At 41.0% G+C, this 71,492-nt stretch overlaps 3 protein-coding genes and 1 long non-coding RNA gene across 7 annotated transcripts; 2 read left to right on the top strand and 2 right to left on the bottom strand.

The window, feature by feature from the left end:
• Nucleotides 1-12,299: 12,299 nt before the first annotated feature.
• CRIPT (CXXC repeat containing interactor of PDZ3 domain) lies at nt 12,300-17,144 on the bottom strand. Its single transcript, XM_075089102.1, has 5 exons — nt 17,040-17,144; nt 16,677-16,742; nt 16,236-16,290; nt 15,477-15,580; nt 12,300-12,783 (listed from the first exon to the last, which is right to left on the bottom strand). The coding sequence occupies exons 1-5, from the start codon at nt 17,053-17,055 to the stop codon at nt 12,719-12,721; spliced, it is 306 nt and encodes a 101-aa protein (XP_074945203.1). The 5' UTR covers nt 17,056-17,144; the 3' UTR covers nt 12,300-12,718.
• PIGF (phosphatidylinositol glycan anchor biosynthesis class F) lies at nt 17,120-34,579 on the top strand. Its single transcript, XM_075089099.1, has 6 exons — nt 17,120-17,190; nt 17,652-17,902; nt 19,514-19,605; nt 20,453-20,569; nt 25,806-25,914; nt 34,204-34,579. Exons 2-6 carry the CDS (start codon nt 17,675-17,677, stop codon nt 34,315-34,317), a joined length of 660 nt encoding a protein of 219 aa, XP_074945200.1. The 5' UTR covers nt 17,120-17,190; nt 17,652-17,674; the 3' UTR covers nt 34,318-34,579.
• RHOQ (ras homolog family member Q) lies at nt 29,886-54,871 on the bottom strand. 2 transcript variants are annotated; one of them, XM_075089100.1, is made up of 5 exons: nt 54,437-54,871; nt 54,242-54,300; nt 38,467-38,631; nt 35,640-35,735; nt 29,886-34,916 (listed from the first exon to the last, which is right to left on the bottom strand). In XM_075089100.1, exons 1-5 carry the CDS (start codon nt 54,576-54,578, stop codon nt 34,761-34,763), a joined length of 618 nt encoding a protein of 205 aa, XP_074945201.1. In that variant the 5' UTR covers nt 54,579-54,871; the 3' UTR covers nt 29,886-34,760. The 2 variants fall into 2 exon arrangements, with proteins under 2 accessions (XP_074945201.1, XP_074945202.1); XM_075089101.1 differs by having other exon boundaries at nt 29,886-34,912.
• Nucleotides 54,592-68,384, top strand: LOC142055311 (uncharacterized). 3 transcript variants are annotated; one of them, XR_012659896.1, is made up of 5 exons: nt 54,592-55,168; nt 57,251-59,005; nt 59,821-59,894; nt 60,544-60,645; nt 67,943-68,384. It is a non-coding gene; the product is annotated as an uncharacterized LOC142055311 (long non-coding RNA). The 3 variants fall into 3 exon arrangements; XR_012659897.1 differs by lacking the exon at nt 59,821-59,894 and having other exon boundaries at nt 57,931-59,005; XR_012659895.1 differs by lacking the exon at nt 59,821-59,894.
• The last annotated feature ends 3,108 nt before the right edge of the window (nt 68,385-71,492 follow it).

Here is a 71,492-nt window from a genome sequence, read left to right as displayed (position 1 = left end):
CTCACTAGGGCGAAGCAGAGGGGGAGGATAACTTCTCTCGATCTGCTGGCCACACTCCTTCTAATGCATCCCAGGATACCACTGGCCTTCTTGGCCACAAGGGCACATTGCGGGCTCAGGGTCAACTTGCTGTCCACCAGCACTCCCAGGTCCTCCTCAACAGAGACACCTGCCAGTAGGTCAGCTGCCAACCTGTACTGGTGCATGGGGTTGTTCCTCCTCAGGTGCAGGACCTTGCACTTGCTCTTGTTGAATTTCATGAGGTTCCCCTCGGCCCAGCTCTCCAGCCTGTCCAGGTCTCGTTGGATGGCAGCACAGCCTTCTGGCATAGCAGCCACTCCTCCCAGCTTGGTATCATCAGCAAACTTGCTGAGGTTACACTCTATCCCATCATCCAGGTCATTGATGAATATGTTGAACGGGACGGGACCCAGCACAGATCCCTGGGGAACACCACTAGTGACAGGCCTCCATCCAGACTCTGCTCCGTTGATCACGACCCTCTGAGTTCTGTTGTTGAGCCAGTTCTCTGTCCACCTCACTGCCCACTCATCCAGCCCATACCTCCTTAGCTTGCCTGGGAGGATGCTATGGGAGACAGTGTCAAATGCCTTACTAAAGTCGAGATAGGCAACATCCACTGCTCTCCCTATGTCAACCCAGCCAGTCACGCCATCATAGAAGGCTATCAGGTTGGTCAAGCATGATCTTCCAGGATGAACTGCTCCATCACCTTTCTGGGGATAGAGGTGAGGCTGACTGGCTTATAGTTTCCCCGGTCCTCCTCCTCACCCTTTTTGAAGATTGGAGTGACATTTGCTGTCCTCCAGTCCTCGGGCACCTCTCCTGTCCTCCACGACCTTTCAAAGATGATGGAGAGTGGCTCAGCAAGAACATCCACCAGCTCCCTCAGCACTCACGGGTGCATCCCATCAGGGCCCATGGATTTGCAGGATCCAGTTTGCATAGGTGATCTCTGACCCAGTCTTTCTCAACTGATGGTAAGTCCTCCTTTGTCCCAATTTGTCCTCTCTTCTCTGGGGGCTGGGATGCCTTAGGGCCAGCCTTTGCAGTAAAGACCGAAGCAAAGAAGGCATTCAGTAACTCTGCCTTCTCTGCATTCTGAGTCAGCAGGGACCCTTCCTTGTTCAGCAGTGGGTCCACTTTATCCCCAGTCTTCCTTTTATTGCTGATGTACTTAAAGAAGCCCTTCTTGTTATCTTTGACATCCCTCTCCAGATTTTGTTCCAAGTGGGCCCTGGCCTTCCTCATCGCATCTCTGCACACCCTGACAACATTCCTATATTCCTCCCAAGTGGCCAGTCCCTTTTTCCACATACTGTGAACCTCCTTCTTCCATTTGAGTTTCTCTAGAAGCTCTTTGGTTATCCATGCAGGTCTCCTGGCTCCTCTGCCTGACTTCTTCCTCCTGGGGATGCAGGAGGAAGAAGTTATTATAGTTTACATCGTTATTTGCAGCTTTTTCATGGCAGGAATATTTCATGCCACAGAAGTTCTATCTTTTCTGACAGCATTTCCCAATCAGACTTTTTGAAAGCTTGCAGCTAAAACACTTGCCATCATCTACAAGCAGAGGGAGATTGGCAGGAGGGTGTTCTCTGTGAGAGGTACTTAATTGAGCTGGCACCTCACCCTGAACTGAAATAGCCTCATGGGCATGCTGCAAATATTTTCCTATTGCCCAGACTTCTCAGTGGGGAGGGACTTGGCAGGAAGCTAAGGTCTCTATGGAGGGTAGATTCTGTGATCTGTTTAGTTAAGATCTAACCACCAAGCGTACATATTTTACTGGCAGTTGCTGATGGCCCTGCTGGTCATCTGCTAGGTTTGCCAGATTAGTTTTGTAAGCAAATCAGGGATACTTGTAACTTTCAGAATGGTGCCTCCTTCTGGATAGAAAAGAAGATTTCTCACAAGTGAGGCGCTCTCCATTCTGTTGAAGGGGCTCAGGCTATCAAATAATGAGCATACTCCCTACATTTGAAAAAATGGTCCACATACCAAAGAGCCAAAAACAATACAAATATTTGCCCGTGACCCTACTATATTCCTGCTGAACACTGAACTGCAACAAACACACTGTGATATTGGTGATTGCTTTATAACTGTGATAGCAAGGCTGATAATGCACTGGAAATAGATCACACTGGTAAAATATGATCTCTCTGTTTGGCTGACAGATGTCTCACAGAAAAAGCAGTTTTTCATATGCTAACCTTAGAAGATTGTAACTATATTTATAACCTACATGGATTAAAATAAGTGGGTGCTGGTGTAACTCTGGCTTGACAACACTAGGCTGAAGGGGAGGAGCAAATGGGTTTGACAATAGCTGAACCGCAAAATGTAAGGTATGTACTTCACTGGCTTATGCTAATAGGACTGACAAGTCCCTAATGCCTTCCTTGAATGCACCCCAGAACTTCCGTAACAGGCACATAGTCTGAACAGCAATAGCAGCTGAGTATTTTAAAAAAAAATGGTTTTGAGAGAAAATTCTATGAAGAAAAATACAGTAATGGTAACTAGCATATAAGGTATTACAAATAGGCCTGGATGTCTAACTAACTTTTAATCTGATTACACATGGTGGTGTACAATCATTAATATTCACTAATAGTCAGGGTAACACCTTTTTAAGTACTCAGAACTTTAGATCTGCTGGCCCAGTACTCCTCATTAGCACTACACTTACTGGCTTTCCAAAGCATTAAAGAAATGCTTCTAGCACAAGCGCTCACTTAGTTACTCGGTGTTAGAATTTGATCGTGTGTACCTGGAGTGTAGTAGGACCATCTCAATATTACTTCACAAGTACTGGCAGTAACAGCAGGGTTGGCAAGATCCTACTTTTCTTCTTCTAGGTTAAGAGCAGCTTATGAAACAGATTGCTCTTACAGCCACTGAAGCTCTGAAAGCTGCTGGGGAGCCCACAGTTGCAGAATTAAAAGAATTCCTGGTGTTTAATCATAGTGCCTGCTATTAGAAAGTCAGGAACAGCTACACAGTCCCAGTGTATCATTATCTCCCTTCTGGAAGATTTTAGGGGAGATTTTGAGCCAGCTCCCGAAGCTGATTTTGCTAATGAGCCAGATACCATAAGCTTGGTGAAGTGATTTGCAACTCCACAAAAGAGACATCGGTGTTCCAGTGCTTCATTGTCAGGACAACTCATATGCAGTGGGACCTTCAGCCTCAAGATGGGCACTGCCGCTTTCCTGCACAAAACCCTGTATGTTACTGGGGGCTGAAGGATGAGATCCTCAAAAAGCAACAATCTGAGTGAGAAGCTACCTAAGTTGTGTTAAGGTCTTAACGCTTAAAGGTTGCTAGGTATCGAATTCACAAGATGAAGAAAAGGAACATGTCTTCAGTCAGACTTTCACCATAAACTCCATTCTAGAGAAAAAAGGCAGATCACTCTTATAGGAAAGTGGAATACGCCGTGGGTGATATATGGATTTTCTGACTAACTGAAGCATGTTCAAATATTGATTACTGAAAAACAGCTGTTCATTTCAGAGCTGTTCTCAGAAGTTAAGAATGATATTCCTGTGAACTTCTATCCAGACTTACAATATTTTAGAACATTAAACTAAGGCTGAATATTTAACAAGTCACTTTGTGGACACATATGCATGGTATTGCTCAGTGTTGACAAACAGCAGGACAGTTACCAGCACCATTCTTGCAGTTTTGCAAGAAGATCCAAAATCCAAGGAAGCATTTTCTCATGCTGATGAAGAATTAAATGGAAAGAGATTCCAAATCACAGTTTGACAGCACTAACAGCAAAAACAATTGCCAGACACTGATTACCATATGTGGTATGTTTGTGTTATGTTTCGAGAATCTGTACAAGAGAAACAGCTACTTCACAGCTTTGTTCTCACTTCTCGTTAGCACCTTGCAGTCTCCTAAAATTCTTGCAAAAGGATAAAAGTAGTTAATTCATAGCTACCCAACAAAAACCAGACAAGGTGTTCTCTCACTGTTTGCAGCATAATGCCATGTAACATTTTACTAGCCAGAATCTAAAATGACCTGCTCATCCCTACACAATGAATCAAAACCAAACCAACTCATCCCAACTACTAACAAAGCCTACAGAAGACAAACTTAACTACATATTCCCAAAGACACTTGGCCATTACCCAGATTTCAGTAAGAGCTGACGACCACACACCTTTGAGGGTCCAGACCCCCAATCCTTGCTCCTGAGGATTCTGTCCCTTTCAAAGGACTACTATAAGGGTTACTTTCCAAAAGATGCTTTGTTAAAAAACAAACAGAAAACCCAAACAGGTCTCCCCATCCCCCTTATGAACAGCCAGAAGATAAAAAATTGATATAATCTGTTTCTACACTGTCCATTATCCTTTCTGGCTGGCAGAATTAGGGTGCAAGCTAAAATTCCCTGCTGGTATGGCAAGACAAGCATGCCACAGTGCTTCAGAAACTGCTGCCTGGTAAGCTGCTCTTTGGAAGTCATAGCCCACTGGAAAAACAGCAAGGCAATTATATGCCCATTCCTAAAAGTCACGAGCAGAAATTTGGTTACTTGACTACAATGAAATACGGATAAGTGGCTGTGGAGGGCCATTCTCCTCCAGAACTGCCCCTTTCTCTGCATGAATGCTTCTACATCCTGAAATTAGGACTCTCAAATACACAGAAAAGTTATGAGGCCTTCTGCAGGATTATTCAACAAAAAGGACAAAGCTGTATTTGTTTAGCCCTCAAAAATATTTTTAATCCTTTTCCTTAACCTAAAGCTGTCGCAGGATGATTAGAAAAGGGTTGAATAATATACTGTATCATGCAATGATATACCATGCAATGCATCTATTATAGTAAGTCACTACTGCACTAACAGCCTGTTTCGATATATGGAAAAAATGTTCACTCATTAGTTAACAGGCTGCCTCATTCCTCCTGTGAAGGTAATTTATTTATCACTAGCTGGAAATTTCAGCTCAGATGTTCTGTTTGCCACTTTTTGAAGTGAATACAGAACCAACAAGGTAACATGATGCTGTTTCTCAAGATTGCTGGGATTAAACAGTCTTTCCAGATTCTTACGCATAGAGAAAAGATCAGCTGCTATTGTATCGCTATCTACCTGCTAGTGGCGAGCTCAATTTTTATCAAAGCTTTATTGGAAATAAACCTGCAGTAACAGTAAATCTGATAGAACAAGTGGTATTTTTTTATATACCATGACTAATATGCCACATTTTATACCTTATTGGTACTGTGCAGTATCTTATTACACAACTTGACGTAAGCACCTGTTCTCAGTGAAACCAATTCAGTGGTAATTAGGCCCCTAACTACCCTTCAGTATTTGTGCCTCTGAACCAAACTAAAAGCAATACTTGGAGAAAAAGATACTATTCTACATCAAGAAGAGTGGCAAAATCTGACTGTTAACGTGAATTTGAATAGAAAGTTTATCTTGTGTAGATGTTTGGGTTTTTTCCTATCAGATTATTGATTTAATACCTGCTCTTTCTTCAGCATTCTTAGTTTTACCAATTTTATAGATACAACATTTTTCACGTTTCAGTGTACTCTGAGATATAGTTGTGTGTTCCTCAATGCATTGTAAACCTGTTGACCCACCTTCTTAAGAAAATATTGTCCTACAACAATCTGGGATGCTGGAAGTTGAACAATTATATGGAGAAAGTGTTTACACAAAACAGCTGTATAGCCCAAAGTATTAAATAGTGGTGGGGAAGCTTATACACACATGCACACATAACATGTTATGGAAAACTGTTTGAATGGACCTTGAAGGGAAATAAATCCCATATGAAAACTATGCTCTATTTGTCTTCAGAATTAACTAATTCCTTCATTAAAGGGGTTCTTGTGTCAAATTCCTGTCTTAGTCTGCCCTGGTCATACACGTATCAAGAGTATTACATACAGAAAATACAGACAGAGACAAGCCATTTCGTAGCAATCTACATATGCCACAGTTGGTTTTTTTGGTATTTTGGGTTTTTTTTGTTTTGTTTTTTAATGAGTTCTAACCCTAACCTGACACCAAATTCCTCAGCAGCCTTGGAGAAATCAGCTGAATGGTTCTTATTTATCTACCTTACACAGCATTGTGAGGGAAAATCAATCCTTACTGAGTGTTCAATGACAGAAGCGTGCACTTGTGCTCCACACACTTTTACTGTCGCTCATACTACAATTTCCTCCCTCAATCTAAGCATTGATTTTTCATTACGAATATAAAGGCATGAATAAAGCCAGAGCATATGGCACTTTATGGTAGGGCAGTCTACAAAATTGCATTTCGCAGCTAGCATGTGACAGGCACACTTGTCAAAAGCTTGCTAACCTATACATTCACCTCCAAACAATCTTCATGACCTTGTCATATATAGTCTTATGTTGGAAAGAATTTGAAACTTTTAATTATTTGCTTAAATAAACTTAACCTTTTAAAAAAATTGTCCTTGGCACCCAGCTGTTTCTCAAAAAAACCCAATCTTCAGAAATCTTTTATAGAATAAAAAGACATGGAGATTGCAAGCTAATTTATATCCTTAATATTTGCGTGAACATTTGTTTTTAACTTAGCTAAGATAAATAATTCTTAAAGTTTTCTCTTTTATAATGAATATATGTGACAGTTCACCGTTTGTTATGTTTTAGAATCTGCAACGGACATTAAATCTGAACACTTTGACTCCTAAAGCCTGAATTCTGCTGCCTTCACTAGCAGACACTTTTTTTCTTAGGTACCACCAGGATAGGCACATGGAGCCTCTCTGCCCAGAGCCTCCACAACAGCACTGCAGGATGCCACATGGAGCGAGTGCTCAATGTCCCCTTCTTCCTCTTCACTGTAGCCCTACCAAATCTATGTAAATCCATATTAATCTACTTACCTGTCCACTATTCCTAACCTAGGCTGGGAAATATGCCAGTTTGGTGAGTTTCTGAATTTATATTTTATATGTTCTGATGAGAATGATAGCAATTAATGTTACTAATATCTAATTACCCAAACAAGGATCTATTTTTAGCTCAGAGCAACTAATCTGTCAGTCACTGCTTCAGGCTCTCTTTAAATTCAAGATGACACCACTGCATACACAAACTATGCCTGACCTTTTAAAGATTTCTGTGAAAGCCTCTTAAGTAGGGACTACCTGAAAACAAAACAAACAAATTGGAAAATCATAGAATAACTCTTCCCTTATATCACTTTTGATTACTTCCCATCCTTCAGGAAACAATGATTTTGGAAGCCATAAAAGGAAGCCATTCATCACTGAAATATCAAGTCATCACTTTTTCAAAAGCCTTGCATAGAAAGACAGAGATTTAAGATGGCGGAGTAAAGTCTTTGCTTAATCCAATTAGCATTTAAATATTTTAATCAATAAAATACGACAATTGGACCAGGCTAGCTGCCAACTGCCTGAGAGCCATGCCTTTCATCACACATAGTCTCAGTTACACTGATGTGTACCTGAACGGTAGTAAACATATCAGAAGAGTAAATATCCATGACAATCTGGGAGCTGTATAAACTTAAAATCTTTACCTTCTATGGCAGGAAAAGGAGTAACAGAAAATTAATCGCACAGAATGATTTCCTGAAGACTGAACAGATAATGATATATTTAAGATGCCTGTGATGAGACCCATTAGCCAGTAGAAAATGGCAACTCTGAGTTCTGTGTCTTTGCATGTGACCTAAAACAGTTACCAATTCTGGTATTTAATCATCATAACCATGATGAGGCAGAAAAAAACCAACGCTCAACATTTGTTTTCCCAATACCTCTTGGCAGACAAGCATATAATAAGTGGATTTCCTGGAAGTGCGTATGCTTAATGAATCGCTGACGTTGCTAAGTTCAGCCTGCATCTTTCAGTGCAAAGAGAGAGACAGAAAAGAAGGAGAAGTAGTCTCTAGAGGTTTTCTACTAGAAAGCCAATCTGGAAATGTTAATCAGGTAGCTATTTGGCCATCAGTTTAGTGGTGCCTGAAAAATCTGCTTGCTATTATTTATTGTAAATGAATGACAGCAAGGCAAAAAATATAAGTGTCAGAAGTGTCTCCATGAACCATGTAAGAAAGTAATCTTTACCAGCAATACCCACGTGGAGAATACTCCACTCAGCTCTTCCTTCAGTGTCTTGGCAAGATTTCAAACAAATTCTTCCAGGTCCCCTCAACACATCTGTTCCTGTTGCCTTTAAGTGGGTGAAGTAAGCACTCCTTGTCAACAGAGAACTCACGTTTTCTGCAGGCATTAGCCAGACATGATGAACACGTGTACACCTCATGCAAGTTCTGCTAAGTGAACGATGGCCCCTACCCATGAAAGCTGACAAAAAAATCAGTTTCTGATGAATTTCAGATTATAAATTCTTCCATGAAAGTACAAGTCTGGGAGGAAGACAAGCAGTTCAAAACCAACTGGTCTTCACATGAGGCATGTTTATAATCTTTACTAAAAGAAACATTTGGCTCTGTTATTTGAACGGGCTGTCATCATGCCTTCTCAGATTGTCCAACCAGCTCTGCTGATAGAGCAAAAATATTTTTGCTTAATAGCAAACCTCAGCTGTGATGCTGCAATGTGTTCGTTCTCTCATGATATTCAGGGTGAGTTTTCTTGTCACCAGTATTCTGGTTTGCACTCGGCCACATTTTTTTTCTAAGCCAGTGATCTGGTAAGATGCTGTAAGCAGAATAGATACCTGCATGATCCCATGCTGAACCAGTGTGCATTGAGCAGATAGTTCCATTAAGCAACCGGTAAGTCAGTGACTGGGCAGCAACATCCCCAAAATCATCCTTGGATTCTCCAACATACAAAGCAAATGACAGAAAGGGACCCATCTTTAGGCCATATATAGACTTACCAGAGGTCAGGAAGCCCAGGTTCACTCCAGGAAAAACAATGACTTGTCTGAGGGGGGTTTAAGACTTTTATTAGCTCCAGAATCTTATTCTCAGTGTAGAGGCCCTATCACAAACTAAGTTTTGCCATACCAGATGTAGAGCACCACAGTTCCTGCTCTTGGCTTACTGTCTTTCAATAAATAATGAATCTCTCATGCTGGGAAATCTTTCTGCATCTGGGAAACTTACAGCTTTGTATTAGGAAAATATAGCAACATGGTTCATTGCACTACTTCGAGCAGCTGCTTAAATCAATCTATTGTTTTTTTAATTTTTGCACATACCTCTTATGTCCACTGTTAATACAAAGGCACCAGTCATTCTTGCCCAGATTTTACGATGGTGAGATTGGCAGAGGGTCCTGGCCTAAGTGTCTCTGGGTAGAGCAATGCTCAGCTAGCACAGAACTGGAATACCTGTGCAAACTGAGGCACTGCAGAGAGATGGGCTGATGATAGGAGTGTTACTAGAACAAGCATGTAGGTGTAACAGACTTACCATCTGAAACCTGTACATCATCTCCTTTGCTGAATAGAGATTTTTGGTGCAAGTCTGGACCATTCTTAAGAAAAACTAAATGGAAAGGGGTCAGTGACATACCTGTATATAAGACAAAGTCTTTCTTGCTATCCTTCTGATAATGAAGGAACAGAAGAAAGCTAAGAGGGGAAAAAACCCCGCCATATTTCTACATGTAAACAATTAAAATAGTCCTCATGCATTAGAACAGTATTGCCAAATGACTATCCTGGATGGTCCTTTTTTGAGCTTCTGCAGCAGAAAGAACAGGGTTTAAAAAAAAAATAAAACAATCCACTACCAACATGGGGAAGCATATGAGAACACCCTGACACAACAAGGACCCTTCAACAGTTCCTGTTCAATTTTCATCTGACTGGCTGCTACAAGCAGAGTAACATTTTCACAGCCAATCTGTTCCTTTCTCTCAATAATCAGCATCAAAATGTTGCTTATACTTAGCTCAGTAAGAGCTCTGGCCAATGAACGGAAAGAAATTCAGCAGCAGTGAGGAAAATTCTAATCCTAAAAATCTGGCAGCACAAATCTCTTATGTAACCAGTGATTTAGAGGACAGTCTGATCATCTGGGAGCATGAATGTGTTCTTCTCAGTACATTAAGCAAAAATGGCAACTTTCCATTACAGATTTTCTTTTGTTTTTCACTGCACAATGTCTCAGGAAAGGCATCCCATGCTAACAAGACATTTTTAGTATCAACAAAAATGTTTTTATATGACAATTCAATTATACTGAAGGTGTACTCAAGTTTAAAATCTAACTTTAGGTGCTTCTTTGCCAAGACTGCCTTGAACTGTGGTGCACCTTGGAGGTGCAGGAGAGGGCTTGTGATCTAAATTTAAATCAATGGGTCTCCTAAATAATGCTTGGAAAATAGGCTTTTCTGAAAGTCAACTGTTACATCAGCAAATTTTACAGATCTCAGGAACTGAGTTTCTCATGAGGCTAAAAAGGTCTGAGAGCTACAGATGGAAGACCCCAAGCATGTACAAACCACTAGAACAACAAACCACTGTTGTATCCACTCCAAAACAAAACCTGTCCTCTTCTTCCAACAAAAATACATTCTAGCATGCAAAAGCAGCTGCCCAGTAATGGGAAACAGGTGCATAAAAGCCCTATTCACAAAATAATTACGAACAAAGGATCATATTATTTAAATGCCTGTTGTTCTTAAATCAGTTACAAAATGAGGTAAGAGTTCATCCAGTGCCAATACTTACAGAGTGCAATAAACATTCATTTCATACCACGTATTCAAGAATTACAAAGTCATGCTTTTGAAATACAGATACTGGCAAGTTTTAGGAAGACAAGAAAAGAAGTTTTATTCACAGAATAGCGAAAAATCAATCAATCTTGGAGACCAGACCCATAAAGGGTGAAGAGTTCAGAGAATATTGGAGAATCTGCCACCTGAAATTGCCACGTGCTCTGCTGACAAGCACTTGGTGCAAAACTTGAAGCCAATTATAGATATTTTGTTTTCATCCATACAAAAGACGTGCCAGAGAGATGTACACCAATATTAGAATTCCTTGATGTGTTTGGAAACAAGTGGCCACCACCATGAGGAAATAACTTTGCAGGCTACCAGTTATCACCAGCTAGTTAATCCACCTACCTCCATTCAATTATTAAGGTAGGTGAAGCTTTAAAAAAAAAAAAACAAACAGCAGCATTCCTCTCTTCTTTTGGGGGGCCCAGCTCATCCCACTATCCTGACAAAGCTTCTTAGTAAATGCAAAATGCTGAAAAGAATTACCACTTTAGCAACAGCAGAATGACAACGCATTTGGAACAAGAAACTTTGGTGACCAATGCTGAATGATGGATAGTTAAGGGTGACAGGAAGTGTCAGGCAACCCCCTTTAGAGGGCTACTTACTGTGCAAGCACAGCATGACAGGAGCTAAGACCAAAGACAATAACTATATTCCCAGTATTCTTTATTTTCTCTCACTAACACATAGAAAGAACGGTGATTTTTCAGTCTCCATTAGTCATGCAATTGTCTCAGTAATAGATATGAGAACAAAGGGAAACCTAAAACAGAGTGTCTATTCATAGGGAAGTTCCCATTGATAGTTTTTCTGTTACAGTTGAAAGAAAATTGCAAAAGCATAAGAGATTGCCGAGAGGCGATTGCTGGGAGGCGTAAACACCTATAGGTCCAGTTAAAACCCCATCATGAATTAAGAGTACCATTCTTTACCCTTAACATGCACGCACAGTGAACCTTACTATTCTCCATAGGAGAAAGTGCTTTCTTATGTAGAAACTAGCCAAAGGACAAAAGAAATGCAGAGCCACGATCAGCCTCTCATGTTCAGAGAGGCTCACGTCAAGTCTTGTATCAAACCAATGCCGAAGAGAAGGCAGCCTCTTTTGATCTTTCAATTTGACATGTATAAAGCAATTACAACATAGAATTCAAGGGCCAGTTTCAAACCAAGTATTTAAAAGCCAAACTAAATTAGGAAACGGTGAGACTGAGGCCTGGCATTAGAAATTGATGCTCATTATTTTATTACCTTGAGCCACCAGATGCCATATGTAAAGCCTCCTTAGAGGCCAACAAGGGAATAGCTAATCAGTCTTACTGCCAATGTAAGAACTGGCAAGAAAACACGCTAGATTTCAGTAGTTTAACAATTCACGATTTAACCAACCCTACTGTGGGCAGAAACAAAATTCAACAGGACAATTGCATTAAAATCCGAAGAACAATACTTAGAGAGGAGGACATAATAGTTTGGGGAGAGAGTAATTATAAATACCTATAAGCACAGAACTAAATGAAGACAATACTTTAATGAGGTGATACAAGTTCATGTTTTATACATCTATAAAATATTACTATTGGACAAGCAGAAGACTTAAGATACAGCAAAAGAATAAGTGTTAATCTCGAAGACCTGTGTTATCATGGCAACACAGTTTCAACCTATCCACTAAGATCTTCTCATTCACTTTGAACTGTATCAGTTGCTGCAAACCATTACCTTTAAATATCAGTTAACATTAGTGCTAAAACAACAAAAATCAAATATTATGTACATTTCTAGGCAAACAATAAGGATGTCTTTACTTCTCATCTCATTCCAAGTAAACGTATTATCTTCCAAAGCGTAATATTCAAAAATGATTTTAGAGAAAAGTTACTGTACAAAGACATAGAAGTTCAAGTTCACGAAAAGACTAGTCAGTACAATTAGACAGAAGTTTGCTTGTAGTTCTTCGTATCCAAGACCTTCTTGCCACACATTGAGCAGATGCCTATAAGCACACAAAAGGTGTGTAAATTATTTTAAAATCATTAAAGTTTTCCTTCAAAAACATGGTTGCTATGTTTTTGTAAAGACCATTTTCAAGAAAATGTTTAAAGTAGTTCTCATGGACAATCTACCTGTGCATTTTCTCACCAGATATTGCAAATGATAAGTAATAATATGACTTCTAATACAAATTGGTGTTTGCAGCATATGTGTAATACTGCCACTTAAAAAAAAAAAGCTCTATCTTGAGAGCATTATGATTCACAACACTGCCCGAATGTAATTTGCTGGAATACTGGAAGAGAGCCAGGAACGGCTCCCATCTGGCAAACATGTAAAAATGGTATATTATTAAGCTTTGCAAGTCTTGTAGCCAAACTGAGGCCTGAGACAGACAGAAAATAGCTAGGTTAAGAAAAGAGTCACTAACAAACTGACTGCTAAATGGAAGATTAACAGGTGGGGAGCTTCAGACAATTGATAAAGTTGAGAAGAATACGGTTTCATAGAATTTAGCTATTTACAGACACCAAGAATACTTGAGAGCTGAAGTGAAGATGACTACTGATGACTTTGACCTAAACCCAAAGAGCAGCAAGACAGAAGGCTAGAGCAGCAAAAAGTGCACAAGTTTGGCAGGGGCAGTGGTTATCTCGATATTTTCCTCTTCTTCTAAAGCAGAAAGGTGCTAAATCTTTTGTCTGGTACAGCCACACCTCATTTTACAAGACCATTCATCAGCAGACAAAAAAAAAAAAACAAACAAAAAAGGTCAAGTGGCAACTACTCCTGTTAACGCTCTCCAAATCATGTGCTTTAGTATATTGTCATCATGTGACTGGAGTCATATCTGAGTCCGTTAGGAAAGAGAACAGCAGGGAACATGCCACATGACTCACTTTCGAAAGCAAAATCCAGCCCACAGGCTGTTCACTTCAGGTCTAAGTTGAGAAGCAATGACTTTAGATTGCCTCTCAATTTCAGACATATGCAACAGTTGAAGCACTAAGCCATATGACTGCATTGGCTTCAAGAAACATGCCACAAACAGGTCTTTGATGGTCAGAACTAGAACCTAAAGCACTTAAGAGTTCTGAATTTTATTAAGAAACCAGATTCAACCTGGAAAGATACACAAGCAGATGAAGATGAAATCCTGAAGCCCACCCAAACCAGCCATAAGTTTAAGAAAGAGAACAAGGTTCTACCATATGGGATTCAGGCAGCCATCTGGCAAGCATCTAGCAACTAGAAAAGGCAACCCTCCTACAGCAGACTGCGAAACCACTGACTCAGTGACACAGTACACATTTAGAGAATAACTCAAGTAATTTCATAAACAAAACTTACTACTGGTTAGCTGTAGCTCTACATCTAACAATCGGCTCACCCGATGTCTGTATGCTACGCAGATTCCGCAGTATTAATAATGTAACTGAGTTCATGTTCCTTTTTTTTCCCTCCAGGAATTACAAGTTTGAGCCCTTTTACTTACCTACTCAAAATCACAAGACAAGTTAAAATTTTATATCCTTAAGGCTCTCCATCAAATTTGCTTGAAATTGATTCTTTTTCTCCCCTCAGGAATTTTTGAGCAGTTTTTCACTGAAGATTTATTATGAATATGGGAGATAGAAAGCTTCCAGGTATAAGCAGAATTTCAGTGCAGTCATCAAACGTAACTCATAAGTACAGAAAGATTTTATATATTATGTACTTCATAGTGCAATATCTTGCTTTCTAGGGATGATGATTATATTGTTCCTTCTCATTTTTCAGTTTCACCTTAAGCCAAGTTTGATTTACAATGCAACACGCATGTTCACAACTGGACCAGAGACTCCTTTTAGATAAATGAACCCTCTCAATAGCTTATGTTAAGCCACCAAATGTGTAAGAATACTTGCAGGCACAGAGACAACCACAAGCATGATTTGCCTTCAGAGATACTTTCTTAATTGCTTTTACAACTCATTTTTTTTCTCTCTTTGCCTTTTATTCCCCAGGTATTCTATTTTTGTTAAGCTAGCCTATTGCTTTACTAAGATTAGAAGTTGGATTTTTGGTTGGTTGTTGGGGTTTTTTTTGGGGGGTAGATAGATCTGGAGTGTTTGGATTTTGGTTTGGGGGGTGGGTGTGGGGTTGGTTTTGGGTAGGGTGTTTTGGGTTTTGTTTGTTTGTTTTCTTTGAGACCACTATTCAGAGTTCTAGATTTAGCTATTATAAAAAGGGGAGAGGGGAGAAGAGAGCAGAAAGGGGACTGCAACAAGGAAATGAGTTCTTCAAAATCTGGTTTATTTTTAAAACTAAGAAAAATCAAACTTGCTAGTGACAGTTTTCTACGCAATTGCCAAGATTAAGCTCACAGTTATTCTTCCAATTCTACTGCTTTAGTTACCAGAAACATTCTAAAAGAAGCACAATCATAGAATAACTTAGGCTGCAAAGGATCTCCAGCAGTCTCTAGTCCTGCCTCTATACCACTCAAAACACCATCAACTGGATGAGGCTGGTTCACAGCTTTTCAAGTCAAGCTCTGAACACCTCCCACAGAGATTCCACAACCTCTGTGGGTCCCTGCTATTACAATGATAAATCTCATCCTTCTCTTTGTAAGGTGAGACAAATGCAAGAGTTCCACTTGATCTCTAACTTCAAACCAAACTGGGTAATTTGCTACTCAGTGAAACTCACCTTTTTTATAGGCACATCCTTGGCAATAGTGAGACCCTGGCTGATGGACAGAACTCTTACAAATCCGACATATTGCAAATTTGTTCTTTCCATAAGGATCAAACCTGGGAAAAAGGAAATGTATTTTATTTATACACCTTGAAATAAAGTATTTCCTCAGCCTCATCCTAAAAAGTCTAAGCTGGAGGGAACGGACAGAAACTCCAGCAAAAACTATAATTTAGAAGAGACATACAAGAATTATTTCTAACAGGCTGCACAAAGTCTACAGAAAAGCTCCCACTTGCCCCACTAAGAGAGATTTCTTTCACTATGACAAAAACTTAACAAAAACAGAACTCAAAATGTGTCTTTTTATTAAGACACTAGACTATTTTGAACTTAAACACCTTTCAGCAGTACCTGGCCCACCCTGAATAACAGAATATTCCTGGATATTAAGGAAATGCTCAAGAGATTGTACCGGCAATCTTAGCACAGAAAATAAGCCCCCCCGGCTCCTATCCTAACAAAAACATCAAACCCTTGACATTTCAGTGAAAACTGCAGTAAAAGTTACCTACGCTCTTTGATTTAGCAGAAAGCACCCATGAAATACATATGGACATATTTTTACCAGCTAATCAAATGTCATAACCCCCACAATTTTTTTTTACAGTGTATTTGGGATAAGTTTTGAGCAGTTGCCCAGATATGCAGGGACAAGCCTCAATGACAGCAAACCAACTGTTCTAGCCAAAATCAATATTAAATACTAACCTTGCCTTCTTTGAGGTCAACGCTTTGTTTTCATTTAACTTACGGCCACCACTTTCTACAACAAGAATAAAACCATTAAACCAATAAATTTCCCAGTTCCAAGCATACTTAAAAAAGAAAAAAAGCTTAGTTTACAGCTTTTATACATGTGCAAATAAAGTCACAGAGATAAAACATATAGCACAGCATTAAGTTACAGGACAACAGAATACTTTATGCTGTGCTCTGTTTGTGCATTTCATTTCATACAAGGAGAAAAAAAACCGGACAAGTTCAGTACTGAGCAGCACAGGGTAAATAAACTCCCAGTGCATAGGAGGGAAATTACGGGAGTTAAAAATTAACCGGATTAACCATTTCAAGTTTTAGCCTTAAGATCATAAATTAGCTTAAGTGCCCTAAGATACCTGAAAAACAAGTGCTGCACCTCCCCAGCATTACCTGTAGTGTTTCTCGCACCATCTTTCCACGTATCGGGAGTGATTACCGTACCGAGTTTCTTCTCGCCTACGTAAGGAAACATTACGAAGGAAAAAATTAAAACTACGCTGCGTTAACACTCGCAACAAGCGCTGCCTGCGCGAGGATGACAGCTCGCGCACCGGCATTCCCGGAACCGCCACCTACAGCCCACCCTACACGGCCCGGGACCCGGAGCCGCTGCTCTCAGATCGGGGGGCACCCGGGGCCCCCAAGGGGAGAGGAAAAGGGGGGGGAAGGAAAAGGGGGGGGAAGGAAAAGGGGGGGGAAGGAAAAGGGGGGGGAAGGAAAAGGGGGGGGCTCCCGCAGGCCTCCCGCACTCACACTTCTCGCACACCATGGCGGGCCCCCACAACAACAACCACCAGCAGCCACTTCCGGGTCCGCCCCGGAACTGACGCGCCCCCGGGCCGCCGCTTTCCGTTGCCAGGCGGCCCCGCGCGCGCACTGGGGCGGCGGCGGCGGCGGTGCTGCGGTAAGAGGCGGAGCGGCCCCTCCCGGGACCCTCACTGACCCCCGCGCTCCTCACGGCCCCGGACGGCCGCCCCCGAGCGAGGCCCCTCAGGCGGCCGCCCTGCCGCCGTCTCCCAGCCGAAGAGGGAGCGGCCCGGCCGGGCCCGGGGGCGGAAGCGGCTGAGGCGGTTCCCGCTGCCGGGCGGCAGCGTGAGGGGTGCCGGTGTGGGGGCAGGGGTACGGGTAGGCCCGCCCGCCCGCTCGGTGCGAGTGCCCGGCGTTCCTAGCGCAGCTCTGCTGCGTCCTTGGGTTTGGGGTTGATTTTTTTAAAAAACACTTAAACGTTCTTTTGCCCCAGAGTCATCACTTTAACCCCTAAGCTGAGCTCAGAGCTCTGCCTTGTGTGTTGCGGCTAGGAAGTAATCTCATCCTGTGGTGCTTCTGCTGGGTTCCGGTAACGGGGTGCGCCTTGCTGTCTTGCAGGTGGCCGGTGAGCAGGGAACACGATGAAAGAAGCAGAAATAAGGAAGCTCTTGGCTGCCAACCTCCTCGGTGTCTTTTCAATTATCCTGACAGCGTTTGTTCCGGCCGTCTTCTGGGACGGATTCACGGTTTTGGGAACGCACCTTGTATGGCTGTGTATCTGTTCTATTTGCGTTAGTACCCTTAATATAATCTTGCACTTAGTCCTTAAACCAAATCTGTCTCCTAAGAGAAGTTCGTTTGCTCACAAGGTAAGATGGTTATATTTAAATTGCTACCAGACAATACAGAGGGGAAGCACATTCTTGCATTGAAATAATCAAATGAGAAAGAAGGAAGACAGTTTTTGGTGGTGAATTCTTGTTTTCCATGAATAAGCTGTGTAGCACCTTTTCAAAGAAGCTCTCCAATATTTTCCTGGTGTTAAACTTTCTCTACCTGTAAATAACCTGATGAGATAAGCGATTCTGCCCCTTTCCTTCTTCTCGTCAATATATTCTTGCATGTACCCCCAACTGTTGATCTTACAACAATTTGCATGGTGGCAAAATTGAATGGGCACTGAACCTTCTGCATTATGAAGAAACGCTCTTCTCATGTGTAGTTATGAGTTTCCAATAACTTGGAAAGAAGAGAAATAGTTTTTAGAATTTGAGACATAAGAGAGACTAGCTAATTACAACTTAAACAAAGTTGGTAAATATAAAAAAATTATGTGGATAAGTATTAAAATTACTATATTTTCTTGAATGACAGAATTTGCTTACAGAAGAATCTAATGCTGGGAGAAATTTTTGTACTTAGTTTGTAACAGGACCATTAAAGGTACGAATCCCAATGAAACAGGCTTGCACTGAGTGGTTGTGAAGCAGTGCACAGCGTGTTCAGGAGTGAGGGAATACACCAGCATTTTGAAGTCAAGTGGGTAGCCTTGCACTCCCAGCTTGATGAGTCAGACAAGTTTTAGTGCTCTGATATGGTGATTCTTAAACATTTAAGCAGACATCCCTGAAAGCAGTATCTTTGTATGCAAAGCTTCTGTTTAGCTTTGCTGACTGAAAGGGATGTGAAATACACAAAGTCATTATGGAAAACAAGTGTTTTAACCATCTGTGATTTAAAAATGAAGAAGTCTTCATGTTCTACGTGAGATTTCATCCCAGCCTAGCATAAGGGATAAATATTTTTTAAAAAAAAAGTTCAACTGATAATATGGATTTCCATTGGTGACCTGATCAAAACAGACCTAACCAGAACTGTTTATCAAGTGGCTATGCTTCTATATGATATAGTGAGTGTCCAGAAACTGTTGTTTAAATTCATAGAAAATTACACATTTTGCAGATTTATAGAAAGTCGTGGACATTTCTCAAATGGATTTAGAATTTAAGATGCCGAGTTCAAAATGTAGTGGTCTTTATTTCATGTCATTTTAACTATTTGATTCTGAATGTCTTTTTTCTATATTACATATTTTCTTGCTTTTAACTATTTTTTCACTTTCTGTGAAATATGCCTTTTAATGAATGGACATAACAGATGTAAAACAGAAATGTAAAAATATTCAATAAAATTATCTCTGTTTATCATTCCCAGTTATATCTTTTGTATGCTTGCCATATTATAATAGGGTGCATGAGAAAAATTTAGGTGGAGTGTGATCGTTTCTAAAAAATTATTTAAAGTATTAAACATAGGAAAAACTGGCTTGATATATGCCGTGCTATTATCATACTGTGCTGTAGCTGAAATTAAAGAAATAGGTAGAGTACAATGCTATTGATAAGATACAGACTATGTATGTTACTTATGTTCTATTTTCTTCAGAAACATTATTCTGATATTTTATTGCTCTTTTTTAGATATCCAGATTTCTAAAATGCTGTATATACTTTTTCATGTCTTGCATACTATTTCATGCGATTATTGTTCTTTATGGAGCACCTCTCATAGAGTAAGTCAGAAGACCCTGTCTTTCTCTAAACATTTTAAGGGGTGGTTCTCCTTGCAGATACTGGTACTTGTATATTTCCTAGTCCATTGGAAATTAAAGGATAAGCTCCTGGCTGGGGGAAGAAGGGTGGCTGTTTTGGTTTTTTGGGGAGGAGTTTTGGTGGAGGGTGGCGTGTTTTTTTTAGAAGCTGGCTCTTACAGTTTCTGTGTATTTGGACATACGTTGTTCAAGACAGTTACAAACAACTCCTTTTACTTTAATATTTATGTTAAATATACTGGTACAAACATTTTTCAAAATTTCATTTAGTTGTTTTCCTCGTAAGGTTCTAAAACATGCATCTTGCATATTTTTCATCCTTCTGATATTAGTGTTTTAATTTTCAGGAATGATTTTAAAAAAAGGGGGGGTAGGACACACATGAAGCAGCCTGATTTCTGAGAGAGATACTAAGTTACTGAGTTAACAATAGCAGCATGTAGCTTGGTTTCAAGGCTGCTTCCACAACATCAAACTAGAAAATAAATGGAATAATGAAGTCAATATCCAAGCATATTTCAGTTCAGAACTAGTGTTCTATATGAGGTATACCTGTGTCTTTTAAAATGTTATGCATTTAAAATATTGCATTTTAGAATTTGTTGAGATAACAGATACCAGAAATCTTTTCATCTTTCTTTACTATTCTAGAGGGTAAGAAGGAAATACTTTATTCTGCTACATGAGGTTTAAAGAAGCATGCATGATTTCACAAGCTGACTTAGTGGGTTTTTTTCTCCCTAAATCTTGGAACTCTTAGAAAACCAGTAACTACCTCACTGAATTTTGTAATATTCCTTCTTTGTAGGTCAGTGACTGAGACGTTTTTGTTTGCAGTTCTCCTGTCTACCTTCACTACTTTACAATGCTTATGTATGCTGGGACCAAATGTACAAGCTTGGATACGGGTATTTAGTAAAAATGGGTACGTTCTATTCTAAAGTTTCTGATTTTACGCAGATTAGAAATGGACAGAATTGATGTAAACACTGTATCATGGAATTTCTTGTAAAGAAATGAAAGTTTCCTGAATTACGGGCAATTTTCGTATTTGTAATTACAGGCTTATAAAAGCTTTATTGACAAAGAAAATTATTATTTATTTTGAAGACATTGATTCAGAAAACTGGCTTTTTACTTTTGGTGTCCAGACAATAAATCTCACTTTATATATGTTTTAAGGAAGTACAGTTTCAAACGCACATTTTACTGGTATAAAAACATTGTGCAGTCCAGGATGATGATTGTCAAATAAAGAGGAGACCTGAGACTGACCTGTACAGGGGGAATCTTGCACATGATCCGATAGTACCTTCGTAAATACAGCTTTTAAAGTAGGAATAACAAGCCAAAACGAACACTATTTTAACAGTATTTTTAATTTGAATATAATGGTGAAAATTACTGTGGTCTTAAGTATGTAATCTTTACTCATGCATTAATTTTTTTTTTCAAAAGTATGTTTAAAGTAAAATGAGCCTTTTCACCTCATTTTCACCTCAGTGACAGCCATGACATTAGCATGTATCAAGGATAATGTATTTTTTGGTAGTATCCTCTCTCTTCTGCCTTTTTCACTCACTAAATAACAGGACTGGTGAAAGACTGAGATGCTGAAACATAAAGAAGTCCTACACATGCTTGAGATTTAATAATAATAAGTTAGCATTCATTCCCTTTTAATAGTGCATATGGGTGAAGTCTCATCTCAAAAGGACGTGAAAAGTTGTATAATGCTGCTGACCTACGGAGTTACTTTTTGTTTAAACTTCTGTAAAGGAGGACAAAAGTAGACTTTTTATAGTAGTTTCAGGTATTGACTTTTGCTTTTTCTCAGTTCTCAGCTTATTGAAAACTGTCTTGAATCCTCATTCAAGTCAGATATGCTTGGGTTTTTTTTATTTTCAGTTGAAGGGTTGAATAGACTTTAATAAAAGCATGGAGTTGTTTAGACAAAACAAATGATTGTTTATTCACTTAGTCATCTTTGGAGGTTTTGCAACTGGAAATAATAGTTGAATCAAAGTAACAGACGTTTGACAACAGTCTGTCTTTGTGTCAGGTTAGATTTTGAATGCCTGTCAATTTCTTTCCTAGTCTAGATCTTAATGCTATTTCAGGACAATTATTACATGGGAAACAGAGTTGTCTTGTTTTAACATTTTTGCCGTGACAGCTTGTACGTACTTCTTACTAGTGAGCCATGTGATGGTATCTGAAAAAAAAGTCTAATAATGATGTTTATTTAGACTAGCCTTTGAATGAAAATAGATTACAAGGAAATATTGTAGAAATTTTTTTTATGGATTGTAGCAAGCTGCTTTTTTAAGAATAATTCTGTGGTTTTATATTTGACCTCATGAATGAGTTGGAACATCTTGTGTTTAGGCAGGAGCTGAGTGTGGACATTGTGTATTAAAAGGTTGTCTCTAACTTAACCATATGGAATGAGGTGGGACTGGTTGAATGGAGGAAAAGGATTGTTAGGTAATATCAGCACAGCTGCTTGCCTTGAAAGAAGAGCTGAGCAAACTCAATTGCACTGGAACGGCAAGCTGGAAAGTCTGATTAAGTATATAGCTTAGTATGAAAAAGGACTGTGTTTTATAAATATCTGAATACAATTTAGACTTAAGTAGCTACTGGAACTTATTTTTGCCTGTGCTGTATTTGTAAGATGGAAATGGGCTTGTGCTATGTCATTGCAGAAAGGCAGAAAAAGAGTTTATCTTGATAAATTAAGTGTAAATAAGTAACAGATATTAATGACCTAGCTATTGCTCTGGATAGCTTTCTGCTATGTTTTAGGTGGTCTAGTGTGAAAATACTGATGCGCATAATGTTTTGTCACAGGACTATTCATAAAGTTACATTCAACTAACTTGTTTAATAATAGCTATGGTACAGCTGAGTCAGTCTGACTTAAATATTTTGGGGATAATCTTGCAAAGTGCATATTTTTTTCTGTAGAGATGCTTGGCTTTCTCTGTTTCTACTTGCAGCACTTGGAAGTGCTGCACTGCTAGTAAAATCACTTCTAATAAGGTTACTACAAGATCAGTTATTAAGCACCCATGCCTCTAGGAGGTGGATTACATGTACCCTCTCATGATAACATGTAAACTGTGACAATGCAGGTTTATTGTTTGTATTATGAAGTTTGGGTTGTTGGCAGGGTGGAAGGGAGGTGTTGGTTGGGGGGATGTGTGTGTATATATGAAACAATTGCCTGAAACACAGTTGTAGCTCAGACAGAAAATTACACATGCTCCACATTTTCAAACTGAGTACACTTTCAAATTGGAAATGTCAATTTGATGGACGAAATAGATTTTTTTAATTTTAATAAATTTGAATGATTTGTTCTTACCCACATATTTATAGTCTATGCACACATAAAATGTGTGAGGAAAGTGAGTTTGTGTATTCTACATTGAAAAACTCCAGTTCTGAGTAGGCTGTAAATAGGGCTCTTTTCACTAGTGCGTTTGGGAAGCAGTGGGCCCATGCCAGCTATCTGTGGACTCTGTATTCTGACATGTAGTGTTGTGAACAATGTCATGACACTGATCATATGCTATCATGTGCTGTTGTAAGCAGATAGAGGGAAATAAAATCTACAGAAAGGGTTATCAGCGCTAGTGGAAGCAGGTGACTATTCTTTAAATGGCTTTTCAGTAGTGGTTGGCTGAAAGCCTCATGCACAAAAGCGTTTAAGAAATCAGCTTTCAATTGCCGATTTTTATTGCTCCTTTTGGAAACTATTTCAAATCACTAGTCTGAGTAATAGTGTTTAAATTTCTGGTATAATAGCAGTTATAATATGTCACCTGGGTAGGAACCTGTAGCTTGCAAAAAAATAGTATGAAACCCTAACTTTAGAGCTCCTTCCAGTTTTCATTTCACCTATTTTATCACTTGTTTGTGAACTGCATACTCTTACAGACTTGGAAATGTTCTTTGTAAAGTTAGGCATTATCAAATTCTAAGTGCTGCTTAGTATTCCAGTCCTGATGCAGCCCAAACCTCCAGATCTTGTCTATCCAGGAGCTGTCTTAGTAAATCCTGTTGTGTTAGCGAACCTCTTAATTCAAATGTTATTTAAAACAGCACTTAATGTATTGTATTATTTAAAGGGGTTAAATTATTACTTTAGGCTTTAAAAGGCCTTTGCACCACTAGTGAACATTTATTTTCTTAAATATTGCTAGTTTTGCCTGCAGAATGATCTTAGTTGTTTGTAGTTTATTCATAGTTAAAGAATAAAGAAACCTGTAAAACTCAAGTTTATAAATGTTGCTGCATTTGTTAGCCTCATGCAAATGAAGGTTTTATGTGGTGGGTTAACAGGTTAAAGAATACCTGCAAGAATCCTGATATGTGACATTCCATGAAGAGAATAATCAAAGTGTTGTTCCTCTGGGATTATGATGGGGGACAGGTCAGATTGTATTTGAGTAGCCAGTGTCCATGCTGCAGACTGGTTGAATTAGCAGCTCAAATAGTTGCAAACTACCAAAGGCTGCTCTTCATTTGGGCATTGTGCCTTGCTAGTTCTGTTGTTTTGCTTTTGGACTCAGTCTGGTATCTCCACATGATGTAGCAGTCTGTGCGTAGATTTACCAGATAAGATGTCTTGTGGGATCCTCAGTCAGTCCTTGGTATATTCTGCTGGCTCTTTAACTGCTTTAAGCCTGTAGTGAGTGTTCTCTTTCCTGTGCTGCCTAACAGCTCTCCGTTCAGTTATTCAGCTTCTGAAAATAACTTACAAAAATTTCTATGTGCAGACTTCTAAACAGTTTTATAGTTAAATCAGCACCTTTACCAGCTGGAGATTTTTTTTTAAAGGGAAGATTATGAATTGAAATGGAGTGTTGTAAGTTAAAGGGATGGGTTTATTGTAGAAGCAACAGTTCTGCTCAAAGTATCAGGGTTGCACCATAAATATTATAATCTGTATGACCTTTATTTTGCAAACAGTGAAAAATGTTTGCTTTACACTTGTTTGGTCAATAGCAAATGCAGCAGTGAGGTGTACTCAGAAATAAAATCAGAAATTTTAGACTCTTCAAAACAAGGTATAGGGCTAAGGCTTTTGTGTCATGCAACCTAAACAGAGTTTAGTATCCATCTAGTCTTCTAGCCGTAAAAATGCATCATCTTCTGTTAGCTAAAGCTAGGTTTGTGTTTATAATCTAAGATGTAGCAAACTAAAGATTCAGATCTCTTACCTTACTGATTTGGAGCAGGGATTTCATCCCAGTTCTCCTTTCTCAGAACTGTGCTCTACTGTGATCTGAACTTCTGCTGTTCATGTTTCTTAATTGGTACCAAGTACTCGAATGTTCATGGCTCGAGAAAAGCAAAGCAATCGCTTGGTAGACTGATGATGGGCAATAAGTGCTTATCTATTTATTAACCAGAAACCAAACTTTTCCAAAACTTTTGAAGTCAGTAGTAGTAGAAGGCTATAAACTGAGAACTGAAGTCATTAATTTCTCTTATGATATGTGCCATGATTGGCAATGGAAGGGTTCTTTAGCATGCAATAAATGTATTCTGCAGCCAGTGTATTTGAACTTGAATGCAATATTGCTGAAGGGCTGCAACATGCAGGTTACATTTATTTGCAATGTTTCTTTTCGGTTGATGGAAATTTGCTTTGGAAGATTCACATAGTGGCCTTCTATTTTAAATTTCACATTGTTGTAGTCATCAAATAATATCAACACGCCTATGCCATAGAGTACTTTGACTGTGCTTGTGCTTTTCTAAGCAATCCCATGCTACCCTTTCATGTTTGCTTCTCCCTGTAATGCATGCAGGATCACTGAGATATTTTCATTTGCTCAGTCAAGCAATGTTTCAAGTTCAATAGGAATACTCCCAGGTAAAATAAATCGGCTTTTGCAGTAAACATCTCAAGGGGAAAATAATCTCCTGAATGTGTGATATAGAAAGATTGTGATTATAGCTGAAATATGCAACTTAGATTTTACATATAGTTTGTATCTTTTAGGAGAAACCTGCATGCTTTTTATCAAATATATGGATTTTTGTATCTGTTTGTAGTCTCACAAATCTTGGGAGAAATCAGATCTAACATTCTGACATGGTAACTTCTGCTGCTGTTGAAATGTTATAACACGTTGTTTTTACAGAGCTATGTCCATCTGGGAAAGCAGTCTACAGATTACTACCATGTGCAGTATACTTGGAGCTTGGTTTGGAGCATTTCCTATTCCTCTTGATTGGGATCGGCCTTGGCAGGTTAGTATGTACACCTTTATCAGAAATATTAATTTTCTGGATACGCATGCCACACAATTGCTCTGAAACTGTACAGGTATATTGGACTTACTCATAAGCTATTCCTATAGTTACGTCAAACATTTAAAAAGTCATTGGAAGCATCTGTGCTTACAGCGTAAGGCTGTAAAATGCAAAATTTTTACCTCCATTTTTAATAGGTTCTTTGTTATAGACTTATGAGTTTCTGTTGCATGCAAATTTTATCATGAAATAGAGCTGTAAGTATTTTGATAAGAAGCTAGACAAGAAGGAGGAGAAATGTGAAATGATGAGGATGGCTCCAAGTTTGTCTGCCTTCAGTCTGGTAGCTTTTATTGTTTATGGGTAGGGAAGGAAAGATGCTTTCCTAGTGTTTCAGTTCCCCCCTATCTTCCATAAAAGCACTTAGCAGAATGCATTTTAAATGGATTTGGATTGACTTGTGGAAATAGTGTAGCCAAAGCACTGTACTAAACACTTACCTTCTGATGTCAAAGAAAGGCGAGCATTAGCTTTGTAGTTGCACAATAAAAAATGTGAAGCTGGCATTGCAGATTCTGTCTCCTTAAATTCAAACATTTGTGCTATTTTCTTAATATTTTTGTTGGCATGAAGAAATTATTCCATTAAACATAACTGAATTCTGCCATTGCCATAAAATGATGACACTAACACTTTTTCCTAAACATCCTCAGTGGATATATTCTTAAGTTACCAAACTCATATGCTGTGAGCTGAGTAGTATCTACCAGGCCTGTTCAGATGGTTTCAAAGGTTTCTTTCGGAAGTCAGCTTCGGACAATTAATTATTTAAGTAGTATTGCAGAGAAGGCAAAACTGGTACTATAAGAATTGGATGGGTCAAAAATAATTGAGAAATATCGCATGATAAAGCAAACCAAAAGGTTGCTACTGCTGCCTTTGTGCTCTGTTTGTAGCCCTGAAATGTCAAAAGTTGGCAAAAACACCTGACATCCAGCAGGTGCAGAAATGCATTACAAGTTTGGAATGAAAAACGCTACTTCTGTTGGTTTAGCTCTGTTAGAACAACCTGATATAACCTGAGGTTCACACAAAAAGTTAAGCACTATGTCTTGAGTTGGTGTATTTTTCCACTTGATCAGGTTTTAGCACTTAATCAAATCTCATTATCTGTAGTCCAGTTCAGAGTGTGGAGTATGTAAAGGCAATTCTGTGAAGTCAGTTTTGTTCAAAGAAATGGTTTCATAGGCAAATACCTGCAGGCACTCACCTGAAGCAAATGAGGTTGAAGGAGTGTGAGTACTGAGGGTGCTGGAATTTGGCAGAGTATTGAATAAAGCTGCCTGCACTTTTCTGTGAGGCACCTGTTGTCTGAATTGCCACACTGATACATGTGGCAGTCCTGCTGATGTTACTTTGTTGCTGTTTTCTGGCTTTAAAAGAAAAGGCAATTTTGGGCAACATCAGGTTCATTTTTTGCTAATCTGTTTCCCAGTCCTTAGCTGTCTGTATTGGGATTTGCATCTTTTCCTGCAATCTTAATAGAACTGAAAAATTATCTAGTAGTCATCCCTTTACATCATGGTTGAGAGATATTAGTAGCAGCTGAGAAGTCTGTAGCACCTATATCTTACCTGATCAGAAAATCAGATGTCAGTGTGTCTTGTGTATCTTTCCCTAGAATCTGTTTTTACTTCAAAGTACTTTAGACTTCTGTGGAGTCAACTTGGTATGAAATTCATCATCAGGAGTTACAATGCATATGCTAATGGCTAAAATCAAAATACTCCTTCATCCTGACTTATTCATAAACCAAAGAAAACACATTGGTTCTTTATACATACCTCTTGTGACACACAACAAAACTGAGATAAATACAGATGTCTCAATCTTCACTTTATTTTCTGTGTTTACGTTTGAAAAATATTGTATACAGGGGATATTCAGATTAGTGGGCCTGTCTACATTTCAAAATAATAATAATGTAAAATGCATTTTTTTGGCATACAACAACTTTTATTCTAAGTAAATATCACTTAATAGGAACAGAATATTATTTTGGAAATATAATGACATTAATTATCTCAATGTTTCAGAATGGAAATGAAAAATATATAAAGCATTTTTGTCAGAAGTATAAAATGTATTGCTGAAAGTTGGTTGGTATCCTTCATTGTTTTTCATTATTTAAATTCTTAAAGTAACTTTTTAACATAATTTGGCCATGCCTCTTGCCCCTCTGCTAGTTTTCAGAAAAATTTGTTTTGTAACTATGCAAAACAGTTGGTCAGGGAGGCCTGCTCGATGGTTGTTCCTGGTTATAGTTCTGCAGAATTAAGCCTATCTCAGACAAAGGTAAAGATAGTTGCCTTATAGGAATAAAAGTTAGTCCCTACAGTAGTTATATCTCTGTATTTAAAACAAAACCCAAAAAACCCACAACCCAAATCATGTTTAAAAAAAAACAACCAAACACACACACAAATGTTTCAGTTTATTACAAGTGCCAAACTGGTAATTTTGCCACTGTTTGAGATTACTACCTAATTCCTAATTCTTAAAAAATTTTTAAAATAGTTTGCAACACTTAATTATGACCATTTAAATAAGGCTATTCTAGATGATGTTCAAAAGTTTGAGTTGGTTGTACATCCATCTCTAGTTACCTCTAGCTCTCTGAAGCACAGTGGATATGTCAGGGTTATGGTTAGTTAGGGCAGTTCTAGCAAAGAAATAGAAAATAACTTCCTGTGTTACAGTTGCCAAATTTTTTCAGATTGCCTATTTCAAGTTGATGGTGCACTTTTAATAACGACGTGATTAGGATCCTGGTTTCATGTGTCATCCGAGAAGTGGCACTTTAAAGCACACGCCACTGCAACAGAATGGGATTATTTAGGTGTTACTAGACACCTTGTGACACATCCTTTCTCTGCTCAGCCTGAGGTAATTTAGTTGCAGAACAAGGTGGTATAATTAAAGACCAAAAACCTTATCAGCAAGCATTATATGCAGTGGAACTAGTATTCCAGACATCCTGTTCGTCAGTGAAAAGAACTGAATTTTGAAAATTGAAGTGCCTGGGTTTATTGCATGTTTTGATAACAGGTTTTTAAAATATGTTCCGGGGTTTACTGTGTGCATGCCCACCCATCCGTCTGAAGTTTTAATCTGTAGTACCTGTTACTAATGGTAAAAAGTGACTTTGAAACAATATTCTGCCTGCAGTGTTTCCATATCATTAGGTAAAAGTGAAATTGATGTATTCCCACCTTATACTGGATATCACCAACATAATAGGTAATGCTGATAGAACTCAAATGAGTTGATTGACTGCCATGTAATTTAGCCAATATGACTCTAAATAGTAGTCTAGATACCTATCAGACATTTGTTACCTGAAAAATAATCTGGACAATATTGGGTGAGTTCTTGATGGTTACTCAAGTAAGCTGAAACAGGACTATAAACTTTCACACTATTTTGTTATTCTTAACACAGCTCTGAGATTCCTTCTTGTAGTTGCTTTTGGATCTACTACCTACTGTGAAAGTTTTATTGTAAAATAAGTTGCTTTATCTGAGTAGAAGGGGTAACATCCAGTGTTTTGAGGTTTTTCTTTTAAACCGAGGTAGAAGCTCGTTCCACTCTAGTGTGGTTGTTATTGTTTATTTAATGATATGTTTTCTTAATGTAAACCTTAATGGTGAGATCAAAGTCAGTTATGCTTGCTATAACTTTAGAACACAAATTCACAAACCAACTTCTAGTTACAAATGCCAGCCTGAAAAAAATCTCACACTTTGTTCTCCTTGGCGTGTGCTTGTCAACACACACATTCTGTACAATGTGTTAAGACACTTTTAGTTAACATGTGCATGCAACCAAAATAGATTAAAGGCATGTACTGAATTTAAGACAGTACAGACTAAACAATCAGGAATTTAAGGCATGTTAGAAACAAGGAGGGAAAGTAATTGTGCTCATTTATTCAGTTTTAAAATGAAACAAAAATTATTACACAGCTTTCTAATTGACAGTCAGAAATGGATCTTCTGAAATAGTAAGCATACAAAAAAATCAAGTTTAGGAATATGAGAAAAGCACTCATCTAAAGAATGGAACCAGTTGACTAACAAAAAAGAAGTACAGTAGATTGCCCCACTGTATTTGAATTTGTATAATTAAAGTTCCAGCAGTCAGCTGCTTAATTTATAGTATCTTAAAAAACTTTATTAGGGTGTTGCTGCTCTGGCCTGTAATAATCTGGCCTTTATGTCCTTATCAATGTCTATGTAATTCCCATTGCGTGGGATGCAAGTTGCAGACCTGTAATAGACAACAAAACTGTCATGCAGTCAGAATTCTGGTTTTAACTAGCTACATGCATAGTACAGCAGAGCTAGATTCCTTGCTGGAATCCTCCAACATATTCTGCTCTCCATGCGATATGCTAAACATTCTTATATCAGTTCACAGGTGTTCTAAAGAGCACTGAGGAAACTAGCTCATTTGTGTCCTGAAAGGTTGGCAATTCCTATTCTGAGTCCTTATTCTTAAGAAGAGTTCTAATATACACTGAGGAACCTTGCAGTTCTGCAATGTCTATTTAGCTAGCCTAAAGAAATCTGCTAAGTCCTATCACTGTTGCCAGGTGGAAGAAAAAATGGCAAAAACAAAATTTAAACAAATAGCAGAAGTCAGGATCATTTTGCATTAACCACTGGCTCATGCTCTGTCCCTTAAAAACCCAAATTTTTGTGCTTATTAAGCATGTAGGTAGAGATTTGTTTCTGCCAAGCTGCTGTTCAGATTCCCAGTAATCATATACAGGTTGTTAAAATTGCCCTTTTCTGCATGCATTTGATACATAAAACAACTCTTTTTGTATTAGGCTGTGAGGACAGTAGCCGATGCTTCCCAGCTGCTGGGACAGACAAGGCGTTTCATGACAGTTTCATGAAGAATGTTCTGTCCTGTCTCCTGTGCTCCCCATGCTTTTCTCTCCAGATCAACCTTCTTCCCCTCAAAAAAAAGTGCAGTTAGGCAATGTTGCCTAACATCTTATTCCCCTGTTGCGGATCCAGCCTAGACATGACATCAGTGCTGGGTAGGATATGTCAGCTTCCTCATGGGAGAAGGGATGATAAAGCAGGAGAAACTGAGCTGAGCAGTCCTCAGGGGAGGAGAAGGGTGTATTACAAGTTGCATACTTTAAACAAGTGGAATGGAATCTCTTACAAAATGCAGACGAATATTAGCTGCTTAGATTTTTACCACTTAGAGGCAGTTCATACCAAGTCAGGGAAGCTAAATCAAGTTTAAGAGAGAATTTGAAAGACAGGGCAAAGCAGACCAATCAAGCAAGTCAAATTAATTTAAGAAGGTCCAGCAGAAAGTGAGTGGGTCTCAGAAAAATGAGGCCAGCAGCCAATGCAAAGGAAAGCAACCCACTTTCATAGATGAACAAAAAAGCATATGCAGGGGCTGTTATTTTAGTGCAGCTGATGTGCTTAAGAGCCACACTGCAATCTGACTTTGATAACTTGTTGCTTTATATATGCCCATGGATGCATCTGGATATATGAAGCCTAAACGCCAGCAGTCAAGAATAAAAGGTATAGGACTAGTATCATTACCTGTTTGCTAGGGTTTTTTGGCCCTGTCTTGAGCGTTAGAGAAAATAGCATAAGGACAGCAATGCTTCTAAATCCAGGCTTTAAACTCCTGTGCTTAGGGAGTTTTCAAAAGGCCAATCAAACTGCCTTTGGAACTACTTTGAGCCATCTGATCACCATGAGTATCTGGCCTAATACCCCTCTGTTCTATGCTACTAGAAGGGATGAGGTGGTGTTTCTTTTCTGTCTCATTCATGGACAGTGAGATGGAGTGTTTTACGGTTCTCTCCCTTTGCCCCCCATCTTTGCCAGCTGCTATTGGTGAGGGTTGGATTTCAGAGGTCAGACTCATGTGTTAAGTGAGACAGCCTGAAACTTCTGTAAGGTAACACTGATTTTTTAAAAAGAAAGCAAAAAAATGAATGTTTTGGAAGACAGAGGCATAATTAATATTAAAAGTTATATAACTATTGAAAAACTATGTTCCAAGTTGCAGTTCAGTCAGGTAAAAGAAGCTACAATAATCATCAGAGATCCTTTTAATCATACCAACAATCACCCACTATACACAAAGTACCAAAAGATACAGGGTTAATGGGTCATTGGGGATATTGACTCTGTAGTTAAGGGAACGTGAAAAATTCAGAGTCCAACATCTACCTGTACTTCTGAAAAGCAAGAGGCAACTGTAGATTCGCCTAATGTAGGTAAAATTTAATGAAAGATCATTGATCACTCAGAGAATTTGATGTAAAAAGACCGTTGAGTTATGAAGCCTCTGTCCAGTTTTGTGGATACTAGAGTGGTATTTGACCTCATCAGTTGATAAGAAAGTACAACTCCTGTTCCAACTGAACGTTACTGAGTGAGCAGCTGAGGTTGCAGGGACTTTTTTATTGTTTCATGCTTTAGACGTGTGTGGTATGCAAAATGCTAGAAATAACTTAATTACATTTTATTTCAAAAGTTGGAAAGACCCACCTGAAGCTTAAGTTTAGCCAAGGCCACAAACTCATCTGAGTTTTAAATATACACAATATATTACCATGCCAAAGCATCTCAAGGCTTTTTACAGATGATCTACAATACTACTGTTGAATGAATGAAAACAAGGAAGTCTTTGGTTTGAGAGGCAACAGCCAAAATATTCAGTAACAAAAACAAGCAGAGACAGAATGCCTGGAAATGGAAGAATGAAACAAGGTCAATAAAGAGTACCTAAGGCACCTTGTTTATAATCATCTTTGCTACACTCCTTAAGACCTCCAAATAATATATAAAACTGCTAATGCTAAGGAATGTGAAGATGAAACAGCTGAGGAGAGTGTGAAGATGAAACAGCAGAGGACAAAATATGTTACTCTTATTCCTAGTCAAAATTCCCATGATCAAAGGATATGAATAAATACATTTTTCTAAGTGATAATGAAGTAAAGAGAAGAATCAGAGCTAGGAAATGAATGAAAGGAGGAACCAGTACCATTAAGAGTAAGCTCATTTGATATTCAGAAATTGCAAGTCAAAATGAAGTAGAGAAGGTGGCTAGACACTGAGATGTGGATATTTTCTTTAATATCTAGTGCATTTCTGTGTCTCATGTACTATAGAAGGTGGAGCTATCCTTCATTCAAAAATTAACAAAAATAGGAGTGCTGTCTGTACTTGTGTCAGGAACATGCACTGTACAGCAGGAAGTGCAAAATTGTCCTTGCAAAAAATATGCAAAGGAGAATTTTGAAGAGGGATGGGAATTCAGTTTATTCTACAGTAAGTATTTTTAATTACCAACTTAGTTGAGACTTTCATCAAATGCAGTGTGTAAATTAAGCTAAATCTGAGGGACAGACTGATTAATTTTGGTTTGGGCACTCCTCCCTGCAAATCAATACCAATTTAAAGAAAACAAAAAAAGGTGTGGGGGGAGAACCACCCTGTTACTTCTTTGTCTCAGTACCAGATGGTTTGTGAAAGTGAGTCAGCTGTATTGAGTCAGTTCCCTGTTCTTATACTAGGAAATAGAGCTTATAATTAAAACTCTCTTTAACGTAAGCCAGTTGGCTTACTACATGTTTGCTGAACTGGGTGCAAGATATTCAGTCAGTTTCCAAATTTATGTTCCCTCCCTACTGCTGGCCAGAGGGAAATTCATCCCTTTGCCTACTTTTCAAGACAAAAAAAACCCACCAAACCACCAACCCTCTATACATCTCAGTCTCTGGCCTTATTTGAATATTAGTTCATTTATACACACCTCTAAAAGTTTTAGAATGCCACAAGAGATTGGAAGGAGAAATTGCCAAGAAATCTGTAGGTTTCCAAATGTATGCAGCAGAACAGAAGTTAGGTTAGCTGAACACTTCAGGGAATATAAATGCTTTTAAGTTGTTTCATATAGTTTTGGGAATATTGAACTGAAGTCTGCAATAGCCAGAAGCCTGGTTACATTTTAATGCATATTAATTAAAAACTGTACAACAGCATTTAGTGTTCATGAAGATAATTGTTACACTTTTGGCATTTTTAGGAAAGCACATCAAGCTTTAAAGTAGAATAAGACTGTACTGTCTTTCAGTACCTAAATTACACTGAGAATTTGTGCTCAACGAAGTACAAAAAAACCACAAACATTTTCCTCATTGTCTGCTTTTACCTTGTGTTCTCCCCTCAGGTATGGCCCATTTCCTGTTCCCTCGGAGCTACCTTTGGCTATATGGCTGGTCTGATTATTGCACCTCTGTGGATACACTGGAACCGAAAGCAGCTTACATACAAAAGCAGATAACTGGAGCAAAGAGAGACAAGGTATTTCTTTGTGCAGATTCCATACAGACTGTGCAAAACTTCTTTTTTTAAAGATATATATGTATATATGTATAGTCAAAGCAGAAGACTATCCAAATTCATTTAGAGTATATCAGGCCAAACATCTCCACTCAATAAAACCACATAGATGCCGTTTCAGCATGGTGCAGTTTTTGCTTCCTCTAGACTATGTAACCCTGAGAGAATGTACCTTCCAGTCTGAATAAAATATTTGTAACAGATGTGGTGGCTTCTTATTACAAGTTCATTAAGTTGGATTTTATTCCTCTGGATTTCACTTGTTGTAGAAGGCAGAATCATAGTTTTAGCTTTCAAACCTGTAACAAGTTTGCTGTGTACTTAATGTGTTGTATTTAAATTCAGTAGAATTTCACAGTAAGCCTGGCCATTGTCAAATATATCTTATGTGATCAAACAGCAGTTTATGCATCTTGAGCCTATTCTCTTCTTCACTGTGTGTTTCTTTGGAGCGAGAATGGCTATAATAGCTTCATCAAAAACAGTCTTCAGTCCTTTCTGTGTTAAAGCTGAACACTCCACATAGCAGTAGGCTCCTATCTGTCAAGAAAATAAGTTAATTCAATAGCAATATATTTCAGCTGTTCAGTTCTATCCATCCACTTCTGCATTGGTTTTTTTTCTACAATGACATCACAATGTGTGGCTGTGCTCTAGAATAGTTATCTGCATATGCATCCCCCTGCAGGAGAAAAGATTTGTCTTTTGGCCAAAGATCTGGAATGTATTTGTTGGTTTGGTTTATAAAGGAAGCATATCAAATAAGTTCTTTGGATTGGCAGTGGGGTCCTACAGTATTTTTGATAATTAAACAGCAAAAAAAAATTACATAACCAATTTATGTTTCAAAAATAAGACTTGATAAGTAAGTGTCCTGATAAGCATCATCCATGCGGTGTGTTAAAATCGTAGTATAGCATTCTCAAATAATTTCCATAAGATGCTTCCAACATTTTGCTTGAGCAGGAGAGGGCCATTCCAACCTCAACCACTCTGTGATTTTAATTCTCTCTGACTAATGCTTATATAGTTTTTACAAGTGTCTACACAGAAATTTAGAACTAAGAGGGAAGTGCTATTACACAGGTCTGCTTTTTAGCTATATTCAACAATGTAAGTAAGTACTGTTAACTGGTAACCAGTCATAAGGTTTCATACGTTGACTGGTAAAATAAATGGGCAAAGTGGTAAAAAGAAAGTAATTTGGAAAGAGGATTTTTTGCTTCTTTGCTACTTGGTTTCATTTAGGAGTATCCAGTTTACCTCTTTTGCTAACTTCTGTCCTTGCTCCACAGATACGGGCTTCTCCTTCATATCATTCAGTCTTGCCAGAGTTTTTGGGTCATCACGAAGATCAATCTAGCAAGAAAGATTGCAGTCATGTTGGAATACTTTTCCTAAACAAAAGTCAGCAGGCTATATGATACCCCCTTTTTAAAGCAGAATTATTTACTTAATGGAGTATTACATGTATAAGAATGGAGTCATGTCATGTTTCAGATTGTGGACCTTTCCCAGTCCAAAAGCCCTGGAAACTTAAGCTGTGAACTACTGCCTTTAATCTAGAAGGAACAAATGTTTACTCTGAAATTCAGCTCTTCAATGAGATGTGATCATCTCAGAATATCAGAATGTATATCCAGCAGTGGCAGAAAGATTAACCCAAACATAGTACCAACATGTGATTCACTTTCTGATTGAAGCCCAGTCCACTGCCCGCAAGAAGCAAGAGGAAATTCACAGAATCACAGAATGGTTTCGGTTGGAAGGGACCTTAAAGACCATCTAGTTCCAACCCCCTGGCAGGGACATCTTCCACTAGACCAGGTTGCTCAAAGCCCCATCCAACCTGGCCTTGAACACTTCCAGTGATGGGGCATCCACAACTTCTCTGGGCAACCTGTTCCAGTGCCTCACCACCCTCATAGTGAAGAATTTCTTCCATATATCTGATCTAAATCTACCCTCTTTCAGTTTAAAACCATTATCCCTTGTCTGTCACAACATTCCCTTGTAAGAAGTCCCTCTCCAGCTTTCTTTTAGGCCCCCTTCAGGTACTGGAAGGCTGCTATAAGGTCTCCCTGGAACCTTCTCTTCCCCAGGCTGAACAACCCCAACTCTCTCAGCCTGCCCTCGTAGGAGAGGTGCTCTAGCCCTCGGATCATCTTTATGGCCCTCCTCTAGACTGGCTCCAAGAGGTCCGCGTCCATCTTATGTTGGGGGCCCCAGAGCTGACTGCAGTACTCCAGGTGGAGTCTCACGAGGAGCGAAGTAGAGGGGGAGAATCACCTCCCTTGACATGCTGGTCATGCTTCTTTTGATGCAGCCCAGGATACATTTGGCTTTTGGGGCTGCAAGCACACATTGCCAGCTCATATTGAGCTTCTTGTCAACCAACACCCCCAAGTCCTCCTCAGGGCTGCTCTCGATCCATTCTCTGTCCAGCCTGAATTTGTGCTTGGGGTTGCCCCCACCCACGTGCAGGACCTTGCACTTGGCCTTGTTGAACATCATGAGGTTCACAGGGACCCACCTCTCAAGCCTGCCACGGTCCCTCTGGATGGCATCCCTTCGCTCCAGTGTGTCAACCACACTGCACAGCTTGGTGTCACTAGCAAACACGCTGAGGGTGAACTCGATCCCACTGTCCATGTCACTGACAAAGATGTTAAACACCACCAGTCTCAATACTGACCCCTGAGGAACGTCACTGGTCTCCACTTGGACATCAAGTTGTTGACCACAACTCTCTGAGTGCAACCATCCAGCCCATTCCTTATCTCCTGAGTGGTCCATTGTCAAATCCATGTCTGTCCAATTTAGAGACAAAGATGTCATGTGGGACAGTGTCAAATTCTTTGCACAAATCCAGGTAGATGATGTCAGTTGCTCTTCCCTTATCCACCAATGCTGTAACCCCATTGGAGAAGCGCACCAAATTTGTCAGGCACAATTTGCCCTTAGTGAAGCCATGTTGGCTGTCACCAAACACCTCCTTATTTTCCATGTGCCTTCGCACAGTTTCCATGAGGACCTGCTCCATGATCTCGCTGGGCACAGAGGTGAGACTGACCAGCTTGTAGTTCCCCAGGTCTTCCTTTTTCCTGTTTTTAAAAATGGGGGTTGTGTTTCCCCTTTTCCAGTCAGTGGGAACTTCATTGGACTGCCACTTCTCAAACAAGAGAGACAGTGGCTTACCAACTTCATCTGCCAGTTCTCTCAGGACCTGCGGATGCATCTCATCAGGTCCCAGGACTTGTGCACCTTCAAGTTCTTCAGATGGTCTCAAACCTGATCTTCTACAGTGGGTGGTTCTTCATTCTCCCAGTCCCTGCCCTTTGCCTTCTGTGACTTGGGCAGTGTGGCTTGAGCACTCGCTGGTGAAGACTGTTGCAAAAAAGTAATTGAGTACCTCAATCTTTTCCATATCCCAGGTAACCAGGACTCTTGTTTCCTTCCAGAGAGGGCCCACAATTTCCCTAGTCTTCCTTTTATCACCAGCATTTCTATAGAAGCTTTCCTTGTTGCTCTTGATGTCTCTGGCCAGATTTAATTCTATCATGGCTTTAGCCTTCCTAACCTTAGCCCTGGCTGCTTGGACAATTTCTCTGTACTCCCCCCAGGCTACCTGTCCTTGTTTCACCCTCTGTAGGCTTCCTTTTTGTGTTTGAGTCTGTCCAAGAGCTCCTTGTTCATCCATGCAGGCCTCCTCTCTGTCTCACTTCTCCCCTTGCTCCTTTGCTTCAGCAGATAGCTGAAGACCCAATAGCTGTAGACCCAAGTAATTCCAGTAACATGGGTATGGACAGACAATTTTATTCTGTAAGTCCCATGACTTTACAGAAAGTCACATGGAGACATGCAGCCAATCTTGCCACCCTGTTTACAATGCATGTATTTTAACAAAATGGAGGTAGCTCATTAAAGAACGATCACAGATCTAGGTTTTTCTGCCACTTGTTAGGGTCGCTTCTCCAGAGCCAGAGGAGATGCTGCTCAGGTCCCGTCAGGCCTGAACTTGCAGCCCAAAGAAAAGGCACCATACAATGATTTGAATTGTTTAAATAAATTAGAACAGAAACAGATATACCTGTGTTCCTACTAGTAAAAAGGGAACATTAGGTGCATATTCCTTCAACTCCGGTACCCACTCTTCCTTCACATTTTGAAATGAAGCAGGGTTTACCACTGAGAAGCAGATAAGGAAGACATCGGTCATAGGATAAGATAAAGGTCTCAGACGATCATAGTCTTCCTGAGAAAGAAAAATTCTGTTATCTGCAATATTAAATTGTTGCTTTTATTGCGTTAACTCTAAGTTATATTCAGAAACTGTATTCATATTTCAGGAATTTTGTTGACGCAAACTTTCTGAATGTTTACAACTATGCCAAGCTAGTTAGTGTGGCTGTCAGAGCAAAATCTGCCTATCAGGGTAACTATATGTGAATATAAACATTTTGAAAACTGCTAATACTGATAGAAACTTACTTCCGTATGACAACATACAGAAGACTACCCTTTGAAAAGTTTTCACTTAAAGAACAAAAAAAAGCTTGTGGTTCAAACATACTTGCAGATCAAAGGTTAGCATTTGTTTGACCAAAGAGAAGTAAGCAGATGTGACTGCTATAGAGCTGTTCAGGTTAAACAAAGCTAGGCTAGATGAAGGCTCTTTAATGCACTTAAATGTTCTCTTTTGGATCATATGTAGAGGTGATATTTAAGGCCCTCCTTAGAGCTTTCTTTCTGACTCTTAGAAACCTTACTGTACTGTTGCTAGTGATCAGGGCAGACAAAGTAAGGATTGGAGGGTCCTCTTTTGTCCAGACTGTGCTTTCTGTAAGCAAGCCCAGCAAAAAGTGGGAAGGAACAGAAACTAAGGATCAAGAACACTATCACGGGAACATTAATGCTCTTTTTGGGGGGAAGTTAGTGTGAAAAGATTATTATTTGGGTCATTTAGAGCCACAGCATTTAAAGGCACCAGTCCTACTGCCAGGGCATACAGTACTGTGGCAACAGAGGTACCTAGAAGCAATGTCCCTAGCAAAACAGAAAGTGGATTTTGCCATATTTTTTAGCTAAGAGCAGGAGGGAACATGCACCAGCCTCTCTCTGCAAGGCTTCCTTTGGTCTATGGCAGTGAACCAATGCCTTACCATTCCTACCCTAGGCTTTTTTTTTTGGACATATATAACTAAGACTGAGCATTGCAGAGACAGTGAACAATGCTGGTCTCTTCCACACCAGTTTATTACGGCTGCCACAGCAGCCTCCATGCTCCCTGTCTTAATTATATCTCACAAATATTGGAATGATTTGTTCATTAAATGTAGAGACAGAAATGTAATTCAACTCCATGTTTGAAACGAGCCAGAAAATTATATTTTTGTTTCTTTGGCAACAGTCATATTACTAGATTATTAACCTATAGTTACACCCTCAAGAAAGCCCTTCATTGATTGTTATGTTTTAAAGATGGTGTCACTAGAATTTCAGAAAACATGTGAGAACTTCCTCAGAACAGTTTCTGCAGGACCCACCTTTTCATTTGGAAGTCAACAGCTATGGGACAAGGGCCGTTATCCTCATAATGACATGGAGAAAAGACAAGCACTGGATGAGATTCTGCATTAGCGAGGAGGTGACCATTGGATAATACTCTTCAGTGTCTATTTACACAATATTCTTATTTGTAATCAGCATTCTCATGTGCCATATTCATTATACACTCTACTGCCAGTCTTGTATACAGTACAGTTTTGTCAATAAGCTAGAGCATGCTTAGCTGTAAACATGGGCTCCCAATTTCACAACCACAGTAACTGACACTGCTGCAAAACTTCAACATTTGGCAGGCCTTTTTGAAGATCATTTGTTTCCCGGCTAGCGTCAAGCTCCTATCCTGATGCAAAAGAAAAAAAAACAGTAACCATGTCTTTTCCACATCTGTGGACACTCATCATAGAAAGCAGAAATAACCTTAAGAGTATCAAACATTGCAACAGAAACCTGAAACTATTTGACATTCAATTCTTTTTTTAAGCATGTATTTTACGTTTCACTTTCACTACTGAAGATAGTTAGATCCTGCTCAGGGTTGCCACTTTCTTTTCTGGGGTGGAAATCAAAATCCTAAAAGAAGCTTCCCAACTGCAAATTACACTGGTCCCTGGAGTACAAAATCTGCATACAAGAACACGCAGGCAGATCTGTCAGCTGCTCTCAAATTCAGCTCTACTAAATTCATATGTAGGGTATTACTGATTAGGTTTTCTTAAAAAAAAAATCTAGTTTAAAGTCATAATTTGTTCCTACCACCAAAGGGCTGCCTTCACTACACTGAACATTTTCTAAAAATCTCACGTCTGGGTTACAATAACTAGAATACTGTCTGCATTAAATGCTGGAACAGATAAAACATTTCACTGTCACCAGAAATTACTGTTAGTCCATTGGCCTTAAAATATCTCTTTAGTTAATGCATTTCAAATTACAGCTGGACCTTTTATTCATAGCAAATACTAATCATTTTCTGATTTCAAAGCTGAGTTACATTTGCATGGTTTACTTCAAAGCTCTCCTATTTAGTTTATCTTTTTAAATCCCATTGGATACAAATCCATTACACATTTACAATCCATTGTACATTTAGCCACATCTTGGTACTGCACCTTATTTGCCACGTATTCATCAGCAGTCATATGGGAGTGAGAAATGTTACTGCCTTTTAAGGCACATGCATTGCTGAGCTCCTTTCCTACCCCTGCATCTATTTATATGCCTTTTGATTTATACCCTGTCCCATCTGCACTGGGCAAGCTGTGGGTCCATTCTGTGTAATTAAGAAGTTAAACTGAAGGCAAGTACAGTATGATTGGATACATCATGTACCGTGGCCAAAGATATATGTGGTATTCACTACAGTGACTTCACTGTGTTTACGCTTACTTAAATTAACAGAGAATTTTGCTATACCCACCAATCCTGCTGCTTGAAACAAGTTACTGCTTTCAGGCTCTCCTTTAAACCTTGTCTGTGCCATGAAAATTAGGTTTGTATTGATACTAATAATGGCAGGTAATTCTAATAAAGCCTTCCACCACTTGATTAGGCTGGTCCCGGGTGCTCCTAAGAGAGACCCTGGCTTAAATGTTACCAGCGTCTAGTAGGCCATCTGTGCTCAAAGGCTCCTTCTGCTCCCCAATAGCCCCTCAGAAACAGAAATCAAACCTGAAAATTTTCTCTGATATATTGGGCCTAAATAACTGCTGCACTTGATAAAAGAATCTGAAATACCAAATGAATTTAGACTGAATATTACATAAGGCTGGAAAAATCTGATTGCTTCAGCTATAATTTATTTCCTGAATCTAGTGTAAGGGAAATAAATGTGGTGTATTCTAAAATTAAATGCAATGGCAAAATCTAATTATACTAGCCAGTCAACTTAAATTCCAATTTAAGTGCATGTACACGCTGCACTGTACAGCAATTAGACTTCCAACCTAATTGGGGGAGGCTCCGTGTGTATATTTAGGCATTTAAAATATTTAAAGAATTTAACTGGAATATTTTAAGAATATTAACAAAATGGGCAAGAAAGACACTAAGGATCAAAATATGCAGTATAAGCCTCAAAAACTCCAGGATATAGTAGTGAAATGACTCATTTGCCAATATACTCTGGACTTTAAAACAAAATTGTTCACTGTTTGCTGAGGCAGATGAATACAGATAGAAAAACAACCTGAAAGTATGAGAGTTGTAACTTTAAACAAATTGGATGCAAATGTGTTGGCTTAATTAATGTTATATGGAACTGTGATCCCTATACAAGATACCACATTACAGCAGGACCATCCATCATTTGTGTAGTATCTCTCTAGTAATCCAGGACAGCTGCCAGTACAGAACAGGCATGGGAAAGGAGATGAGATGGAGTAACTAATTACTTGACTTGGCTTCTCAGCTACAAGCTGGGAAGGACTGTTTGGGTTTTTTGTTGTGTTTTGTTTTTAGGAGGGAAGAATACAAATTCCTACTTCTACAATTTTCATTTCGCCCTAGTTTTGATATTCTGCAGGTAAGTCTGGCATTGCCTTTATCTTAGCTCCTTAAAAAAATCTCTACGTACCTTATTCCATGTTGCAGTACCTAATAATCTGCCTCTGAGATTTTCTGCTGCCTTGTACTTGAATACTGAATCACTGGTTTTCACTGTATTTTGGATGTTCGGGTGGATTTGTTTTAACATGTCCAAAATTTGGCTATTTCTTTTCCTGACATTTACCTGCTCAAAAACAGAGTCCTTGAGGAACTTCTTTTATGCAGATTGGAGAATGGTATTGCAGTTCTGCAGCATTATATTCTTCTTCATTTCAAAGGTTTCCACAGACTAAAAGCAGAATGCAGTGCCATATTTCAAGTTGTACAGTTAATTTTGAACTAATACTTTTGCCCAATTCCACAGGTATCAGCTGAGACATAGTTAAAACCACAAAAACTGTATTCCTAACTCTGCCACTGACACAATATATAGCCCTGAGCAAGTTATTATGCTCTCTCTACTTGCATCTCCCCATCCATAGGGATTTGCTAGCTTAATAATGCATTAGTCTTTGCAAAGCACTCCAAAAGCCTTCAGTGTACGTAGCTTATGTGCAATGGGATATATTTTAAAAAAATAAACTAAGACAAAGGGAAATCTAGTCATTTTGGGACAACCTTCTTGACTGACAAAAAGCATTATTTCCTTGTATTTATTAAAAAACTAAAGAGGTGCAGGCATACTGAGATCCCATAGTATTAGAGCCCCTGTAGCTCCCCTGTTTTACGGTATCATGTTCCTCCCTGCCCAGGTTAATGTGATAGGGACAGAGGTCCTTACCCCTCTCTCAGTAATGTGAGGCCACAGGCCTCTCTTCTCCTCTGGAAAGGTATTAGGGTGTCTATCCAATTTGGAGAGGAAAGGCAATTAGAGGAGTCACCTTTGCAGTCAATACCTTCCCAAGCCTTGACCGAGACCTTTCCCTCATAAATCCCTACCTCTCAGATCAGCTGTTACAGGTAGCTAAGATGTTAACCCAGAGCTGTTTGTTTGACTCTTTTCCCTTGCAAATATGAGGGCTAGCATCTTTAGGCAAATAGGAGAAACCAAATTCTGGTATGTCATTAACATTGTGGCAGGAGCCCTGAGCAAGGTACATGTGCCATGCTTATTGTTTAATCCAGGCCCGGTGTTTTGTACTCTGACGGAACCGAAGTAGTTAATGATTTTATGCGTTTTGCATCTTAGGAAGGAGATTTTAACAATACATCTCCAGTTATATCATCCTGACATACTCTTATAAACAAAAGGATAAGCCTATTTCTTTTCTACTCTGAGAAGGTATAAATTGGATGATAGAACAAAATAAAGCTTGCACCACTGGAAAGAAAACTGGAGCTCAACAACTCTAGGTTTGTGCTCTCTGTGTTAGCAACCATCTGTTGCTTTCACAGCTTACAACAGCAATCATAAGAGGAGGTTCTCACTCCCAACCATCTGTTTTTAGAGGGGAAGCCAAAAATAGGCATCAGGCAGAGTTGCTAGAGGAATCCAACCTTCATGCAGTGAAGGGTAATCACTACTGCTGCTCCAAGGGTCTCAGTGAGGCACACATATGTAACTAGCTGGTTTCTATAGAGCAAAATCCCAGCTAAAAGTCCAAGTTCTAACCCACTTCCTGGTAGGGCTTGGTAACGGCAGTCAAAAGTCCTCTCTCAATATGAATTGCCATGCTTCAGTTTTTGAAGTGCATTTCAAAGCTGTCCTTCAAGACTGCATTTTTCATAGTTTTCCTCCCTGAAGATAAATTTCCATTTCAAAAGGCCCCTGTAATATTTCACAAAACGTAACAAGTGAACCAAAACAACTGTTGTATCTAACATGTGCCCCAGGGACTTAGTAAGAGCTCATAGTTACCCCACTGGACACATCCTGCCATCTCCCCCAGATTATTTGGAATTAAAGGCTGATCTGCAGCTTTGCCATAAGCACCAGGCAAAGCCTCCTGAGAGCAACTGCCTACTCCAGAAGCACACCAGGAAACAAGACTTCACCCTGCTGAATCACCCTGCGGTTTCTGATTCTATGAGATGCTTGGGTGGGGGAGGAGAGAGAAGGAAGTGGTCTGTACTGCCCCATGCCAAGCACAAATTGCTTCCCTGGCTAAAAAAAACTCAGAATTTTTTCAGTCTGGGCTGCATAACACTGTAACCCTTTGCAAGGAAGTAGAGTGGAGCGTCCCCAAGACACTGGCTTCCTGGCACTGCCACTCACAAGGCACCACTAATGCAGGACCATTTCGTAAGTGGCAATTTGGACTGACACAGCATTGCCATAAAACATCTGCTTGTCCAATTCTCCAACCTAAGCCCTGTTATGCCGATCTCTACGTTTGGTTTTTCAGTCGCCTATATCTGTAGCCACTAGCTTCTGAACACACAAAGCAAGATGTGGTAATTACTCCTTGGCTGCAGGGGAAAAGTGCACTACAGACCCTCTGACTCTTCACAGACTTCTGGGGACACAGCTTGCATTGCTAAAGCAAGCAGAACTGTCCTGTTGCAGCTTATTCACACAGGTTTCCTAGGGAGTGCAAAAAGCTGACGATTCGGGCCCCATCATCTATTTTTAATTTATAGAAAAGACTGCAAGAATGCAGGGTAAGTGCTCTTCCATTGTATTCTAAAAATGAAGTAAGCTGATCTAAGTCCATCTCTAAATTCCTGTGAGGAGGACTGTTCAAAGGAGGTATGAATTATACATTGAAAAAGCCCAGGGTTTGTGAATTACAATTTTTTTTTTTACAAAACTTCCCTCCTGGCATATTTGAGGACTGTGCAGCTGCTTACAGGTCTGAAAAGATTTTCTTTATAGATAGAAATAACTAGCTGGAAGATGGAGCCTAGTAAGATGGACTTTAGAGCATTAGAGACAAGAAGGACAGAATTTTCCTTTAATTTTACACAAAATTGGCTTCACATGATCAGAATTGATCCCAGTCGTAATGTGGGATTAAATGTTGTCCAAATCCTACATCTTGCCATGTGGTGATGCTAAAGTATTTTCCTAGACGGTCTCAACAGAACACTCCCTCTCTCCTCTCCATCACCACAGGAACTTTAACTTGCAGGCTTCTTCACGGTTTTCAAGTGTAAGTCCCTGAATTTTCTCTGTAGGACTTATTTTAGTGTCTGTAACAACAGTACACGGATTCAACTGACTGCAAGCAGTATCGGCAAGCACAGTTTCACTTAAATACTTTATACCAGTTGCTTATCCACCGTGGAGCTCCTAAGTGGCAGAGTAAATGCCATGGACAAGCCCTTTCACCCCTTACCCATGAGAAATCACGAGGCTGCAGTGCGTTCCTGCACCAGTTCCTTTCTCACTGTCGGTGACCTTATGAACAGTACTGTTCCCACACAGGATTTCCACTTTCTCCAGGAAATTATTTCACCCCAGTTTTGGTGACTGCAGCCATGAACAATCAGGATTTTCTATTTTTTCAGATATGGGCAATCAAAGGAGACAAAAAAAGAATCACCCTGGTCGGATCCTCTGCAGAACCTGCTCTTTGGAAAGATGGGTTCTTTCACTTCATTTTTACAGAAGAATATGACCATCAATAAATCTGTTCTCACAGGGAAAATAGACTATGGAATAGAAATGGTTTAATACAGCTATCCATATCATATTGGGCACATCTTTTCATTTACTAACTTTATAAATCCTGCCCAGACAAGAAAGACTGATCAGTTAGGTGTCCCATTCCCTTTCACTTTTCACAAATAAACACCAAAAGCATGTTCTTCAGTTCAGTGTTGAGCATCAGCTTTGTGAGATAGATGACTAAGCCTTCACACTGAATCCTCAAGATTAATTCCCATCATGCAACTTCTCAGAAGACGAAGTGCCGGAGTACTGGTGCCATCATGTGCGCACTGAACAAACACGTCTCAGTGGAAGAGTTTCTGGAATTAAAGGAGTTCCTAAGAGTCTTCTGCACCTCGTTTTATGTCAAGTCCCGATTTGTCAGGGCTAACAGCTTCCATTGAAGAACATGGTAAAACACTCGATTTCACTGCAGCAGATGTTAAGGCAGTTGAAAAACTGCCTACGGTTTTTCTTTCTGAAGTGAGGAATATGTAAGCCATCTCATTGCCCAAGGCTGGGCTATGTTGGTTGTAACTAAAGACGCAGCCCAGGTCACGCCTGGCATCCATCCCTTATTGACTCCACCACTGCATCCCAACTGGATATCAGACCAACAAGGAACTAGCATTAAGTCCTACAGATGATCTTTTAGTATTCATGGCTACATCTAATTTAAAGCACAAGCTGCCTGAGGCTCTTTCAGTCTGTCTTATTCATCTGAAGCAGTAAGCTCACCTAGGATGCTGATAGACGTTCCTTTGCTCTGGAGAATAATGCTGCCACCTGCACTTTTATACACACACCAGCAAGTGCCAGCCATCGCAAAGAATTATTGCACATGTGCCACAACATGGATGCAGCACAGAGCAGAATTAAAACAGACTGAGGACAGCAGCCGCTAACGTGTCAAATGATGCGACCTCCTCAGAACTGCTGAAAGTGCCATCTTAACACAAATCATCCAGCCACCAGTCCAAATCAACAGTCTGCTTATAAAACCACAGAACAGAGTGGTAAAAAGATGCAACTCCCCTCCTCTCTGCTGTCATGTTGCATTTTCTCTAATTAGAGGCAGGGCAGTTTTGTTAGAAATTTAACTGCTAATTTGGAAGTTTAAAAAAAAAGTCCTGAAGCTCTGTCCCAAAGCATCCATTTTAGTAAAGCTGGATTTTATAATTCCCAATAAAACTGCAGGATTTGGAATCAGTGTGCTTTTTATTATTTCTTAAAGCCCAGGTTCATGATCACATAAAGAAAAATCACATCCTGTTCACCTTTAAAGGAAAGATAAATTTCTAGTCCTCCACAGACATAGAGAAAACTTGAATACATGAAGCCCAAAGGCTTAAAGAAAACCCACATCTAGCAAAGGGCAAAAGAGAAAGTCTTAAAACATTTTGATTCCCTAGGTTTTTTAGGTAGTGGCGCCTGTGGATAGGAATAGCTGACTCATCATTTTGTATGCCTGGGACTGACAAAACCTCAGTATTGCTGAAGTTAAGTTTTACGTCCACTTCGTCCATGTGTTCTCAATAAAGGAGTTGGAACAAAGCTTACTGAAATCAGCAAGAGAGTGCCTGCTAGCACAGGGCTTTGGATCAGACCCTAACACACGCTGTAAGCCCTTTTGCATTATACGTCTGCACTATAGAGCCAGTACTCTAGGCTAAATTATATTTACTTTGTTTTAAGATGTAGTTTAGAGGATGAGTCAGAAGTGAGGCTATAAATGAAAAACAGTGCATTTTTTATACTTTTTGTGTTTACCAAAATATAAAGAGCTCTTTGCAAAGGCAACAGATTTCCATCAAAAAGTCTGACTGGCTGAACATTCCCAGGGTCTCCTACATTCTCTATCAGAAAGACTCTGCCAGCTCCTGCCACCTTACCCAGCTGTCCCATTCCCTCATCTTGCCTCCCGTGATACTGCTGTACAGTACACGATACTCAAATGAGCAAGTGCAGGTGCATACCTCGTCTTAAAATGAAGTCAGGATGTAAGAGGATATGCAAAAACATTCTTCTGGAAGAGCAATAATTATTGCTTATATTCAATGTTGCCTTTTTAGCTGGTGATGTTTGAATAGCATTGAAAGATGTCACTGTACCTCAAAGAACTTTTAAATGAGTAAAATTCAGACAGAACTCTGTCACAAACTAAAGGATACCTACTGACTCTTAACCCAGGAAAAAGGGATTTTCACTTAACCACATAACCAAGGTTTAGGAAGAGTCTCTCTAGATCAGTAATCTTCATAAAAATGTGCTCTAGAATCATATCAAAAACAGAAGTTTCAAAGAACCTCTCAAACTTGGTTCGCTTCGGGTTCTTCACTTTGGTCTGCCATTAACTTACTGTTAATTTTGTGAAGACATTCTGGGTTTTCAAATATATCCCTTACATTTGATTTTAATATAACTCAGTGCCGCTATTCAGGTGGGCTGTGGGTCCTCCGACACTCTGAAAATGAAATGTAACTGTCTGAGTTTCCAACATATATTTAGTGAATGCTTTTGGGAACTCAGAGCAGCATCTCCCATCCTGAGACTCCCCATCTGGTGATAATGATACTTACCTATCTTTCTAGGAAAGCTATGATGCTTTCAAAGTGTGAGTCACAGCTCACAACGAGGCATTTGAATGTAAGCTTTACACTGGGATTATTATTGTTGGAAGGCCATTTTTAAAAGTGAATCTGAAGGTATGAGTCTCCTTCTTTTTAAAGGGAAAGCCTGTCTTTGCTTAACACATGTCTAGAGAACTCTCAACATAGAGATTTTAAGCTCAGGCACTTCACCTCCTTATTTTGCATTGAAAAACTTAAAATTTCAAAGGGAGAATCTAGGCACATTTTTATTTTATCTGCATACATCCAGCTGTTGCTGCAGAGCCGTTAAATCTACGTGGCTGGCAATATCCTGAAGCATGGAGCAGCTTCAGCGGAGGCTGAGTTATTCATAGGCCCGCACACCGACCATGAGCTCACAGCTCCCCAGCGCTAGCTGCCAGCTCGGCTGGGACAATGTAAAGGGAGCGAGGGAAAACGCATGCAGGAGGAGGGAGGCGCAGAGCGGGACAGAAAGGGGACAGGATGTTAATAGCTAACATCTCATTTTCAGATCTGCCAAAATGACGTTACAGGTTTCGGTGTGTACAACTCTAAAGGGTGGCTTTGCATTGTGTGAGAGCGCGGTTGCGTGTTGCCGGCTTCATTTGGCACTACGGTTGCATGGTAGGTGTAACTCAGAAGGAACAATGTGGTCTGACGAGGGACATTTCTATTGTGTAAGAGACTAACCAAAATGATCAGCACCTGCCTCTCCTTTCAGTAGGATACTCAAGTGGGAGCTGCTAGACCAGGGCTACCTACCAAAGCCAAGACAAACAGTCAGCAAGGAGTACAAAGATTACTGCTATTTCTTGTTTTATTTATAGCAACCACCGCAAGTTTGGTGACCATCCATTTTAATAACCATACCTCCACCGTCCTCTTTCCCACAGGCATATTCACAGTTATAACCATTTGTTTTCACACCTGGCCTTGATGCAGGCACTGATCTTGCTAATATTTGAGTTAGCTTTACGCACTTCAGCAGCCCGACCAACTTTAATACTAAATTGCTTTTAACATCAGGGCCTCTGTTACAACTGAAAAATCAGTGTATCTCAATTAAGATGGCTGCGGCTGCAACCAGAGTAGATGTTGGTATCCGAGCTGAGAGACACCAAGAAGTGGTTTGCTCAGCTCTTGTGCTTAGCACGTTTTGTGGCTAGCTACTGTTTTGGTGACAGTTGAGAAGGCACCAAGAGCTTTACTGTATCAGACCTACAACTTGTCCTACACATATTAGGGCCTTTAATGCAGAGAAATATAAGTGGAAAGCCAAGGAACAGAGTTTACCTCAGTGTTGTCCAACCAGGCCACACTAGTATCACAACAGTTAAGTGATGCTGAGGGATATAAATGTTATTATTAGGCACTGCACAATAGTAAGATTCACTCTGCTTCTTCTGTACCTGGCTCTGCACTGCCCAGATACTGGCTTGGTGCCAAACCTGCACCAGACAGCCACGCTGTGCCTCAGCATGTCCCTTGCTAGGGCAGCAGGAGCAGCACAGGCACTGCTCCCACATCCTCCCTCAACGTCCTGACAGTCCTTCACAGCAAAGACAGAGGAGCAGAGCAAGGCTTCCACCTGTACGTGGTCAGCATAAACTGGAGGAAAGGGACACCATGAATGAAAACCCCACAGCAAAAGGGACTGAGAGGAAGATGGACCCAACTGCCATTTTAAGCAGCAGCCTTCAATACGGAGCAAAATCCCAAAGAGGTAACTCCTGTGTGTCCTCCCACTTACCCTGATCATTTGGGACATGGCAAGAGGACATGCAGCACACCTCTTCCTTAGTGCTTACAGACATTTCTCCAAAAGTTTTAGTATCGTGAGAGTTGGCAGTATTATTTTTGGTATTATGGAGGATTAAAACGATAATCACTTGTCACTAGGCCAAAAGCACTCCAACACGGTGAAGTTAACAGACTGATGATGAAGCCACGGTTATCTTACCAGGCTGATTTTGCCATGTACCCCTGCTCAATGAAAAGCAGTACTGAGCGCAGTTAGCTTCCCAGAGCACGAGAGCCTGCTGCAAAGCCAAAGGCATCCAAGCATCCGAATCACAAGCATCTGACATTTATAATTCAGTGCATTGATGCTCCCAGCTCCAGGCAATGTAGGTAGGTTCCATGGCTCTCATCTTCCCGGAGAAACCAGGACCCACTCCAGGCCCACCCAGTCTCAGCGCACAGCTATGTGCAACAAGGCTAAAAGGAGCTGCCGGCTCCACCTCTGGGAGGAATTGCTGGAGGAATGTCCTCTCGGACACCATCAGCACCGAATTCCCACCCGCCTCCCTGGCGCAGGAGCCTGCCTCCACAGCTGCAAACCCAAACGGGCTCCGAGAGCCTCCACTGCCCAGCAGCTGTACCAGCTATTTTCTGCTGAATCAGGGCCTCCGTACTTCCAGCCAGAGAAAAGCCTGCCTGAACTCACACACGCCCAAAGGGGGCAAGGTCTGTCTGCATCTAAACTGAAGTTTGTCAATCACTAGTGGCATTTCTCCCTGCTATATATAACCTGGGGGAAAAAACGGGATTTTAATAGATTTATTCTCAACCTACTTTAATCTCACAGATATGAGGCATTATGTCATTGGTATAGTTACTACATGTGATCCTGTGTGTGTTGCGAAGAAGCGAGCTAGAAATGAGTACTGGATGCCATGATCTCAAAAGCCTGCAACTCCTCTGCCAAAGAGAAGGCTGTCACAAGTTGCTAAATACGTAACCACACAAGTTAAAGACCCACAGGCAGATAAGTCAGTGTTTCAGGGTGACGAGCCTGCTCTGCGCCAGCTAGAAATCAAAAGGTCTTTAACACTTGTTCTGCTACGGTCTTCCTGCACAGATCTGGAGTAGGTCACTGTCTGAACCTCCATTTACCCCTCACTCCTCTTCCCCCCAAAATGAGATGTGTAGATTGTACCTATGTACTCTCTCCAGAGCTAGGTGTAAAAACACATGGAAGATTGTGAACGGCTTAGATACCACAGTGATCATGCACTGACAAGTTTTGATAAAATGATACTATCAGGCCAGTATTTTACAGTAAAACTATTTGGGGGTGACAGAATTAGAAGTAAAAGCACAGACATATGCTGGCACAGAAATCCCAACTTTGAGCCGCAAAGAATCTGAGCTGTACAGAAGTCTGTGCAAGCAGCAGGCATGCACCAGATGCAGCACACTGTTTCCTCAACACAGAGAAGGCACCATCAACTCTGTCTTTTCTGCTCTTTACTATATATATTTACGCTTTAAAGTAACCTTTCTGTTATCGCACAGTTCTGGGAAGAGCTCTGCTCTCCAACGAAGCAGCTAAAAGAATGAAATTGCTGGACTGGCATCTTCACACAGACTCCCCACCTTAGTTGTACTGGATGTTGGGATGGGGCTCCCGTGGGCAGCCCCAGATGTCCACCAGCTCCACACACACGCTGAAGTGGGATGGAGATAATGGTAAAGATTTTATTAGCACCACAGGTCTGACTAACAGTGGCGTTTTGCCAAGACCAGATATATCTGTAAAAATAGCTTCATTAAAACACCCTACGTGAGCTGAGGCTCCTCTGAATTAGGCCAACAAGATCTGGCCCTGGGTACATCAGAAACTGCTCTGTAATTCAAATGTAAGATATCAGCTTCTCAGAATTTGGGGCGGGGGGGGGAGGAGCTTACCTCAACTTTTTACAGGTTTGGATATACAATTTCACACTGAAAATTTTTTCTTAGTATAACAGGAATACCTTTGCTTGCTGTTTGCTGCAAACTGGCCAGTTTACTGTACTAGCTTTTGAAGAGGCCAAAGGTCACTCAGTTTTGAACTCAGCACATTCAGGCAGGATGGGATACCACAAAGCCACCTTAGTTAAGGTTATAGAGCTAACAGCACACACTCCCATTAATAGTGACAATCCAGCACAAGCAGTTTGAGATGGCATCCACAAATAAGCTATGCATATAAACAGCAGTGCTAAGACTGCCTTCACATTCTCCAATGCTCGTTATAAAAAAAGAAATAGTTGCATATTAACCAAATGCTTTATTTGCCTGAGCACTAGATCCTCATTTTGTAACCTATTTGAGCAACATTTCATAAGCTGTGTTTTGAACCAGTTGCTACTGAAAAGCAGGGCTATAACAGTAGTAAGAAATGCACCTAGTTGGCATAAGTTTGACTAGTTTGTGTTTACGTCAGTGAGACGACAATCATAAAGTCAGCCTTTTTGGGAAGCCTCACCCTTCAGGTATCAGCTTTCTGGAAATGGGGCTGTTCCCTATAATTCTTATGGAATTAATTTTATTACTGATTTCAGGCCTAACAAAGATATAAAAGACAGTTTGAACGCTGCTTCCCTTACTGAAGGCTGTATGCAGATCTAAAAAGGTACACAAATTTAGGCAGCAGTTGTTGAATTAAGTATAGGAGTAATGTGGTTAAAAGACATGGCTTCAGTCTATGCAAGTCCAGTGAGATAATCTTACTAGCTGCTCTTTACAACGAGGAAGCATGTCTGAGGTCATGTGAGACCAAAACACATGCTCACACTGCAAGAAGTTTTAACACAAGGAATACACAACTTTAAAAAACCCGTGCAGCATTTCCTTATATGCTCTGCACCTCCTTGGGAGATGCTGGCACCTCCCGGGGTCAGGCCCTTCACAAGACGATTTTGTTTCCGATACGGCATCCCCAGAGAGCTGGGAGTGCTTTAACCCTGGAGACTGTGCTCAGCCCACGGCTGGTGCCGTGCAAGTTAAGCTGACCAAGAAGCAACTTGAATAATGGAGCCCGTTAGTAGCCACTACACCGGTGACCCCTCCAAGCATCGAGCATTTTATCTGTCATTAAAGTTACTTGAGATACATGCTGACTTAGCATCTTTCCCAGCAGGCTGTAATAATCTTAACCAAATGAATCACTCGAATTGTCTAGGAGAGCAGAAGAAACCCAGGTTGTCGGAAAGGCAGCGGCTGAGAATTACGTTCTATGATTTTCCACCTTTAAGTTGAACAACTCTTTTTAGCTATTTATGAGCTGTAAAGCGTAAACAAGGCAAGCTGCGGCAGTCCGGGTCTCCATCCGACCTGACTCCTGGGAGGCAGCCGGTCCCCCCCGCTAAGGGAGGCACATTTCCTCCCCTCCGGAGGCCGGCGGGGGGCTGAGCCGGGGCGATGCCCGGCCGGAGCGCAGCCGGGACCGGGACCGGGACCGGGCACACTGCCGCCCCCCCCAGCGCCGGACCGGGCCGTGGCGCCCCGGCCGCAGCCCCCCCGCAACCGGCCACGCACCGTTAAAAATAAAGCTCGTCTCCACCCGCCCGCCCTCGGTAATAAGGGTTGGATCGATGGTTTTCTTTTAAAGCCGGTTTTTATCAATCGTTTGTCGTGTGATCTGTGTCCCGTCCCCAACCCCACCCCCCCAACGCCGCCTCTGAACCACCCAGCCCGGACCGCAGCCCCGCAAATAACTTCAGCGCCGGGAGCGCGGGGGGGCCGGGGGCACCGGGGGGCGGCGGGCAGCGCCCCGCACTCACCTGGCCGGCGGTGTCGTACAGCCCCAGCAGGTACTGCTTGCCCCCGACGGTAACGCTGACTGCGAGGAGGGAGAAAGACAGCGGGTGAAGAGGAGAAAGCCGGCGGGCGAGGGAGGGGGCAAACCCCGGCCGAGCCGCCCCACCCGCCAGGGTAAGGCCGGGGAGGGGGGGCGGCCGGGCCCGCCGCCCGCTCACCTGCGTAGTGGTCGAAGACGGTGGGCACGTACTCCTCGGGGAAGGCGTCGTTGGCGTAGCTCATCAGCAGGCACGTCTTGCCCACGGCGCCATCCCCCACTACCACGCACTTCAGCATGACCGCCGCGCTGCCATGGGCCATGGCCGGAGCCCGCCCTCATGGCCCCGCGGGCGCGCCCCGCCGCGCCGGGCCCCCCGCCATCGCCGCCGCCGCCGCTCAGCGGGCGCCCCCGCCGGCCCCCGCCGGGCGCGGCCCCCCCGCCATCCGCCGCCGCGCTGGGCCCGGCGGGAGCCGCCTTCCCCCGGCCGCGGCCCCGCCGCGCCGCGCAGGGGAAGCGCCCGCCGCCCCCCGCCCGCGCGCGGGGCCGAGCGGAGGCGGGGAGCGGCGCCCCCCGGGGGGCGGGGAGGGGCGCCCCACGCGTGGGCCGGCGGCGGCGAGGCGAGGCGAGGCGGGCCGCCGGGGCTGCAGGGCTGGAGCCGGCGTGCGTGAGCGGCCGCTCGCCCCGGCCCCGCCGCCCGCACACGCATGCACAGCGGCGCCGGCTCTTCCCGGGGCGCGGGCAGCCTCCGCGAGTTACCCGGGCAGCTCCTGCCCCGCGAACGCACGGGGGGTCCTTAATTCTCCTGTGCTGGCCCCCCCCAACCAACAGCGCCCCCCCACCCCCCCCATCGCCCTGTGCGTACAAAGGAAACTTCGGTCGCACCCTCTGGCATTAGCCCGTAACTGAGTCGGTAAGTATGAAAATAACCAACCGATTTCTGCACCGAGTTCATTGTCCTTGGGTCTGAAATTCAGGAGCGGGTGCATATGTAAGAACATGAACCTGTGTGGCTTAAACAGTCTCGAGTACCTACCTGAAAGGCTGAAGGGCTGACTGGAGGGCAAGAGCTAAAAAGAGTAAAAAGAGTAGATACTGCATGAAAAATTAGTGGAATCGTGCTCCCACTCACATTAACGGCAAAAATCCCACCATTCGGTGACACTTAGGTTTGCACCCTGGCAAGTTGTTTTCCAACTTCACATTTTCAAGTGGTGTGAAATACAGTTACAGGTCAGACAGAAACCAGTTGCCTTTTCTAGCCTGTATTTTTTGCAGGTTATGCTATAAGCCCAATCCAATTATGACAAAAAAGGCACGCAACAGTGCAAACCACGAGGAGGCCTCTGTGTTGTATGGTTTGTTTCTATTTGATCTGACATGCTTTAGGGAGAAAATAAATGCAAACCCACGTTGCACAAAGCTTATCTGAATATTCAAGAAAGCATGTTTGAGAATCAGGACAAAATAGAAAAGTTATTACTTTGCAAGTTTTTCAGCTTAGTCAATCAAACTTTCATACCTTCAGACCACGGAGGGGAAAAACAGGATATCCAAGACTGTGGAGTCCAGTACTGCATGGAGTACTGTGTCCAGTTTTGGGCCCCCCAGTTTAAGAAGGACAGGGAACTGCTTCAGCAAGTCCAGCGGAGAGCTACCAAGATGATCAGGGGACTGGAACATCTCCCTTATGAGGAAAGGCTGAGAGACTTGGGTTTGTTCATCCTGGAGAAGAGGAGACTGAGGGGGGATCTCATCAATGCCTATAAATATCTAAAGGGTGGGTGTCAGGACAGTGGGACTGGGCTCTTTTCAGTAGTGCCCAACAACAGGACGAGGGGCAATGGGCACAAGTTGGAACACAGGAAGTTCCAATTAAACATGAGAAAAAACTTCTTTCCTGTGACGGTGCCAGAGCAGTGGAACAGGCTGCCCAGGGAGGTTGTGGAGTCTCCTTCCCTGGAGACATTCAAAACCAGCCTGGACACATTCCTGTGCCCCCTGTGCTAGGTGTCCCTGCTCAAGCAGGGGGGTTGGATAAGATGATCTCCAGAGGTCCCTTCCAACCCCTGCCATTCTGTGATTCTGTGAAGACCGCTCTGCTGCCATCTCCTCCTGATTCATCCAGAAAGTGTCAAGCCAGACCCACGAGCAGACAGGGGTTATGCCCTAGTGTTATGCCAGGAGGTATTTCCTCAGCCCTCTGGAAAATGCCAGCTATAACAGAAAGCTGGATTTACCAAGAAGTCAGTGGGCAGCCAGCGCAGGACTTGCCACACAGGTGTCCCAGAGAGCAACTTTGCCTAACGAGCAGACAGGTCCTGCGCAAGCAGCTATTTTGGGATGGGTTTTGGGACTAGGTCCAGGAAAACTGCTTTGCGGTGATCTGACCCATGCTACCTGGGATTGGAGGTTCCCGGGTGCCCACGAGGGAGTTGAAAGCACTCAAATACTCAGTGGCCCAGGTGACATCCACTTTCTTTTTGCTGTACTTGCCGATATATATGTTCAGGAGCGCCCAGCACCTGCAGCCCTGGGCAACAGCACCCCAGGCCGCCGCCTGTGCATTCAATGTGAAGTACACTTCCTCCAGTCTGCTGCTTGCTTAATTGCTAGTGTTGCTTCTGAAATCCTGTAAACATCATACTGAACTTGCACAATCTCAGCCAAATGATTCTCATCCACTCCCGCATGTCTCTCAGACAATGGGTGGCCAATTAGTCTGCACTATTTAGTGCTGATATAAATATTTATTTAGAGAAAATGAAGACACAGAACTGGTAAACTGAAACGCTCGCCTCAGCCCTCCTCACCAGCCTGGCTGGTTGCACAGCCGTGGGGAATAGCGTAGCTGCAGAAGTGGGACCTCATAAAACCCCATGAGCCCCACGTCCGATACGGCTCTATGGAATCACCCATCAGGGCATAGGACTCTAAACGCTTAGGTGGTTTCATCCACAGCGTATTTCTTATGCTTGTTTTTCACCCTTTGCAGATATTGTTTTCCAGCAAGCACCCACAGCGGTGCAATAGGAAGGTGCAACAACGAGGAGAATATACTCACCGAGAGTTCCTGCAAATTGATTTCTTCTCTTAAACTTCTCTGAATTTCAGCGGCTCCCTAAGAATTTGTCAGAGCCTCTGCTGGTGTCAACTGGTGCGGCTCCGTGGAGGAATTCAGCTCAGCCCTATCTTGGCGCAATGTATACCTTACCAGCAATCACTTCCTTCTTTCAGGGAGATTAACAATCTATTCTGTGTAATACACTTCCATTTTTCAGCAGTACAAATATAAAAAATGTGTTAAAATAATTACCTACCTGTGACAAATGTGATTTTAAATATCTTTATTAAAGACACTAGATCTAATAGTTTTTCCCTAACTTCTTTCATAAGGTAGTAAAATAAACCAGTATTAAATGTTAAAAGGAAACATTTATTATCCTAGAGATGTTTAAAATGTATTTTTATTTCTCATTGTTTACTATAAAGTTGATAGGAAATGAAAAGCAGTTCAGAGAAATGAAATTTTTCACCAAAAAGATAATTTCTAAGGAAGCTTTGTGACTGGTTCTAGCTTATGCACTGAACAGTTACTTCAGCATCACATATGAGTGCTAAACAGTCTATTCTTTTTCATTTTAGGAAGTTAGCAAAATTTTTTTTGTTTTGTAGGACTTCCATAAGACCTCTCTCTACCTATGAGGCTGAGCACTCATGAGGAGGAAGAGACACAGCTAGATTACCTTTAGAAATAAGACTTGTGCCAAATAATTCAGGTCAGTGTGTAGAGAAGATCTAACAGACGATGGGAAGCCTATGAGGACACAAGTCCAGTGAAAGTCCCTAGATGACCACACAGCTAGATGACACAAGATAAACATTTCTTGGAAGCAATTTCTGGGTTATACAGGCTTCTGCGAGTGAGAACGTGGAGAGGGACCATGAAGTGTAATCACAAAGTCCTTTGTGTAAATTACCAGCAGCAGAAAAAACAGAAGAGAAAGTGGTGGAGCCAGGCCTTAGTAAGCAGCAAAAGACCTGTTTGGTCTATGGAACCAGGCAATAAATGTTAATCATCTAAACTCAAAACATTTTTGAAAGGATGAGCCTGTCCACCTCAATTATTAACATGTCTCTAAATTTAACCTCGATGTTTACACAATATGGTTATTTTCATCAATTGTGCTGCCACTCTGTGTCGTGAGTATGCTCCAGCGTTCCTCTGTCCGAACCCTCTTGTTCACCCTGCCGGATAAGCCGCAGTGCCTCGCTTTGTCACTGGATTGATGTGCACCACTAGAGAATGGCCATGCATCTCACTACAGAGGTGGGTGTCTTCCCATATCGGGTGAAATGACTTCATGGGAGTAGCTAATATTTGAGGAAGCACCCCTACAAATGCCAAGTCCCAGCCAAAGCTCAAAGTGATGTGTGAAAAATGCTCAAATTAGTCCCACAAAAGTCAATCAGAGGATTAATTTGTAAAGGCATCCCTGTCTGTGCAAGATTGGAGTCATGGTTTATGAGTCTCTAAAAAACCTTTTAGACTTACAAGGAATGTTAAGTCTTTGGGAAAGTCAGTGAAAAGGGCAGTGTCATCTGAATGCCCTGTTTGCAGCATATCGTCTTTCAGACCAATCAATCTCTCCTTTTTGAGCAGAGCTGTCCCCAAGCAGCAGAAGGTAACACTGGAATGGACATAACACAAGCCTGGCTTTCAGTCAATGATTTATTGTTGTCATAAATGGTGAGAACTCTATTTTTGCAATTTATGAATCTGATCATTACAGTTTTGCTTCTCTACCCAAGATTATGTAATGCAGAGAATGTTTATGTATCCCAGCTAATAGAGAGGAAACAAGTCACATATTTTTAATGTGCCAAAAAATGGATAGGCAATTCAATAGCTGCAGATCCAATTCCTTCTGAATGTCAGTATCTATCCCAAATTTTCTTTTAAACGTTTACCAGAGCACCGGTACTAATTTCCTCTCAATTTAAAGGGTCCCGACTGTGTGCTTGCTTCCCTCATAATACGTTTCATGAACACGGTGATGTCTCCAAGCAAAGCCATGTAGTATATGAAATCAGAATAAAGCAGGATGACATATTTTAGGTCATCTGCTGTAGTTAACTGATTGCTAGAGCACACTGGCTCTTTACCTGTAGAGGTCCTCTTCTCAGAATGGGGCTCAATGTCCCAAGCAGGGGGAAACATCACTTGTTCTCTTCAGGGAGCCACCTAGTGTGATCCGCCGAATGGAAAGCTCCCACTTAGGTCTCTTATCTTATTTCTATGCTATCTTATTCTCTTATGCTATTACAGCTTGTGATACTTTATTAGCCACCCTAAATAATTTCCTTCCTTTTTGCACGGATGTAACTGAGATGGGAGTCTTTAGTTGATATTATACATGGCTTGCCAGTAGCAAAACAGTGGCACCTGGATCAAAACTAGAGGCCATTGCTGAGAATGAAATACAATGTTTTAAAAATAAATTTGGCACTAGCCACTGGAAAGTGTCACCGTCACTACTCTGTGCTTTTTCTTATTAACTGTAGGACAGGAGCCTTAAAGACAGTCAAAGAAAATACATCAGTGGAACCCTTTTCTCTGAAGAGGCAGCTCCTTTGAGGTGAATGCTTTCTGAAATCATGTGAATTCCATGAAAATGTTTTAAGAAAGGCAGAAAAGTGTTCTGGCAGCTTCAAAGCATCCAGTTTATATATTTTTAGAGCAAAACATTTTCATTTCTAAATCACTATGGTTTCAATTTACGTTAGCATAGTCTTAGAACATAGTGAAACATAAATGAAAAGATTACGTCATTAAACATTTCAATCATCCTCATTTTTCTTCCAGAAGTTTTCCTTAAGGGATTTCAAAGTTTTCAGGTGGCACTCCTAATTAGGACAAAGACAAATCTCAAAGATGTTCATAAAACTAAATTTTCATCCTCTGCACAGCTTATACGCTCCCTCACACTCATGACGTGGTAAACTATAAGATAGTATGTTCCCTTCTAACTCATAGTACCTTTTTTCCCCTTCAAATCTCTTCATTTGTCAGTGTTTTCAGTAATGAAGTGCCCAGATTTCAACATCATCGTCCAAGTGTAAATACTTAACAAGTGCTGTCCACTTCTGAGCTGCAATTCTCTTAGATATACATTCCAAGAATACATCTGAGTTTGCAGCAATGCTGTATTGCCACACTATTATTAATAATTTCTGTATCATGATAGTCTCATGTCCTTAATTAAGGTGAGTGTTTGATTTGAATAGGAACTGCTCATATATAGAGTGGAAAACAGCTTCTCTTCCCCAGAGTTTATGGTGCAATCCCTGAAGAAATTCAGCCAGTGCACAACATAAGAAGGAGAGTGGGTGAGTGAAGTCAGGGTTAAAACTGGCAGGATCAAGCTGATACAAACTGTGGGTACACGCCCAGCTTTCCAGGTTTCTCTGTCCTAAGAAATAGCTGTGCATTGGGTTGATTTTCTCTATATATGCTTCTAAAGATCTTATTTGAATTTTTTCAGTTTGTATCTTGATTCCTCGTTGGGGTTATTTATGCCATGCTGACCCCAGTAATACTTACCAAATTATTGTTTGCTGCCAAATTCATTAGTATGCTATTTACCGGTGGTCCCTCTTAGGAAATTAAGGAAGAAATTAAATATAACACTACTTGACTACACTTGGAAAAGACGATTCCTTAGGGAGAAAGGAAGGAAGGAAAAAAGAGAGGGAAAGCCAAAGCAGGGTGAAGAATGCTGCAGGAAACGGAGGGAGATGGAAGACTGAGAAAATGATGGATAAGAAAGTAGGGTTAGAAGGGATATTTAAAAAAGAAAAAAGAAACAGCCAACCAAAAAAGGAACAAAAGTGTCTGATTCAGTTAACCTCTGAGAGGGTACTTCATTTCAAATATGGGAAGTCCACAGACCTAGGCCCATGCCTAAAATTAAGCTTGTGTTTTATTCAGGCCAATGTAAATCGCATTTTTCTACACAAGGATTTAAAGCACCAGAGAGAATAAATCCCTTGGAAGCTTGGTGGGATTAGGGCACCTACCTCCCACAGGTTTGCTGAAAAATCTGGGATTTCAAGATATAGTAATAAACTATAAAATAAATTATGCTAGAGCTCTTTTGGTCCTATTCCCTATTCAGTGAAGGAGCCTGAACAGAATAAATCACTACTCAGCTATTTAGCACTGGGCTAAGTGTCAAAAAGAAGCAATTCCCCTCCTCAGACCAACTCGGTGACAATAACTTGCAGTTCACCAGACATTTTATGGAAATAAAATCTGTCTCACGGTGGGGATTTTTGTACAGCAAGAGTCACCACCATTCCCAGGCACAGAAGAGAGGACTTAGCAAGCGAGCACTTTCTCTAAGCACTTAACATCCTCTGTTGATGCTACCTATGTGGCTCCATACATCACCATAGTATCAGAACATCTCATTCATAGTTGCTAGGAAATATACACCCTGACTCATTCCAGTGCTGAAAACTGGCAGGGCTATTGTGTATCACAGTGTACCAAAAAGGAGAATGACATAACATCTTGAACCTTGGCTCAGTACCAGAGACCAGAAGACATATTGTTACAGCAACAGGGCAGGATTTGCACAGGGAATATTGACTCTTTCCTGAGACCATGTACTTTGGAACGAAACTAGTCCCTTAAAACATCTAGTTCTGGAAGGTTAAAATTGAGCATAATTTTGTACATTACAAACCATTCTCCAGTTCTGCTGGCCTTACCAGAAGTTAAGGGCATTGCACGATGAATCCAGGAGATAACAGGTTTCCTGTTTTGTACTTGGCTGTACGCTAGACTTCCAGAGGGCACCAGGATCACTGCCATGTTGTCTCTCAGTTAGCTGCTCATGCCTGTGATTATCCCAGATGTGGCTCTTGGAGGGCAAAGTTAAAGCCTTAGCTTGGAAACAATCTCTGAGGAGCCAAAAAGGCCACAAGCTATAACCCTTCAACTAAACTAAATCATGCCTGAGCCTATTCCATCGCTCTGGTACCAACAGGCACAATCTGGCCATGTCCACAACACCAATGTCTCATGCTCTGTTGGGAATGGTGCCTTGTCCAAGCAGGCTTCTGTGCAGCATTGGTGAGTTCCCTGGGAGAGTTCTGGTGTTCCTCCACCCAAAAGTTCCCCCAAAATGTTCTAGGAATGTCACAGTGCTGACAACTGAGTCTTAGCATTCAAGAATATACCCTGGTTTTGTTTAATTTACTAGGATAGGTGTCATCATTGCAAGGCCTATGTGTTCCAAATCTCATTTTTCCTGAGCTGTACTAATTTCAATGCAAATTATTTCCCTTGGTTCTTACCAGTATTTATTTTTGATTAATTTTGGTAAATCTGGTAATATTTCCCTCTGTAAAAAAAAAAACAAAACAACCAACCAACAAATCCTACAGCTCTAAACATATATACATGAAAAAAATACCAGGTTTAATTCCACTTATTACAAATGAATCTGTGCCTAAAGCTGACCTCTGGATTTTCCCCAACGTTTGATGAAGTCTGGATTTGGGTTTGAATTTTCAGGAAGCCTGGACTTCTTTCATCAGCTTCTTTGAAGCTGATTCTTGATCTGCTTGATAGACAGAAGTAAGCCCCAAAACTAGTTAATCTTCTGTACACCAGTAAGATTCAATTTTAAAGCCAAATGCTGAAACAGATATCTTTCTTGATTTGAGGATGTTCACACAGAACAAGTAGCCATATTTTAACCCATGCCAATTATCAGCTTCCTGGTGAAGTGCCTTGCACAGTCTAGTGTCATGTGGAGGTAAAGAATGGTGATGGATGGTATTACTGGGAAACGGGTGGATGGCAGGGAACAGGAGAAGTGAATGGGAAGGCGGGAACCCTGCAGTCCCCCCACTCAGTCCTGCTCTAGGACCTGAACCCACCCTGCACTAGGAGGGAAAGGATAAGTCTCTCCTTGTCTGAAGAATCCGTCATGTAATTTAGCATGTGGAGAATGCTAGAGGGGATTCAAAAACAGACCTAAGGACAGAAATCCAGACTTGGGGAACCTGGCATATGCAGGGGAGCATGTGGCTGTAAGCGGCTGGCTATGAAGCATGCCTGCAGCAGCATAGTATCAGCGAGTAAAGAGAAACTCTTTAAGTGCTAATAGCTTCTGAAATGTTAATAGCTTAATAGGGCTGGAAGAGAAGAGCATGATGGAAATTTTCTTAAGCAAGGTTATGTATACACTGATAGGAAATAGAGGGGAGGGAGAAGAGGAGATACCTATAATTTTCATCCTAGGTGTTTACTGCAATCAGCATGGAACCATAATTTCTGAGGATTCTCTCATCACACTGTCAAAATCTTCATCCTCCAAATACTTCAGTGAGTGGTGACAACCCAGTTCCATATAACAATGGAGAGAACAGGGCTTCAGAGCCACAGGGTTCACTTTACTTCATTTCAGTAATGCCGTTTATTGCAATATTAACTACAAGAACCTAAAGAACCTCTAAGGTCTACAAAAAATATGTCCCTGTTAAAAACATTACTTTGCTGAAAAGATTTGCTAACGTATGGTTAAGATTGCTCACTTGCTTCCATAAAGTCGAGCTCAGCATAATTCAAACCTCTGAGAAACCAGGCAATGCAGAAGATAATAAAGCAATATTAACTCCAACCTTTATAGCAATGTTTCAATATATCTGTAATAGAAATAATTCACCTTTGCAGCGAGTGTCTTTCAGAGAACATTGTATGTAACCACTATAGTGCAGGCACACCTTCTCTTTGGAAAAGGTGGCTGTATTTGCAATGTCACTTCTGTTACATTCATGCTGACCCAGTTTCCTAGAAAACAATTCCATAATAATTAAATTTGATCTTTCCCACTACTCAACAGATAACAATATTTGGTCACATATATATTATTAAGCCCACAGAATATTTTCCCTGCTTTACTTTGCCCAAGTGCCAGCAGCTAAAATGTCTCTGCCTCCCAGTGCTGACTCAACATACAGAACTCAGTCGTCAAAAAAGGCATGCAGCTATCTCAGGGTACACATACATATGTTGGTCTTTTGATCCCACCCACAGAAGTGATGGAGCTGCAGCCCCATCTGAGGGGTATAGCCTCCCATCTTTCTTACTGTCATACTTTACCAAGTCTGCTACCATCTGACACAGCAATGCTCAACTCGGCAAATACTGGCAGTTCCCTATTCCTATTGCCAGTTCCCAGGAGGGAAAAATAAAGGTTGCCTGAATGTTGACCTAAAGTTTGTATTTCCTGGCTTCCAAAAGTCTGAATTTTGCTGAAGGTGATATTTTACAAGGGCTTCAGCTACTGCCAGGAAATCCTAACTCTGCATTAATTAAGGGGTTTTGTCAGTCAGTAAGAAGGAAACATGCTTTAAGGACCTGAAATTCACAATTTCCTTGATCCTCAAAAGATGGCTTCAGAGAAAGCATCTTTGCAATGTGTTGGTCCTTGATTCAGGATGAGAAAAAAAAACCTGAAGCTACTGGAGACCTGAAGTTTCTAGTAAGGACCAGATGTATGAGGGAATGGTAGAGTGTTTGATTTTTTGTTGTTAGTTTGTTTTTTTATTGTGTGTGGGGTGATGGTTTGGTTTTGAACATTTTCCTGCTGACTGGCTCATTTATGCTGGTGGTGGGGTTCACCACCATTCTGCTATTTTCTTGATTGCCTTCATGGGTTCTGTTTTTAATGGCGATCAAAAAACACTGAGCTAAGGATGAGCAGGCTTCTTTAGGAGGTATATATAAAGAAACTAGCTTTTTAAAATGTATGTATAACTGTTTGAAGCCACAAACACTGCACCAGTTTTCAGCAGACTTTAGCTCCAAAAAAAAAAAAAAAAAAAAGAAGAAAAGAAGAAAAAGAAGAAAAAAAAAGTTAGTTACCCAAAAATACTCAGTGGACCTCACTGTCACATTTTACAGCTGGATTTTCAGAAGTACCCAAGTGGGCTTTTTGTGTGGTACATGACCACCTTTTAAAACTCTGATCCCAGCTGCATATGGATGAAGGATAGAGTGAAGTTGAAGTTTTGACCTAGGACTACAGGTAATCCTTTAGTCCAAGGTCTGTCAAAACTTAGCCATGAACTCATCACTTATTTTTTCAGTTCTACATCTCTAAAACAGGATGGGCATGTCTGTAATGTTGACAGGATAATAGGGGTGAAGGATCAGAGGTGTCAGTGGAAATAGGGGATGCACACCTCTCGCGCCCTCCATCTTGTGATGTAAACTGTATACCCCAGCTGTCTCTTAAAGGTGGCTGCTACCTTCCCGACCTTCCATTTCCATAACCTGGAAAACCTCCTCCCAAGATGGCTGAAGAAAGCTGTGGTGATGAGGGCAAAGAAAAAATGTTTTAAAGATCAATTCAAGCATTTAAAATGAAATTTTTAAAGAATAACATGAAGAAATATTTTCCATTGGAAAACTGGCGCTATCTTGCCAACTTAAGAATGACAAAACAGCTCAGCAGTTTGCATATTCATGACTATGTGTGAGTGCACTGCTATCAAATTCACTGCTCCTTCCACCCATTAAACCATCATCAGAAAGTGACAGCTGATGCTGGGCAATAACAAGACCTCAAGGAGGTAAAACTGATGTAGGCTTTACTTTATAGTAATAGACTTTGAAAAAAAATTCAGTGGTGGCATGAGTCAGCCCAGTTGCATCAGCTTCTGTGATGTCTGAATTTGGTCAGTGGACGAATCCATACAAAGCAGATCTTGCTTGAGAAATACATTTTGCATGGCCTTTGTGCTGTTGAGCAGTGCAAGACAGGAACAAAAGGATTTCAGGCACAGGCAACTCCAACACTCCCCCTGAGGAAGATTTCTGTGGCAACCAGTGATTAAGTGTGATTGGAACCAGGCAAAATATTTTCAGAGAGCTGTTTCTTCCCAAGTCAAAATGGGCTTGTTTTTGAATTCACAAATTCTTAAATGAAACTGGACATCTTCTCACACGTTCCAATTTGTGCCCTCTTCCTCCCCCAGAAATAAGTAATATGACCATTAATTCACTAGAATGACTGCCAAAACGCTGGGAGTAATGGCTGTAAATCTTTTTTATTTCAAGATTCATTAATTGTTCTAGATTTGTCTGTTGGCTTCAGACAAATCCCAGTTCCCTTACTGGTCATCCTGCTTCAGATTATCTGAAAAGCCAGCAGAAAATTCTACTTAATGTTTTCAGACAGGGAACTGCAGTCTTTGTGTTGTCCTCCAGCTGGAAAAGATAAAGAAGTTGCTGCTTCCTGTGTGTGGATCTCTAGTATCTTACTGACCACAAGAAACCCAAAGAGACAGACAGAAACTCAGGGACATAAGCATTTGCAGAAATTACAGTGCATATAGTGGAGTCATCAGCGGAAAGTATATAGGACACCTTCTCCCTAAGATAGTAACACTGCATAATTATGAATGACCCGACAGACAACTTTGAGTTAAAAACCTCAAGTCCTTTCCTGTCAGTAGAGCTGGATGTAGCATAGTTACGTGGAAGTCAGTTTTGTGTGTTTGCATGCAACGGTGCTGCATTAACACAAGGTCTGCAAAATTATTGCTATCTTCATTAATTTACTTCTGTTGTAGCCACGGTGAATCAGTCCTGTTTGCTACATTGAGCATTTCTCAAATGGTAATCTGCAGTAACCAAAACACTTTCAATCTAATTTGCATCACCTATACAAACATGGACTTACCCCCCAGACAGCTCCCGGGTTAGGGGCCTGATCCACCCATCCTTTCAAAAGAGGATGGAAAAGAGTTAAGTGCAAAAAGCAGTAGCAGAACCAGAAGAGTGCTTATGCTAATGGAAGCTTTTATGCCAGTGCCCTGCCACCTGTCTGACTGACTGCAGGATGCCAGCCTTTGTGCTCTGCTAGGGTATGCCTAGGAACAGTTTAACGGGAAGTGGCCTGGTTTTTAAAAAGCCATCATTTGAGGGGAAAAATTTGCTAAAAGAAATCACAACCGAGTTACAGAATATCTGTGCAAATGGAACAAAGCATTTCCAAACATGACTCAGTCTGTATGTGTGTGGTTTTTTTCTATACGTGCATAGCAAGCTCATCATATTTTTCTACCATATTGTTTTTATTAAGAGGTTTATTTTTCCTCAAAATCCATGCTCTGGAGTAATAATTTCCTAAGTCCTACCTCAGTTTGATTTCATTAAAATTTTTGCCTTCCTGATTGTAAAGAAAAGATGGAAAGGTGAACTGTAAGTTTCAAAACCTAGAGGAATTTTCAGGAGGCCTAGGGATGGAAGTTTGGGGTCTGACTCCCAGATTCTGATTGTTGGGGTTTGCAGCACTATTAGCCTCAAGACTAGAAGGCTTGAAAAATTGGCTTAATGCTCATGTAGGGGTTTGAGCAGGATATTCTCTTTTATTCTTCCTTCCCCGCCCCTAGACTAGTACCAAATTGCATACGTTGCTTCAGATTTCCAACACTTTCCAATCTGGATTAATTTACATTTGGAGAGAGGGTGTGAATTAAACTGTTATAAAAGGCTTAGATGCAGTGCCAACTTGTTACTACGCTCTTTCAAGCATCAAATGCTTTTTCTATTAAGGATGCTCTCAGAGAATTTCTTGCATCTGAAATCTTTCTCGTTGCACAGCTTATTTATCAAATGCAAAAGAAGACATATACAAATGAAGGCATTCATAGTAAAACAACTCCTGGAGACCTAGCTGCAGTTGGAGGCTCTGCTGTATTATGGCGTACAGTAAGATGTTCCCTTCTTCAAGGAGATTTCAGTCTGAGAAAAACGCAGCTGCTGCAGGGATGCAGAATGCAAGAGAAGAGTCAGAAGCAACAAGGAGAAAAGCAGAGGACAGAAGAGTGCACACCAAATTGTTACTGCTGACTCAATCAGAACTTGCAGCCTGCAGCCTGAATTGTACTTACAGTCCAAAGTGAGAAGAAGATGGGCCTCACACTTCTGAATTCACTAAATACTGCACGGATTACTTCAGCTTCCATGATACATTTTACACACCACCTAGTAGACAGCTATACCTAGGAATGAATATTAAATCCTTCCTTGTTTTCTGCTGTTCTTTTTTTCTTGAATTTTCTTGCATATTAAATGCCTGCAGACATACAATTTCATTCTCTGCCAAGGGATGTGATTCCTGTCCCCTGTTGGTTGCAAACATTGCATTCATTCCACGCATTCTAATTAAAACACTAAAGCATTGGATGAGCCTTTATCTGATTCAAATTTGGCTATGTAAAGGATGGTCTTATCCTTGCTGCTGTTGATACTTGCATCAGAGCTGTGTTAGTCACTAAGGATTTTGCTAGCAAATTGTATTCAAGGCCCATTCAACTTCTCCCTTGCCAGCATTGACAGAAATCTCTCCCTTATATATTATCTTAATCAATTAGCCTCTGCCAATTTTTTAGGCTCTGTAAAAATTATTCAGGGATCACACATTTCCCAGCAATTGCGATTTCTACCCTGAACCATTATTGGCCAACACATTCTCTGGACACTTTAGTATGATTGTCTACTATGATCTTTAGCCTGCACTAGCCCTCAGTTCACTGCCACCTGGGTAAGCATCCTCCTTCAAGCTAGAGAATATGGGAAGGAGCTTAGAGCTGGGTGTCTTTAGTTTCTCTCCAACGGGCCTGCAGAAGCAGAAGGGACTCAGAGCTTTGAGAGGGAATTATTGGTAGTTTTTTTTTTCCCTCCTTTGTTCACAATTTCCGGTCAACAGCTAGAAGAGTCTTAGAGATTCTGCATTCCTCCCTTACCAGATTTCTTCTGTCCTTTGCAGGTATGTGATTGCTGTTGTGGGGTAGCTACAGAGTACAGCTCATTTTCCACACCACTATAACCAACGTCAGAGACAGCCAAAATGCTGCCAGCAAAGGTCCTAGTCCTTCTTCCCACCAGTTCAATAGCTTGCTTACTTTTCTCTCTGACTCTCTGCTGAGTGGGGAGAGAGTCATGTATATTCATCAGCTTATAACTCATCAAATATGACTAATAGTTTTATGGTGCTTAATATATGAGATAAATGTGAGCTGATGTGAACTGAAACATAAGGAAATTACCAGGCAGCAGGTTTTAAACAAACAGAAAACAATTGCTTTAACATGGTGCTTAATACTGTTGTGGGACTCATAGCCATCAGTTATTGTGGCAGCAAAAATAGATAAATGGACTTTAAAAAGATTGGAAAGATTTGTGCAGGATGATTCCATCCTTGGCTATTAAATATGATGATCCAAATGCAATCTCTGACTCAGAAAACTGTTCAACTTTGCCAAAAGGTGCCACAATGTTCTAGGAGAAAAAACACTCTTCAGAGAGAAACATTGCCTGAGCATCAACCTTGATCCCTGTTGATAAGATGCTGAGCTAGATGAACTTTGGCATGGCATGAATATTCTTATATTTTTCCTAAAAATTCTGCATTTGGCTAATATGTTTTGCATAGTGGTTAATTTGTGTCATACAGGGGCTCATCTATAAGGACTTGTACAGTTCTGGTGAATTTGTGATTTGCAACCAATAGGATATTGCTGGACCCTATGCAATGACATATATATATGGTTCTAATTGGGGGTTTACCTACTATACAGTCAGTACCCATTCTTCTCTGCCATGGCTCACCAAATAAAAATGGGAACTTGTACCCAACGGGAACCTGTCCACACTGTGCTTGCAATGCATCTGAGTCTGCAATACAGAAGGCAGGCTACAGAGACAGAGAAAACACTGTTGTGCTGCTGCACCTCCCGACACAACCTACAACAGATCTGGCTACTGTTGTAAACATTAAACAGTCACTGAAAAAAAATATTACTTTATTCAGTGACTGCATATCCTATGCAGCCACACTGCAGCTGAGGTGAGAATCATGCAGTCAGACAGTTTGGAAAAAGAGTCCCAAAACCCAGCTCCTCAAGGCAGGAGACTGCATTCATTCCTGCTCAGCTTAGCAGGCTCAGTGCTCTCCTGAAACACAGAGGTTAAATTTGCTGCTCCAAACAGTCCCACCCAAGAGACTGCCTGAAGCTTTTTACAGGGAAAGGATTTAATTAGAATGTGATTTTCATGGTACATTGCAATATTTGGTATAACAGATGACCACCAAAATGTATGCTTTGTGATTCATAGTATGGGTTTGCTTAGACAACTTTTAAGATGATCCCTAAGCACAGAAAGGGCAAAGGCACCAGAGGCAGAGGAGAGGCATTGCTGAGCAGGTTTGAATGTCATAAATGCACAGTTATGGCTTAGTAATTGTATCACAGTTGACAGATGCTGCAGCAGTCATGTGACTAGAACATGACCTCATATTTCAGCTCTCTCCCCTCCTCCCCCAGTGATGAGGGCAGTGCTGGCACTTAAATAAGCAGAAGGCATTTACAGAAGGCGAGTTTGCAAGTTACTTAAAGGAGAAGCCTGAATTTAGTCACAGAGATATACTTTGTATGGGCTATTAAGCAGCTGCTCAACAGTGGCAGTGAAATCAAACTCTGTTTTTTCCACTTGGAAAGCACACTACAGTTGCTATTAGGGTAAAAATACTGAATCCCAAGTCACATGAGCTTAGATCATCCCTTCCCAAGGAAAAATCTGCAGGAGGGGCAGTAGAGGGAAGAAATGCCTCCATGATCCATTCACAGGACTACCCTGCAGACAATGGGGCTGCTGCAAGCTCGGATGTCTCCAGGGATCTGTGGGAGGATGCTACAGCAATAAAGAGAACGTCTCTGCCCTGCCACTGCCCCAGAAGCCACTCTGGATGCTCTGGCAGGGTGATGTTGCAGGAGGATGAATCAGCCTGGAATAGTATTTAATTTTCAGGAGATTTTCCAGGGGTACACCTGTCCACTCTTTTTTGCTTAGATTTTGGATCACGCAACATTAGGAGGGTTCTGGGAGGAAGATACGGGGTGATGCTGTCTTGATAGCCAAACACCACTTCAGCATGAAGGGGAACCCCACCTTCGAAATTTCCAAAGGTGCAATCAGCCCCATGGGGACAATTTTCTATCACAATACTGTTACACAGGGACCAAAGCTGAGGCTGGCTGAGAGTTAAAGGTTCTAAGATAAAATCCCAGCTGTGGCATTGACCCCCATGGCAAGTTATGCCTTGCATGAAATGACAATAGCAATTACTTGCTGAGTTATCCCAATGGAA

The sequence above is a fragment of the Phalacrocorax aristotelis genome, chromosome 3 (assembly GCF_949628215.1).
Source record: "Phalacrocorax aristotelis chromosome 3, bGulAri2.1, whole genome shotgun sequence".
NCBI lineage: Eukaryota > Metazoa > Chordata > Aves > Suliformes > Phalacrocoracidae > Phalacrocorax > Phalacrocorax aristotelis.
The sequence above is the reverse complement of the archived record's forward strand: the minus strand, read 5'-3'. Positions and strand labels throughout refer to the sequence as shown.

Bases quoted from the DNA above. Each gene is read 5' to 3' on its own strand.
- CRIPT (XM_075089102.1), bottom strand. The intron at 16,291-16,676 runs GTAATGCTGGGG...TTCTTGTTGTAG, and splicing joins TGGTGCGAGAAACACTACAG to AAAGTGGTGGCCGTAAGTTA. The intron at 12,784-15,476 runs GTGAGTTTCACT...GTGTGCTTATAG, and splicing joins AGGATGTGCCTATAAAAAAG to GCATCTGCTCAATGTGTGGC.
- RHOQ (XM_075089100.1), bottom strand. From the start codon at position 54,578: ATGGCCCATGGCAGCGCGGCGGTCATGCTGAAGTGCGTGGTAGTGGGG. The intron at 54,301-54,436 runs GTGAGCGGGCGG...CCCTCCTCGCAG, and splicing joins CGTCTTCGACCACTACGCAG to TCAGCGTTACCGTCGGGGGC. The intron at 35,736-38,466 runs GTATATCTGTTT...CTTTCTTGCTAG, and splicing joins TTTTACTAGTAGGAACACAG to ATTGATCTTCGTGATGACCC.
- PIGF (XM_075089099.1), top strand. From the start codon at position 17,675: ATGAAAGAAGCAGAAATAAGGAAGCTCTTGGCTGCCAACCTCCTCGGT. The intron at 17,903-19,513 runs GTAAGATGGTTA...GCTCTTTTTTAG, and splicing joins GAAGTTCGTTTGCTCACAAG to ATATCCAGATTTCTAAAATG. The intron at 25,915-34,203 runs GTTAGTATGTAC...TTCTCCCCTCAG, and splicing joins ATTGGGATCGGCCTTGGCAG to GTATGGCCCATTTCCTGTTC.